General features: G+C 44.2%; 2 protein-coding genes across 13 annotated transcripts; one reads left to right on the top strand and one right to left on the bottom strand.

Annotated features, from left to right (window-relative positions):
• The first annotated feature begins 231 nt into the window (after window positions 1-231).
• On the top strand, window positions 232-5,426 carry HIGD1C (HIG1 hypoxia inducible domain family member 1C). Of its 5 annotated transcripts, none has more exons than XM_073319405.1 (5): window positions 232-308; window positions 2,629-2,698; window positions 2,978-3,080; window positions 4,177-4,311; window positions 4,763-5,426. In XM_073319405.1, exons 3-5 carry the CDS (start codon window positions 2,987-2,989, stop codon window positions 4,825-4,827), a joined length of 294 nt encoding a protein of 97 aa, XP_073175506.1. In that variant the 5' UTR covers window positions 232-308; window positions 2,629-2,698; window positions 2,978-2,986; the 3' UTR covers window positions 4,828-5,426. The 5 variants fall into 5 exon arrangements, with proteins under 5 accessions (XP_073175506.1, XP_073175507.1, XP_073175509.1 ...); XM_073319406.1 differs by lacking the exon at window positions 232-308 and adding an exon at window positions 313-331; XM_073319408.1 differs by lacking the exon at window positions 232-308 and adding an exon at window positions 1,239-1,362 and having other exon boundaries at window positions 2,629-2,897.
• Window positions 5,427-6,955: 1,529 nt separating this feature from the next.
• On the bottom strand, window positions 6,956-52,614 carry SLC11A2 (solute carrier family 11 member 2). 8 transcript variants are annotated; one of them, XM_073319389.1, is made up of 18 exons: window positions 51,683-51,764; window positions 37,530-37,709; window positions 36,057-36,140; window positions 30,924-31,060; window positions 29,743-29,868; window positions 27,938-28,057; window positions 25,537-25,643; window positions 22,813-22,883; window positions 22,604-22,671; window positions 21,702-21,857; window positions 20,142-20,300; window positions 19,439-19,525; window positions 19,030-19,149; window positions 18,558-18,707; window positions 17,188-17,261; window positions 16,288-16,441; window positions 15,416-15,469; window positions 6,956-8,698 (listed from the first exon to the last, which is right to left on the bottom strand). In XM_073319389.1, the coding sequence occupies exons 3-18, from the start codon at window positions 36,088-36,090 to the stop codon at window positions 8,621-8,623; spliced, it is 1,695 nt and encodes a 564-aa protein (XP_073175490.1). In that variant the 5' UTR covers window positions 36,091-36,140; window positions 37,530-37,709; window positions 51,683-51,764; the 3' UTR covers window positions 6,956-8,620. The 8 variants fall into 8 exon arrangements, 7 of the variants coding, with proteins under 7 accessions (XP_073175490.1, XP_073175487.1, XP_073175486.1 ...); XM_073319386.1 differs by lacking the exons at window positions 37,530-37,709; window positions 51,683-51,764 and adding an exon at window positions 52,593-52,614 and having other exon boundaries at window positions 30,924-31,057; XM_073319385.1 differs by lacking the exons at window positions 37,530-37,709; window positions 51,683-51,764 and adding an exon at window positions 52,593-52,614.
• Between the last annotated feature and the right edge of the window lie 18,928 nt (window positions 52,615-71,542).

A 71,542-nucleotide genomic window follows, 5' to 3' on the forward strand; every position in this document is an offset into this window, starting at 1 on the left:
GGCCAGCGCAGCCCTGCCCCGTGACGAGCTGCCCGGGGTAGGGGAGGCCCCTGACTAGGGCAGCTTCGATTATTAGCCTTAGGGCGGGGGCAGCCCCGGGGCGCACCCGCCGCCCCGCCCTCGCGCGGGCTGAGCCCACGCCAGCGCGCGGCTCGGCCTTTCCCGCCGTTTCTGAGGCAGCGCGAGCCGTGGCCGCCCGACAGCGCCCGTCGCCCCCTCCCCCGCCTCGCTGGCCATTGGCTGCCCTCGTGTGACGTACGCCAAAGCGGGTGCGGCTTTGGCCCGGAGGTGCGGCCGGCTGGCCGGAGGTTGAGTCATGCTCGTGCGGCTGGTGGGCGGGGCCAGGGGAACGGCGAAATGGGGCGGGGCTGGGGGGGCGTGTAGGATGGTCCCGGGGGGAGGGGAAAGAACAAGGGGGGGGGCCTGTAAAGGGGGGCAGAGGAATGGAGGGAGGGGGAGGGTACGAGAGGGGCTATAAAGGGGGACAGAGCAATGGGGGGCTGTAGGGGCAATAGAGGGAGGGGATGGTGCTGGTGGGCGGTAGGGGCAATAGGGGGAGGGAACTGGGGGGGCTGTACAGGGGGACAGAGCAATGGGGAGGATACTGGGGGGGCTGTAGGGGCAATAGAGGGAGGGGATGGTGCTGGTGGGCGGTAGGGGCAATAGGGGAGGGAACTGGGGGGGCTGTACAGGGGGAAAGAGCAATGGGGAGGATACTGGGGGGGCTGTAGGGGCAATAGAGGGAGGGGATGGTGCTGGTGGGCAGTAGGGGCAATAGGGGGAGGGAACTGGGGGGGCTGTACAGGGGGACAGAGCAATGGGGGAGGGGGAGGATACTGGGGGGGCTGTAGGGGCAATAGAGGGAGGGGATGGTGCTGGTGGGCGGTAGGGGCAATAGGGGAGGGAACTGGGGGGGCTGTACAGGGGGACAGAGCAATGGGGGAGGGGGAGGATACTGGGGGGGCTGTAGGGGCAATAGAGGGAGGGGATGGTGCTGGTGGGCAGTAGGGGCAATAGGGGGAGGGAACTGGGGGCGCTGTACAGGGGGAAAGAGCAATGGGGGAGGGGGGTGGTACTAAGGGGGAATAGTGGGAGGGTACTGGGGGGTTGTAAAGGGGGACAGCAATGGGGGGAGGAGGATACTGGGGGGGCTGTATGGGGTAGGGGCTATAGGGGAAGGGGCAATGTGGGGAGGGGGAGAATGCTGGGTGGCTGTAGGGGGGAAGGGCAATAGGGGGAGGGTACTGGGGGCCTCAATAAGTCATCTGGTTCAGGCCCCTGCACTAAGATAGGACTAAGTATTATGTGGACCATCCCTGACATGTGTTTGTCTCACCTGTTCTTGAAATCTAACCTCCCTAGGTAATTTGTTCCACTACCCTGACAGGAAGATTTCCTAATGTTTAAACTAAATCTCCCTTGCTCAGTTTAAGACCATTCCTTCTTGTCCTGTCCTAAATGGATAATGAGAACAATTTATCACCCTCCTTTTCATAACAACCTTTTACCTACTTGAAAATTATCATTCCCTCCCCTCCCCCATCTTCTCTTTTCAAAACCAATCCAATTTTTTCAGTCTTTCCTTATAGGTCATGTTTTCTAGATCTTTAATATTTTTTGTTGCTCTCCTATGGGCTTTCTCCACTGTGTCCACATCTTTCCCAAACTGTGGTGCTCAGAACTGGACAGAATACCGCAGTTGAGGCCTTATCAGTGTGGAATGGAGTGGAAGAACTACTTATGTACTGCTTACAATGTTTTTTTGTTTTGTTTGTTTGTTGCAACAGTATTACATTGTTGACTTATTTACTTTGTGATCCACTATAACCACTCATCCTTTTCTGCCCTACTCCTTCCTAGACAGTCATTTCCCATTTTTTATTTGTGCAATTGATTATTCCTTCCTAACAGGGATACTGTGCAGTTATGCCTATTGAATTTCATCCTGTTTATGTCAGACCATTTCTCTAGTTTGTCAATATAATTTTGAATTCTAATCATGCCCTCCAAAGTACTTGCAACCTCTCCCACCTTGGTATTGTCCACAAACTTTATCAGTGTACTTTCTATCTCATTAGTAATATCATTTATGAAGATATTGAATAGAATTGGACCTGGGACAGATCTCTGTAGGACTCCACTTGATATGCCCTTCCAGCCTGGTTGTGAAAACACTGATAACTATTCCCTGAGTCGATTTTCCAACCAGTTGTGCACCCACCTCATAGGTTTGTCAAGGCTATATTTCTCTAGTTTGTTTATCAGAAGGTCAAGCGACAGTATCAAAAACCTTACTAAAGTCAAGGTATCATCTACTCCTTCCCCGTGGCTTGTTACCCTGTCAAAGAAAGATATTAAGTTCATTTTGATTCAATTTGTTCTTGACAAATCCATGTTAACTGATACCTTGTTTTCTTCTAGATGCTTACAAATTGATTGATTGTTTGCTGCATTATTTTTCCAGATACAGAATATGAGCTGACTGGTCTATAAGTCCCTGGGTTGTCCTTATTCCCTTTTTTACAGCTAGGTACTATATTTGCCCCTTTCTTCTTCTCTAGGGAAGGGGAAATGGGTCTCTAGAACATCCAATTTTTTTTTTGAATGAAGTATGTGTTTATTCCACAGATACAGCTACGAAGGGGAAGCTTCATTTCCGAGCAGGTCCTGCTGAATTATCCTTTGGAGAACTGAGCAGGTATAAGTGACAAACTTCACCCAGCCCAATTGTAATACCAAAATAAAACCCTTAACAGGGAACCAGAGGGCCTCTAAAATGAAATTAAGCAGCAGATGATATTGCATTAAATGAACGACAACTAGAAAAAGGGAATCTGCTTACGTACGACCACGATCAGTTTGCAAGTTAGCTGCTCTGACACCTGGGAGTCTCATAAGTAAGTGGTGCCTTAGCAAATAAACACCGGAGAAGGAAACAATCTCTGGATTTGAATTGTCAGCCCCGTTTTGTTTTTAGACGTGAGAAATGTCTTCTGATGATCACTGGTCTGCGGAGGAAGAAGACAGTCAAGTATCTAAACTGACACGGAAAGCCAGAGACTCTCCATTTGTTCCTGTAGGTGAGTTGAATCTTTCTGTGCACACAGAGTGCTGTGGACAGGGTTTTATTGTAATAATTCTGGCCTGTTTTTCCTCAGAAATAATCTCTTCAGTTATTAATGGAGATTAATGGATTTTTTCCAGAAATAGCTAAAATTTACACTAGTTAAACATGGAACAGCAAAATTGATAGTGTGAAAAGGTTTTTCTCCTTCCACTGTCACCTATCGTACTCTATCCTAATAGGATGGCTAGACTGGAGTATAGATGTGTTGCAAAAGTGGCTGTTACTTTATCAGTAGTCTGATGGAAGTCTGTTATAACCTTCATTTAAAAGGTGTCTTTTTAAAAGGTGTAATTGTGCAGCTTCCTATAGTACCTTCTACAAACTAGGTTTTCAGGAACTGTGCAGACCTGGAAAGGCAAGGAGAAGCCTGGCAAAGTTTCATCCATCAAACTTCATTAGGCTTCCCTAACATTTAGCAGCAACAGCAGGACTGTCAGAACAGAAGCTCTTCTAAACCGTAAAGTGATTTGTATGTACCAGACTAAATGAACACAGGATAATCTGTATACACTGTTGTCAATTTAGCAGGTTGCGATGATACAGCTTGCTTTTTTGCAGAGTGTGGGGGTGATTAATTGAAAGATAAAAGAATAATTGTTGTTCAATTTATATACCAAATAACAAAAGTAATTGAAAGTGATTTATAGGCCCTGACTTCACTTCAAAAGCAAAAAAGGTAGAGATAAAATTAAACCTCTAACTGATGCTTCCTTCCCTACTTCAGAAAGAAAAGAAGTCAGATAATATGAGTGTGGTTATAGCTATACTAGATGGTTTTGGGAACAAAACCACCATTTCCTGGTACAGAAAGTTGGATGCTTTGTTCAAACAGCATGTCTAATTTAGCATTTGGTAAACACTAGTGTTTTAAGTCAGAAGGGGCAGATTCTGCAAACCTTAATATGCTGATTCCTCACCCTATGCACTATTTGGTAGATTTTAGCTTAAGGCATGTATTACTTAGAATAATATCTGACATTCTTTAAGCCAAAGTTACATTTTCTGGTTGTACAAATTTATTGAACTTCCCCCTCCTTCTGAATGCATAGGGATGGCAGGCTTTGTTGCTGTCGTGGGCTACGGTCTCTACAAGCTAAAACACAGAGGAGATCAGAAAATGTCAGTCCATCTCATTCACATGAGAGTTGCAGCACAAGGCTTTGTAGTAGGAGCAATAACAATAGGTAAGATACTGATTTGTGCAGAGACCTTTTTAAGATACCTTTGCCATAGCTGAGCCTCTTTCTGAGGGGTGGATGGGTTAGTCTTCTGCCCATATTGTAGTGAGCCTACTCGTAGGCTGCTTGACTAACCTCTACTTTCAGCAAGTATTCTCCCATTTCAAAGCTCACAGCTATATCTTCTGTAAATCACTATAGCTCATGATTCATGATATAGGTATTCAAACTGGGATGTCTTGGACCATTTAATGTCCAGCTGTTACCTCCTTGCACCACTTATTTTTTAGGATATTTAGAGAAGACATTTTTACTGCTGAATAATTTTACCTGTGCTTCTTTGCAGACATTATAATTAAATGAAAAGAAGCAAAACTGTTTGCATGAAGAGTAATTGCTGAACTATCTTTCATATGAAAAACACCAATAGATAACAGTATCTGCTCTCTTTTGTTAGGTGTTCTCTTCTCTATGTATAAGGATTACGTTAAACCTCAGATCAAGAATGGGGCCAAAAAGTGAACCAACTCCATAGGACCAAGCAGGAGAGGAAAGCATATGTTCAGAATTATTTATTTAGAATTTCTCTCTGTAAACATTGTAAGAATTTTAAGTAATCACCACCAGGACTTCTGTTAGCTCTGCCATTGAATGGCTGCTCTATGCTAAAGCCAACTGTTGGGATCAATACCTAAACTCACAATATCTATGTCTATGATGCTAGAGGCAATAGACTCATCGTGACTGACAGCACAGTCAGTATCAATGTTTCAGCATTTCCTGCCAGCTAGAGTACTGTGCAAGGAGGAGACCTGTTATCTAGGGCAGAGGCAGCCATCGACCTACATCAAGCTCAGAATGTTGCAGTACTCCTCCCATGCAGCCTAGTTAGGAAAGAGGGCTACAGTATGGTAAGAGAGCATTACAAGATTGTTCTTTGGGGTTGGCAGTAGACAGTTAACAGAAGACCTGAATAGTCGAATGTCTTGTACCACTGCTGGTTGTCTAAATGTTTCGTACGAATATATTTAGTAGGCTGCTGTTTGTTTATGCTGTTTTATTTATTAAATCTTTATATATAGTGTAACCCACTTGGTTACAATAAAATACTCATGTTTCAACTTGCTTAAGCCAATGGTTTTAGTTACAATAAGTAGATTTTGAACAGGTGCTCACCATGAAATACTGGGTCACTACTCTTTGGCCTGCTGCATATTTCATGTCATTGCTGTTGAGACCTTCACCTGCCGGACTCGGTTTAACAAAGATGCTCTCTAAACCACAGCAGTGATTAACGTGATACAAGTAATGAGATTACAACAAGAGCCTCTTCCTTCCAACTAAAGCAAGTGTTTGCAAACAAAAGCTCTGGCAGCTATTTAAAAACTCCCCAGAGATAACACATTAGAGGGACTCCTGGTTCAGTTACTGTACAGGCTGAGACTTGCCTGACACGGAAAGATGGCAACAAATTACAGCTAGCACCAACTGGGGTAGAGACCAAGGCTAGAGCCAGCCTGCCTATAGAAGGAATCAGCTGAGGAGGTACTATTCCTCAGCCTTAAACCAAGTTCCTTAGTGTCCCTTGTATGTAGCTACAGCAGCAAGCAGAAGCCCAGTATCTAAATGACACTAGGCCAGCTTGCTAGATGCCTAATCCACACTGGCCAAGGGTAACATTGTAATGGGATTTACTAAAAACAAAAGCAAGTACCACCTGCAATAGACTTAGGCTATGTCTACACTACAGGCCTTACAGCGGCATTGCTGTACAAGCGGTAAGGTCTCCTGTGTAGCTGTGCTTTGCCAGCAGGAGACAGCTCTTCGGCTGGCATAATTAAACCACCCACAATGAGCAGCATTAGCTATGTTGTCAGGAGAGGCTCTCCTGCTGACATAGTGCTGTCCACACCAGCACTTTTGCTAGTGAAACTGATGTTGGTCAGGGGTGTGTGGTTTTTCTTCTACACACTCCTGACCAACAAAAGTTTTACTGACAAAAGTGGTAGTGTAGACAAAACTTTAGTGTGAGAGAGAGTATCCGAATAAGACTCATTTTGCAAAAACATTTACAGCATGTGTTTCCACATTAACTGGTGGAAACTTGGACACCATTGCCCATGCTACACTTCAATCCAAACTTTAGGGTCTCTCTACAGTTTGGAGCCAGAGAATATCCTCTGGTGTATTGCATTCAGTACTCACACTGGGGGCGTTTTACTTCCCTCGCATGTAATAGCCACAAGTTTTTGCAGTTGTTCATACTGTACAGTCTGTTCTTGTACAGAAAACAGCCAGTGAAAGTTATTAACTTTCTGGGTAATCTGATCTGAAGAATATCAGCATTATTTCTTAAGCAAATGAAGCCTGAACAGAAAAAGCTAAAGTGAATTTGACACATTTATTTGACAGTCTGGACTTCCATCATGTTCATCTCTGCTCAGTGGCCCAGTTCTGGCAAACCCAGACTTTGACAAGCCCTTTATGGTGTTCACCAACACCTCAGACAGAGGACTGGGGGCAGTGTTAATGCAGGAGGATGAGAAGGGAGGGAGTCACCCCATCATGTACCTGAGCAACTTCTTGCTCAAGTTAAAGTGTAATCAATATATTTAATAAATTAGTGCCAAATACACAGGGACAGAAATGCTTCATGGGTAAGAGATTTAATTAAAAAACAGAAATAAGATGCCTCAGAACTGAGCCCACATAGACATATATAAAAATATAATTCAGGGCATCTTCCATGTGAAGGCAGTTCCTGCCTCAGGGTTCTTAGCACAACTGCAAAAGATTTATCCTTTTAAAAACAAAAAACAAAACACTTTCCCACCCAGAATATCATGGCCTCAAGCTCTGAGTTTGGAACCATCCAATTCTCAGAAATTATCCTAATCATTCAAGACTTCTTGAAATGGCAGGAAAATGCAAAGCTCGTGTTCAATGCCATTTGAGATAAGCAGATAAAAGCTAGTCCCAGGAACAGTTACCCCCATTCTGTGTTTTTTGGATTTATTCAGTTGCATTTATGGCTGGAAGAACTACATGAAGAATTTCTTCACAGTCCCTCTTCAGGACTTAATAGTTAACAGGCACTTTCCATGGTGAGCACTCTTAAAAGAGCAGTGTCCACTCCTATAACTGTATAGACAGGTACTTAAACCAAGGATTCTATAGATCCCCACCTCTGATGTCAGGAGTAAAACCTAAACTTGCATTGCCTCTGCAAACTGTTTGTATTTTGAAATTGAGAATTAAGCAATTCAACACAGTCAGTCAAATAAAAGCTGGGATGCGATGACAAAGAAAACAAAGTTAGACTGAATGCACAAACTCTTTTTATCCTCCCATTTTAGTTACACTTTAGTTACCATCTCCTAAGCAGCAGTCAGCAATGTAGTTGTGGGGGGGGGGGCAAGGCAAGCACTTGAAATAAAATCCTAGAGTAGTAGCTCATTATTGAAGAACTGGCCAGATGCTTAGAAGAGGTGGGCAGGGAAGTGAGGATTGCCATGCTCTTGGTAGGAGACCTCTTGAGATAGCCACAGTGGAGGCTACAGAGGTTTGAGATGATAGGACTCATTGCTATAGTAACCAAGCACCTAAGTACCTGGACAGATAGGGAGGGTGTTTCTAGAGAGAAGGAAGCAGAAATGGAAGAGAATGCCCAGAACATACTCTGCATTTTACAGAAGCTTTGTACGCTTCTTCCTTAGGCTCCAATGGATTTACACTTCAGAATCTGCCCATGCTTTTGAGTTAATTATTCCTCATTGTGTAGTCTCCTTAGTGTACTTCATAAATGAGATTCAAAATCAAATGTAAAATCTTAATATTACTCATTTGGACAATCTTCCAAAAGCTGGAAAACATGTTAGTGTCCCATCATTTAGTTGGCCTAAGAAACACCAAGTGGAATAAGTTTAGATCTAAATCAATAAGATATTAAAATATCTATAATTTACTCCCCAAATAATTTACAATTAAAAAAAGGATTAAAGAAAATATTTTGAGTACCTAAAGGGAAGACAAACCCATAGGGTGTGTGATATTATGAACTGGTTTGACTCTGGCTCTTCATTGGTCCTATGAGAACCTTCATGGCTGATGTCAGGTGCAATGTCTGTTGATTCCATCTGACACTCCTCTGCAGATGTCAGTTTTATCCCGTGCTCCTTCTTGGAGGAAATCTTTCCATCATTCTTGATGCTTGACCATACCCGTTTCTGAACTAACCAAAAGTAAGGAAAATCCTTTTCCGCAGCACAAAGGGGCTTCAAAATTGTTTTTGTTCTTGCTACTGCAGTTCAGGGAATCATCTAGTCACATTTGAGTCTGCATCAACATTGTTCAGAAGGAATTGTTCAGGGTGAGTAGTAAGTCCCAGCCGATACTAGAGAAGGCAAAGAAGAAAATTAGGGAAACCACTTTGAAACAGAAGCCAAAGACAGTGAAATCAAGGATGATTAGGTTGAAATCACTAAACAGAGGGTTTTGTGCTTTGGCTTTCTTCAGCCTAAAACTTTGTTAAAAAGTCCTTGATCAATGCTTCAAATCCTGAAGTAATACAGAAACATCTTATTTTGTTCAGACAATGAGTTTCATAGGACTTGTACAATCCAGAAGTGCAAGCAGGCTCGCCTGGAGTCCATGTAGAGAATACTCCTCCAGGGCAGGTAGTTTTTGAGACAACTGCATGCCACAGGCACTTAGGCATGACCAAGAACAAGTTATTTTCCAGCAGTTAAGTGCTATTCTCTCCTAACTGCTACATACTCTGCAGTTTTATTTCACTAAGGGCTTGCCTACACCGTGATTAATGCACAGCAAGCCAGTATGAAACAGCAGTATGTCAAATCACACTATGGAATTTTTAGTGCGCGGAAGCAGGGGCTTTGTGGCTAGTTAGTGCAATATAGACAAGCCCTTAGGAACTGGTACTGCCAGAAGGCCAAGTAGCTCCAAGCCACACAGTACAGTAGAACCTCAGAGTTACGAACACCAAAGTTGTGAACTGACCGGTCAACCACACACCTCATTTGGAACTGGAAGTATGCAATCAGGCAGTAGCAGAGACAAAAAAGTGAATACGGTACAGTACTGTGTTAAATGTAAACACTAAAAAAAAAAAAAGGCAAAATTTAAAGAATATTTGACAAAATAAGGAAACTGTTTCTGTGCTTGTTTCATTTAAATTAAGATGGTTAAAAGCAGGATTTTTCTTCTGCACAGTAAAGTTTCAAAGCTCTATTAAGGCAATGTTTAGCTGTAAGCTTTGGAAAGAACTAACATTTTGTTCAGAGTTACAAACATTTCAGATATAAGGGGGTAGCCGTGTTAGTCTGCATCCACAAAAACAACGAGTCCGGTGGCACCTTAAAGACTAACAGACTTATTTGGGCATAAGCTTTTGTGGGTAAAACCCCCCATTCTTCAGATGCATCTGAACATTTCAGAGTTACGAACCACCTCCATTCCCAAGATGTTCATAACTCTGATGTTCTACTGTAGCTCATAAGGTCATCTAAACCATAATCTGATAGGTAAGAATCGTATTTAACACAGGTGACTGATTCTTTGGTCCTGCCACTTTCCTTATACAAAATAAAATAAAATCAAGTTTTGTGAGGCTGTTAGATGTTAAAACCAAAGCATTAAATCAATTTTTATTCTTTAATCAGCAGCACTAAGTCTGACTTGTTATAAATCTGATAAATAAATACTGTACCATAATTAACAGATTTATTAAAGTTATTTTGATTAATCTGAAGAAGTGTTATTGGAATGATTGAAGCAACATGGAGCTGATTAAAAAACAAAAGTGATTCAGCTGGTAGAACAGACAGGAGACAAATTTTTGCTTCTTTCCATGCTGATTATCACTTATTTCAGTAGATCTTGTACATTAATTACTAGTAGGAGCAGAGTGTGATCCAACAGGAAAACCCAGTCTCCACTTATCAGAACACAGGATTCACCCTTTTCAAGTAGTGTGGATTTGTTACAGAAAGTTTAGTTAACCAAACAGTGGAAGTTGTTTCAGTGCACCAGGTTTCCTATGCCAGGGTGCACTCTCAATTAGCCAGAGATAATAATTTATCTTATATCGGAACAGGCTTCAGTTGTTAGTGGCCAGCCAAAGAATACGCTGCTATGCTCTAGGACCCAAGAGTTACATCTTTATAAAATCCTGTTTTGTATCCAGTTTATGTCTCAGCTGTAGTAGTTTGAGGACTCTCTTTAAAAGGGATTTGTGTCCGATTTACAAGTTAGCTTATGAGAGCAATGGCTGTTAAGTTTTTTTTAATAGACACAATACTTCACATCAATACATATTACAAAAACATGTAAGGGATACAGATGAAATATCCTGTTACTGTTTCTGTTGGGGGGACTCTGGATGGTATTTTTCTCAGTTACAATTTCCTGTTACATCAACATGCAAGTTTGACTGATTCCATGTATATAGGAGATAGTTATTCTCCTCTGTGACTCTTAAGTTCATGCTTAATTATTCAAAATTTGTTAAATTCAGTTAGAAATCAAAAGGCAAGACAAGAATTTTCAATGGACTGAAACTTACCAAAAGTGTTTCTTACAAGGTAGAAACAAAGAAACTAAATAGGTATTAATTTAATTAAAGGCCTGTAGTGAGCTTACAAATTCAGTGTTTCCTCTAAGAGAAATAAATAATATGCATTACTTACAGCTTCCAGTTCACTTAAAGCAGATAGGGAAAGCTTGTAATAAAAAACGGGAAAGAAAGTTCCCATATCACAAAGATCAATTTCTAAACAGAAGCAAAAGTTCAGGCTTGTTAAAAAAAAAAAAAAAAAAAAAAAAAAAGAAAGGAGTGTGCAATGCCTGCTTCTATCAGAATTCCCTCCCCACTCCCAAATAGATTTTAAGGCCAGATGGGACCATTAGATCACCGAGTCTGAACTGAGTAAGATCAGGCCACAGAATTTCACCCAATTACCTGTATTCCTATTCTAACTAAGCCGAGTTTATCCCCTATTAAGGTTGTTCCTGGCCAAAACATGTTGGCATTTGATTCGTTTTGTTAGTAAGTGGGTAGGCGAGATAGCCTAAAACCAGATTGTTTTAGTGCATTTGCTATTTTGACTGAGGATCAGGAAGTGAAAAGACATGCAGAAATATAGCAGTAAGTGGTCTAAATGTAGAATGGTAAGTTTGTCTTCCAGATAGAGCCACCCAAAGACACCTATAAAAATGCTCAACTGAACCCTAGCAATAATTTTTTCAGGTAGTCAGGCTGCATAAACTAATAGCATATCAATCCTTCGCTATTGCTGGGAGCAGAAGCACTCAATACTGCCCTGAAGGGAGTGGAGAATATCAAGCAAAGATAGCTTCTTGGTTGAATGTCTTGCACGAACAAGGACTGTAGTAGTAACAATTTCTGGCACCAGCAGTTAATGAGACGTTACTATGCACAGCTTGGAGAGAGTTAGTATAGAAATACTAAGCTTTGCATGCAATCTAGTGTACAGGGCCAATAACTCTATAGGTTTCAGAGTAGCAGCCGGGTTAGTCTGTATTCACAAAAAGAAAAGGAGTACTTGTGGCACCTTAGAGACTAACAAATTTATTTGAGCATAAGCTTTTGTGAGCTACAGCTCACTTCATCGGATGCATTCAGAGGAAAATACAGTGGAGAGATTTATATACATAGAGAACATGAAACAATGGGTGTTACCATACACACTGTAACGAGAGTGATCACTTAAGGTGAGCATCTCAATCATTTGGGCATCAATATGAGTTTCTTTTAAAGCAACATACTGGGTGTCGCAATTTTAAAAAAAAAGACCCAAGAAACCAAGTTGAAAAAGTGTCTATCCTTTTAATTGAAAATGTAGTAAATACAAATTGATTCATGGTCAATTAAAAAAATTAAGTTTCACAAAGAATAGAATAGGTGCTAAATTATAGCACACTAAGAGGCCTTTATACAGAAGCTCCTGCATATAGCTGTGATGTTGATATACAGTTCACATCATATCCAACAGTGACAGTCATGCATGTTCACAGTGGTCGTGCATTTTTGACACTTTTACAAACCAGAAATTTTTAAAATGCATGAAAATTTAAGGCATATAAATTAAACTACAGGAATTTATAAATGAATGAAACCAGCTAGATTCAAGCCTAACAGCAGTTCTAGATCATAAAACATGCCTTTGATTAGACAGTCTATATAATTTTGTTGCCAAAGGAAGACAGATTAACACACAAATCAGCGGAATTAGATATAAAACTACAAACCCTGGCAGTAAGTAGGATGCATACTCAGGATTTCTAGCTGGAATTTTGAACTAAAACCCTAAGTGAAATAATTTTTTTCTTTATATCAAGCATTAATATTTAAGTCAAGTATGTTTTGTCAGTTATCTTAACGAAGAGTACATTAGCCAACTTTGTAGGCTTAGTCAAAACGATCATTAAAAAAAAGATTAGCAGCTTTAATTTTTGCCATCACAAATTCATCGTGTCTCTTGCTCACAGTTACAGCCTTCCTAACACTGAATTCCTTACCAAATTTATGATACCAACTCATTTATACACTTGGGAGTTTCTTCTTTCCTGTACGTCTGCACTTATTAGCATAACAGGAGCCGCACATGTAGGTGTTCTTTACTACTATGAGAAACAGTGAGGCTTATGCTTTACTCTAGCAATTTGAGACAATGGGCTAGACTCTCCATTGTCCTGCACCTTGTGCAGTCTAGGGCAAAGCAGTTGTAAATTTCTACTGTTCTGATTCTGTAGCATATTGACCCCAGTGCAAAGTAGATATAATGGACTACAGCAAGTCACAGGGCAATGGGAGAATCTGGCTGTATGCCTTTGCTTTGGCAAGACAGCAATTGTAACATTCAGTATCTGTTTCTGACTGCTACAACAGACAGGAAGATGGAAGTGGTCAAGCCCGAACTAAACTGAATGTTCTCACACCACCTAGTGAGAACCACATCCTATTTCCATACAGGAAAATATTTAAAGGCATTCTCCACACTTAGTCTGGACATATCTTTCACCTCCCATCAATCTGATGGATGTCCCTTACAGTCTGAAGTTTGTCCAAACAAGAGGCATTACAATAAAAAGAAAAAGCTACCATTCCATTGTGAAATCTGTCTCTCCAACCCTCTGAAAGCCATGGATAACCCCCTTCATCTGCACAGAAGAATCACCTCTCTTGTGGTGAGCATGATAAACGCTAAGACAATGAATTACCTGAGAAAGCCTTGTCTAGTTAGAACTACAGAAACTAAGCTTGAAAACATACCTACATTAGCCATTCTCAATAAAATATTCCCACTTAAAAAAAAAAAAAAAGAGGACTAATTTTAGAGATCAGGAGAGTGGAGGACTAATAGCATGGGTTAAGTCAGGCAAAGCAAGGGGAGATGTTGTGCAACCCACACAGATCTTCCAGGGGACCCCAATCCTGACTTGTAATACCCTGGCTATTCCAGTCCCTAGCCTCTGTTGAGCAGACTGCAATCATGCCATGCTTTTGGGAGGTTCACACAGAGGGATTGAGAAGTCCTTTGGAAGCCACTTTCACTTGTGACCCATGTCAGGATTTGAACCCAGTTCTCTTAAAAAGGTGAAAAAACTAATGCACAAACTAAAATTTAGTAAAGATCAAAATATCTGATGGGCACATGAGATGAAGGACAGAACTGAGATCATTTGAATTCTAGTGAAAATACCTACCAAAATACCTCAACGCAAACACAAATGCTTACACACAGAGTTATCAGCTAAAACTTCATCAAGTAGTAACAGAAGAAAAATCTTACTCAATAAGATCCAGAACTTCAGTTTCCCTACAGGGTCACTTTACAGGATCCACTCATGAACACACATTCCCCCCGCCCCCTCCCCTAAAAACAATATTATATCCTCAAGGATATAACCACTTGATTCATGATAAAATTAGGACAAAATGTGCAGTCTTTTCCAAACAGAGAAAAGGAATGCATGTTTCTCACTGTGACCTTTGCAATACTAGATTTAAGACTGCCTTGGGAGGTGGAAGAAGCAGGAGGTACAATGGGGAAAGTTTTTGGAGTATAAAAGGGCCAGACGGGAAGTGAAAGTAAGCAAGTTTAAAAAAAATGGAGACCCAAATCATGAAAGGCTTTTAGCACATTCCGTTACGTTACACTCCATGAATCATGATACAGCAAATTGCAGAAAATACAGAGAACATTTCTGTTAATGCCATACATACAAAATAAATCACAGAATCAAACAACCTGTAAACACGGATTTATTTTTTTCCTTTGCTGATCACCAGAATCACATACTAGGTAGGAAAAAAACATGACAGCTCTAATGCTTAGACTTCTAGTGTTTGTGTGCTAGGATTTCTCCAACACAATTCCCACCTCTGGGAAGGAATTTCTGCACCCCAAATTCATTCTGATTAACTGAAACCAGTAACTATTTTCTAATGCATTTAGAGTGTGAGATAAACAGGGTCAATTTGAGATTACAGAATACAATGGAGTTCTGATCTTTGGAGGTAGATTGTATCACTTAGTGTCACAGACTTTACACGTTGCTTGTCTAATTGTGAGAAGGAGGATTAATACTTCAGATACTGTCCAAGCAGCTTGATTTCTGTTTACTAGCTTGTATTACAGATTTACTGGAAGACTTCAGAGGCAGAGAACTAGCTAAATGGAAGTGTCATTTTGGAACATAGTGTCTCTTTGCCAGTCTGTTAAACTGGTTAGTGTCTGGGTAATAGGTAAATTACAGGCAGTTCCTACATTCCAGCAGCAAGGTAACACTATGTTTGTGATTAGAGGGGGTCAGCAAGGAAACTTACTCATCTCTTTAGTTACCTTAGCAACAAAATATTTCCCAGTACGTACATCTGAGCTTTTATACAACAAATTTACACAAGTATTCTCTGTGCAAATTGCACATACATTTGGATATGTTCACACAGTAAACCATAGAAACACACTGGCTCTGATGGCTACCTGTTGTGTGCAGACAGACCCAGTGTTTAGTTAATTTGAGTGACAGGCGGTTCTTCAGTAAGCCCTGTTCTAGTGACGCTTACCGTTTGCCCACAGGCCAGGAAGGAGATCCCAAGAGCAATCAGACACAGCCAGCTCTGGAATTAAAGAAGAAGGAGTGGACTATGAGAAACATTGCTGCAAGTTACAATCTTTTTAGCAGCCACACATTATTGAATGGAAACATGGAGGGATTACTAGGTGCTATTTTTCAATAATTACTCAAAAGTCAAGTTACCAAATCTCTTCATAATGAGTTCTACAGAGAACGTTAAGGACGTTAATGTTAATGTTAAAGAACATTAAGCCTGCTGAGATTGTGAAAGCTATTAAATAGATTGTTGAGCATGGTTATAAGCTGTTCTAAACTTTGGCACACTTTTCACAATCAGCAGAAACTTGGAGATACAGGAGCAGTCACAGGAAGGAAAGTCAAACTGCACGTTGACAGACATTTCCCCCCCCCCCCTTTTTTTTTTTTTTAAACAAATGCATAACTGTCTCCTCTTACCATTTGAATACACACAAACAGATCTGGAATTCTGCATGATTCTGAAGGTCTCTCCCCATCAGATTATTAGATGAGTCACAAAAGGAACTGGAATGGAGGAAGTTGCAAGGAGTGGTGGACTGAGCACAGAATGGGGAGACAAATTCCTGGCTGAGTGGAGTTTGAGCGGGTCTTGACTTATGGGAAACTGAGGCACATATCTGAAATTATGCACCCCGTGGATGGTAAGGATTACTTAGTGTTTGTAAGAGTTCTATGGTTTATAAACAAAAAAGTTTCCAGCTCCTGGGAAAGCAAGTTCATTGTCTCAATCCTGCCTACAAGCTGCCTCAGCCCAATAATTACTGGAATCACAATTTTATACAGCAGTGGTCTTGCCAAAGAGTGTGGAAGAACAATACTTACCAAATATGCAACAAAGCACAGGTAGGCAACACAGACAATGGCTGCAACCACATACAAGGCAAGGTGTCCCAATGCGCTGACATAGACCACCACAAAATACATGTTAATGGAGCAGACAATGAGAATGAGCACACCGCCAGCGATCTTCCAGCCTCTGAAAGGGAAGCCAAAAGAAACGGGATTACAGGGGCATTTGGGGGGAGAGGGATGTTTCTATTTTCCATGGTGTTTGGAGGGAACACTTCTTCTAATGTAAATGCCAAGACTCTGAAAATAAAGTCACCAGAATAGAAACTTTCATTGAACGGCACTGACACTTTTCTAATAGGGTTGCTACTTTTAGACTCAAAACACAGACTAGATAAAGGGACAAGAAAAGATGTAAAGACAGAGCTCAGGAAGCAACAAACACACACCAGTTTCTAGCAGTGACATATCGGGCACCACTCCAAGGAGAGTGAGTTGTCAAACAGGTCTTGGGGAGACTGGGCTATGTAGAAGAAGCTTAGAAGTAGAAAAACTCTAATACTGTTTGGGGAATAAAAACAATTCACACGTTTTTGTGAACAGCTAACTCTGCTTAACTGAACTGAGTGAGGAAGAAAGGCCTAGTGGTTAGGGTGCCAGCCTGGACTTGGGAGACTTGGTTCTTCTACTTTGCCACAAAGTTCCCATGTGACTTTGGGCAAGTCACTTAGCCTCTCAATTCCCCATATGTAAAGTGGGGATAAAACTCCCCCCACCTCAGAGGGTGTTGCGAGGATAAATACATTAAAGATTGGGGTCGGATATCACATTTGTTGGGACCAAGCACCCAAGATAGACATCAGTATTCAGGGCTAAATCAAATGGTTTTAAATCAGGAAAAGGTCAGGCAGGTGGGATTCTTTTCATACTTACAGTCCATTGGCAAAGTCATTCATCACAGGGTGTAAGCTGGTGAAAGTGAGGACTGGGATTAAAGCAAAGGGAAGCTGGAATAAGGCAACAAGATGCAGGAGATTAGGGCTGGGACTTTGTTCACGTAAAAAACCCACCCAAAGTTTGTTTATACACAATAATTTTTCTCTTTAGCTATTGAAAGTGTGTCACCTAAGAGACCTCTCACGACTAGAAATGGGAAGCAGTTTAAAGCCACAGATGGTGCTTTCCCACCTCCCCTCAACAAGAGATTCTTCAGTGAAAGAATCCAGAAGCTTTATTTAAAGAAGCATGACCCCACAGTATTTTTCCTTCTCTCTTCATAGTCCAGCTGAAATAGGAGTTATTTTCTATGCTGGGATATGGACTGTATCATTCTTGAGTGTGAGGAGCACGTTTCAGACAAGAACCATTGGAAGCTAAAATTCTTCTACTCCGAGAACTTAATTCGACAGTTCCCATTCCCCATTTTACAACGGGAACAAGGCACCATAAATACATATCTAGGTTGTTGCAGAGCTGGAAACTTGAGGAGAATTGGACCAGCCAAGAAACTTGTTATTTTTTTATGACTTTTAAATATAAGCAAGGTATAAATGTAACCCTGTTTAAATATGGTTCTTGCTCTTTGTAAATATTCGAGTGGTGCTCAGATAATCCAGTGAGAGGCATATAAGAGCCGAGAAGTAATTTACCTGTTCTATAACTCAGAGGTTCTCAATCTTTTTCTTTCTGAGGCCTTCCCACCATGCTATAAAAACTCCATGGCCCAGCTGTGTCACAACAATTGTGCTTCTACATATAAAACCCAGGCCCGGCATTAGGGGGTAGCAAGCAGGGCGATTGCCCGGGGCCCCACATCACAGGGGGCACTCTGAAGCTAAGTTGTTCAGGCTTTGGCTTCAGCCCCAGGTGGTGGGGCTTGGTGCCCCCGGCTGCAGCCCCATGCAGCAGGACTTTGGCTTTCTGCCCTGGGCCCCTAGTGACTAACACCGGCCATGCTTGGCGGACCCCCTGAAATCTGCTCACAGCCCCCTAGAGGGCTCCGGACCTCTGGTTGAGAACCACTGCTATAACCAATGTTGGCCACAGTCCACAAGCAGCTACAGATCAGGGGCAGATCCTACATTCACTGCTGCTGGAAAACCCAATTCTGATGGCAGCTGCTGCCATTTACAGGTCTCTCCCGCTCCCCTCCATACTTGAGCTCTCTGCACTCACGACCCCTCAGCCAACCACTTTACAGAAATGTTTATAAATGGGCCAACAGAAGGCCCTAAACCCAACACCAGTAGTGACTAAGAGGTTGGTTCTGAACGAGGAATTGCTAGTAGCTAACAGCCGCTCACCTGTAAGCTCTGAAGAACGTTTAGGAAGTCATTCATCCCAGTCAGGTGTTCAACATCTTGAAAAATGGCAACCAGCAGGGTTGGAGTGATGGCAATGGAGCGGGTCAAAATCACTCGAGCAAAACGTGACCACTTCAGGTTGAGGAATCCCTTCGAGGAGAGAAACAGAAGAGCTGCTGTTGCTACAGTGCAACATTCCACAGAGTTAAACTGTAACAGGGGGAAAGGGAATGATCTACTACAGGGTGAGTTTTTTCTCTTAAAGAAACCTGAGTTAGGCTGGAATTTTCCAAGGGGGAATCGGGGACTTAAGAGTCTGGCACGTGGGTCAATAGCAGGAAAGTCTGATCCTGCAGCAAACTACATGACCAGGAAAGGAACCTAGGCCTCCACTGACCATCTCAACTTCAGAGGATTACAAGGGGAAGGGGGAAAACAAGACATAAGCCGGCACAGCTGTAGAGTCACATACCTCCATGACAAACTGCCCAGAGTAGGTCCCAGTCATTGTTGAACTCTGACCTGCAGCAAGAATCCCAACTGCCCAGATGTAAAGAGCAGCAGGGCCAAAATAACATCCCAGAACAACACCCTGAAACACAGAGGGTTTCCAGTCACAAGTCAGTTGGTGTTAAATCCTAGATTTAAATGCTCAGTCAAAAGCAGAGTTCTTGGAGCCAGCTGCTCCAACAGACTGATCATGGGCCGAGACAGGAAGGAACGCTGTTCTGTTCCAACGGGACAACTCTTATAGTCTTAAAGGTTCAAGCCTTGAATAGTCTCCATTTATTCAGAAGAAGCAGCTGCATATAACTCAATCAAGGATGTTAAAATCATTCAGAGAAGACCACACTGCCTAGCCTCACTATAAAGCCACTCACCCCCTTGTAGATATCCACTTCCAAGGTTTCATTGTTATTTGGAAAGAGTCCGGCATGAGGGCTGCTGCTGTTTGTGCAGACTTTGTTCTAGAAGAGGACAAGACAGTTTAGGAAGCTTCATTTTTGTAAACAGATTTCAGAGAGCAGAAACCACGGCTGGTAGAGTTTGGGGTAGAGGAGCTGGCCAGATGAAATGCAGTAGCATTAATGTGTTGGGTGCATCTTACAGGCTAGGGTGAGATCAGTGCCTACATTTATGCATGCCAGGGCACTGTAAAGGGGCCTTAGTGTAAATGAGAATCAGGCCCTCAGTGTATGCAACACTCAGGCCCACTGTTAACACAGTAGCTATTATTAACCCAGGTGCACAGTGTTTTAGGGTGTCTACACTGCAGCTGGGAGGTGCGACTGAAGTATGTGTAGACATACCTGATCTAGCTTTGATTAACCAACAGTGAAGCTGCGGCAGCATGGGTTAGCCCTGAGTAGGTACCTGGGGTCCCACGCGGGCAGGGCTAGCCCATGCTGCTGCCTGCCTGCCTTGGCTTCATTGCTATTGTTACTCGAGCAAGGGTGGGCCAACATGTGCTGAAATCACACCTCCTGACTGCAGTGTTGATATACCCATCGTGTATATTACTCCCAGTAATCCAGAATCTCCACAACACAAGCACACAACCCCCAACAAACCCCACAGACTCACCACTTGTTCATTCGTCTTCCCAAAAAAAGCTTCAGCAAAAACAGAGACGACGAAGACGTTAATGAGGAAGGAGACAAAGAGGGCAACACAGGACTCTATGAAGAAATACTTATTGGCTTCTTGCACCTCCCTCTTGTCTGCACGATTCACCTGCCTCGACTGGAGGGAAAACATTTAAAGATAGTTATGATAAAATATTTCAGAACCTCTAGTCAATGGAATCAGCTGTATCTCCAACAGGTGGTTCCTCTGATTGCTATTGAACTTTGGCCAGAATACATCTATCCTGTCTGACAGCAAATATTAAGAGCTGAGCCCTGCCCCTGACTGGATCCCTTGTTAGGCCTTACAAACAGCAGTAAACACCATGAGACATTAGACACCAGCTAGCCAAGAGCAGCTGCTAATGCAATAACGCTGTGGGGTGTATACAAGAAGCAGGGCTGTGGCTGACCACATTCACACAAGCTAGCCCATCCTGTGGATGGGTACGCAACACCACACGTTTGAGCACATTGCTTCAGCAGACTGGATTTCCCCATGGTCAACTGCAGCTCCAAATGAAATGTCACTATGCTGGACATGCTTCCCAGTTTACCCTGGCTCCCACAGGCTGCCCAGCCTTCTGCTGTAATGTTGGGATGTGCCCCAAGATACAGGAGCTAGTAAGTTAAGGTTTCAGAGTAGCAGCCGTGTTAGTCTGTATTCGCAAAAAGAAAAGGAGGACTTGTGGGACCTTAGAGACTAACCAATTTATTTGAGCATAAGCTTTCGTGAGCTACAGCTCACTTCATCGGATGCATTCAGTGGAAAATACAGTAAGTTAAGGGGCGGCCTCAGCCTGAGCTCTAAACATATGCTGCTGCAGGGAGGGGGAAAGAGAAAAAAGCCTATCTTGTTTGCAAGGACAGACTGCTGGCCTTCACCTTTAAAATTAAACTGGGTTGGTCATCTTGTCCCCAACAGAATTAAATATGGATGAATCCCACAAGGCAGAGAGACTGGGAAGCACTGTTCAGATGTCTGAAATATGTTTTCAGGGGTTTGCCAAGTGTTAATCTAGACCCCAGGTTCTGTCACACAAACACATAGTTAACGTGTGTTCAGCCAATGTATTCAATTTACCCTGTTAATTACGTAATAAATACCGTATTTCTTTATCAGGTGCACGTGGCATATTCTAATTCTGAAAACTTACACAGAACAGTCAACATCGGAATCCACTTACTGAACTGATTCCAAAGTATGGAGAGTTCTCCGCAAAGGTTACAGGGACTGCTACTATAGAGGGGATTTTCAAAGGTGCTCAGCATTGGCATTCGCTTGTCAGAGGTAAAACTCCCACTGACTTTGGACTAACTCTGCAGCCTTTAAAATCAATGGGAGTTTTACCACTGACTTCCTTGATGACACCCACTCTGAAAAGGGCAGTCACAACAATTCAGACATACCAGGCCTTGCAAGACGCTTTCCTCTCAACCCTCATGATCACATCCTAATAGTCTCATTGTACCCCTGCAGAGTGAACTAGAAAGGAGATGGGACTCAGTCCTCTCTTACCTTGACTAAAGCAGAATGCAGATACATGTTGTGTGGCATGATTACCGCTCCCACGATCCCCACAGCTTGTTCTAGCTGCTGGGTACCGCACTTGTCACAGTAAGGTATAAACATCCCCTTCAGCAGCTTTCCCTGGTCCGGTTTTACTGTAACATACTGCGCACAGATACAAGAGAGCCACTAGTACCTCTGGATTGGCAGAGTTCACACAGTTGCTTAGATGGGCAACTTGGAAGGTCCCAGATTTGCCCCACCTCAAAATTACGGTAATTTGGTAATAGCTTCCACCTTTAAAAAACTTAGATATTGGTTACCCACTAGCACTGAAACAGGAGTGTTGTACGCCCCCAGGTAGCTATTTGGAGGCAGATAAACAGCTAACAATCATTGGGAAGGTCTAACCTTCAGTGCCAACCAGATTTGAGCCAGGAAGCAAATAGAGCCCCAGGGCAGTTAAAGTGGGCCCCACCTCAAAATAAATAAATAAGTAAATAAATCTAGGAGAGCATTAAAGCACGTGCTTTAGAACTGGTCTAAAATTTTCCAATGAAACTGCTTTCCATGGCAATTTTTGTTTTTTGAACCAGAATTTTTCGGTTTTTGACTAAAACCTCAAAAAGCTGCATGGGAAAAACTTTTTTTTTTTTTTTTTTGGATCAGCTCTGATATGCTTATCTTTAAGCCTGGGCTTAAAGTACTTTCCAGAATTGGGGCCACGGGCGAAGGAGACGTCACAAGGGCCTGGCAGAAGAGGACAAAACTCAGAGGAAGAAATGAGATTGTCTGGTTTCTAAAATGTTTGAGAGAAGAGAATGAAGACACAAGTTCAACAGAAAGAAGGGGGAGAGGGAGTGTCATTCTAATTGCTAAGCAAAGCTCGAAGATGTTCAAGTGAGAATTACCTCATATCCAAACGTAAGCGCCATGATGGTAATAAGAAAGCCAAAAAATGCTTCCAGTTTTCGCAAGCCTGTGGAAGAAACGTGCCATTAGCAAGTTCTGGAGGACAAGTCTCAGGCATAATGTTGAGGGGGCAGCTGTCAGATTTAATCAGTTACATGTACTTTCATGGGACATTAAAAATAATTAAAAGGAAAATAAAAGAATTTACCATACTTGTCCAAGAACAGAAACATGAAAGTGTCAGCAATAGTGATGAGCACTCCACCCCACAAAGGGACTCTGCAACAGAACAAGGGTTAGTTAGAATCGTGCTTTTACAAGCTCTTCTAGCCCTGTCAGTCCAAGCTCCCCTATATTCAGGGCAGGGATCATGACCACTTTGTGTGTGCTGTTATCAAACACTTATCTCAAGGTTTTATTTGTAATCTGACAAGCTGCTTGGTGACTTAAGACAAGAGACAACTCTGTTTTCTACATAAACAGTTCATATAAGAGTTCCACCTTAAACCATGCCTACATTTCTCTGCACAGCGAGCCAAGAGTTTCTGGAGCGAGACATACTTCTCATCTACTGTAGGGCAATGAGCCTGTAGTTTCTGATTAAGTTTCCATTTCTATGCTGCCTGGTGGAAGTGGCTAACTTGCAGGGAACACCCAAGCTAAAACACAGTTGGGCTCTGGACTTCCAGGCTAAGAGTCTACACCAGGGGTCGGTAACCTTTCAGAAGTGGTGTGCCAAATCTTTATTTATTCACTCTAATTTAAGGAGGACTTGTGGCACCTTAGAGACTAACAAATTTATTTGAGTGTAAGCTTTCGTGAGCTACAGGTCACTTCATCGGATGCATCCGATGAAGTGAGCTGTAGCTCATGAAAGCTTATGCTCAAATAAATGTGTTAGTCTCTAAGGTGCCACAAGTCCTCCTTTTCTTTTTGCGGATACAGACTAACACGGCTGCTACTCTGAAACCTGTCTAATTTAAGGTTTTACATGCCAGTAATATATTAACGTTTTTTAAATGGTCTCTCTCTATAATATATAACTAATCTATTGTTATATGTAAAGTAGATAAGGTTTTTAAAATGTTTAAGAAGCTTCATTTAAAATTAAATTAAAATGCAGATCTTATCATTTTAGTGTGATCCTTGCCCTTGCTTTTCCTTGCTGAGTTTTCCAATGTCTGGCACGTATTTGGATAGTTTAAGAAGCACACAGGCTTCTGAGTGATCAGTTGTTAACCAGTTCCAAGAGGGACAGATTTAATGTGTGAAAATACCTGTTCACACAGGTATGTGGATCCAAATGCTGAAAGCATTGCAAAAGCAATTTTCTACAAACAGTTAAATTTCACTGGCAGGGACGTTCAGCAGGTCAGAATAGAGGCCCCATGATCTCTCTCGGTAGCTTTAAGTGCACTCTGCAGATCTCCAAAACTGATGCTTGCAATTCTGAGCTTTTTAACTGAATGAGCTGCATTTCAAAATCTTCAACATCCATCCACTGAAATACAGACAAATCCAAGTCGCTTTCGTTGAACTTTTCAGGTTTAATTAGAAAAGAAAGCATTGGGCCAAATCGCTGGAAATCTTGAAATCTGTCAGAAAATTCTGATTCCAGTTCTTGCATGTACATTCCAATCTCATCGACACCGACCGTGCAACATGTTGATAGCTCTTTTATGTGTTGGAAGTAGCGGAAAGTTGAAGTTCAAATATCCTGAGAAAAAACTGCTAGTTTTACAACAAATGCCTTCCAGGTTTCACAAAGATCCAGAACCATTTGCTCTGCACCCTGGAGACGGAGGTTGAGTTCGTTTAGGTGACTGGTGAGGTCACTTAGAAACATGAGCTTACACAGCCATTTGTCATCATCCAATTCGGGGTAGTTTTGTCCTTTTTCTGACAAAAAGGCCTTGATTGCATCAAAACAGTTATAAAGCACACCAAAGCCTTGCCATGACTTAGCCACCAAATGTTGCTGTGCAGTGAAATGAATGGACATCTAACTTTGCTTTCTTAGGAGCTGACATTTTGTCAAATGTACCCCTCAACTTACAGTGGGGAAAAAGATCGCAACAGACGGCACACACAATGTCAAAAGCAATGTGCTGTTCCACGTGATGTGATAGTGATGTAAGCAGAAAATCAGGAGTTAAAAATATCCCAGTATAGTGGTACTAGAACAATTTTTAAGGTGAGGGTGCTGAGCTGCGCCACCTCTTGCCCCTGTCTGCACCCCTCACTGCCTCACTGGCTGGGGCCAGTGGGCCACAGCTCAGGGCGGCTGCAGAGCCCCGGGCCAGCGGCTGGGACCCCAGGATGGCAACAGAGCGCCTGAGACCAGGGCCGACAGCAGGCTGAGCGGAAGCCAGCGGACGGGACCCTGGGTGGCAGGGGCCAGTGGTAGGACCCTAGACTGGCAGCAGAGTTCCCAGGACTGGTGGCCAGGACCCGGGCAGTGTGAGTGCCACTCAAAATCATCTCGCGTGCTGCCTTTGGCACACGTGCCATAGGTTGCTGACCCCTGCTCTACACCAATTTCCTTCCAGCTTTAGTTCGGATTTAACAGAAGCTCCTCCGGTGTTATGTATAGTAAGGTTCTGGTTTAACATGAGGCCTAAAAGCCAAAGGGAAGCTTATTTACAGTTCTACAATGTGTCACGTCAGCAATGGCTGGTGCCAACTGTGGGCTCAGAAATACCCATTTTATTTAAAAACCTTTAATCTCAAACGCTTTTTACGTAATACACAATGCAAAGAGGGAGCTCATACCCTGGTGAGCAGAACAGGGCAGTGATCTGCTAAGATTTTCAACTACAGGAAATAGAAGGGTCCTTTTTGGCATAAAGAGTGTTGTTTTCTAATGGGCTATGGGCAGCAGATGGAGAATGACATTCATTTCCTGTTTCTCAGGTGATAAAAGCCAACTTACTTCCCAGCAGACAAGAGGTTTATAGCGATTGCAGAGCCAATTACTTCTTGCATATCCGACCCAATGATAGCGAGTTCAATCATCAGCCACAACATAATTCGAGGGACCTAGATACAAACACTGAGCTTCAGATACTTGAAATTAAAACCAGAAATAATGAATAGATTATTACAGGGGATGTTTCTTCTCCCCAACTTCCTGCCGGATTTATGGAGGTTTACAGCACCATTTAAGAAACCCATCTCCTCTTCCAGCACTGAAGACAGCGGAAAACACCCATGACTTCAGTATATACTGTATCAGGCATTGCTAACGAGTTTTGAAGACCTTATGCGCGTCAGCTTTTACAGTTTATTTTCTGCTTCTTGCTCAGTTTGGATAGTGAAACTAGACAGATGCGTTTACTACAGCATATGAGCAGCAAGAATGGCAGGTGTGCATTTGTGACAGGTTTAAATCAACACCCCAAAATGCCTTCCCAACAGAAATGTAATCAAGTTGTCATGACTTTTCTTATGAGAGATTTGGGCAACCCAACCTTATGGCCTTGATTGTCTGACTCAGTCCCTTTAAACTGGTTTGTGTAAGATTACTGGAAATACTGATTAAGGGGAGATCCATGTTTTCCACTGGATGGCTTTACTCATTTTCAGCTGAAAAGTAAGTTATAAGCATATGCTTACACAACCATGAGCATTTCCTCAACAGCCAACTGCAATGCGCGTTCTTTCTTCATGACACCCCCCCGTGCTTTTTAAAACAAAGACTAGTTTTAAATCTCTCCAGTCATCTGAAGAGGAAACCTGATTCAGTGGTTTGAATCAGAAACTAGGGAGTCAGGACAATCCTGGGTTCTATGCCTGACTCCGCCAATGTTGTGAGACGACAGGAAAATCATTCAACGTCTGTGCCCCAGTCTCTCCTTTCTAGATGGGAACAATACCTCCAACCTCATGGTAGGCAGGCATGCTGTCAGGTTTCATGTTTGGAAAGTACATCAACACCCTCAAACATATGTGTAAAGTTGTATTATAAAGCCTATATCAAAGGAAGCTAGCGTGAGCCAGATCCAGAGACTTTGTTAGTGCTAAATCCGGGGTAACATTAGCATTTGTTTGCCACGTATCAGCACATAACCCTGCCGTTCTTTCAACCACAGGCCATTGCAGAAGTCAATCCTGAAATCCTCAGCTACATGGGCATTATGCAAAAGTGAACTTCACAAGTCTATTTTTAGAAATAAAACACCACCGTTAGAGGCTGATTTAACATATGTTGATCAACAGTAACATTCACATGAATCACAAGAGAGGTGCAGACTGCCTGAGACGAGTCACAAACTGACACATACCCACAAGATCGTCAGAAAGTTTCTTTGTAAAACGAAGGCTAGAAATTGGAGTAAGACCAATGTAAACTCAGCAAGGGCATTTAAACTACTGTTATCCCTTTCCTTTTCTTTTTGTTATCCCTTCAGAGGATGCACTGAATCTACCCTAGGGCTTCATGTCTAAGCTTTCCTTTCATCCCCCAGCCACTGCCCAGCAACAATCCACCTTTCAGACTAGTCACTGGGAAACCAAGGGTGCTTTTCCACACACACCCCTGCCCACCAATGAGCAAGGCTTTTCTTTGAACCCATTGTGCTTTACTGTACAAAAGGAAGAGTTGTCACACACACAATGAATGGCTTTTGAGATGGACCGTGTCTCTACTGGCCTTTATTGCTTTGCGTGCAGAAAAGCAAAAACTCTTTCCCTAAAGAGACGTATTTGGCTTTTTAAAAATCTGTCCCCTAAGAGGGTGCCTAGACTAAGCACACACGAGTCATTCAAGTTATACCAAAGTAGGCACTAAAGGGTATGGAAAAACCACCCCCTGAGCGACGTAAGTTACACTGATCTAAGTGCCGGTGTGGACAGCACTATGTCGGTGGAAGAAGCTCTCCCATTGGCTTAATTACTCCACCTCCCTGAGTGGTGGTAGCTAAGCTCCCGTCGGAACAGTGTCTCTGCACAAGCAGCGCTGAAGCTTAACTGGTAAAGCTATGCCACTGTAGCGATTCTAGTGCTGACTAGCTCTCAGACAAAGGAGGAAGCACCATTCACACCAATTTTGAACCAACAGTGGAAACCAAAGGAGGTGTCACCTGTACCATCCCCAAGCCCTTCAGTTCAGAACCATTTTGAAGGCACTGTCTGGAAGTGGAGGCTCCATGTCTGCTCTCCTCCCTCTCAGCCCTTCCTGGAATTTCAATTCCTCAACATTCCTGGGTCCCAGCCATTCAGAAAGCTTTATTTTCAGTGACACGACTAAGATCTCAGATGAGCAAAGCAGCCCAGTACATGGGAACAGCATCCAGAGTCACTATTTCAAATCTAAAGGCCTTTAGGTCACCCACCTTTTGATACTGCCGGTTACACATTTCTGCAAGGTGCAGTCCTGTTACCACTCCCAGCCTCGCCGCCAGACGTTGCAGGAGGAGACCAATGACAGTGGCCAGCAGCAGAACCCAAAGCAGCTGAAAGAGATGCAACAATGTACAGTAAGTAACCTTGAGTAATGAGGTGCTTCGGAGGCAGATGAACAAGTCAGGACTGTCACGTTATTGACTTGAACTGGGACCATATAGAATATGGTTGCAACCATGGTCCTGTAGTGGCACCAAATCCTGTATAACGGGGGTCAAATAAGGTGTCCAAGACAAGGTTATGGTTTGCTGGTTATGATTATGCGATCTGTATGCATGTATCATTTTTGTATTTAAAGTTATAAGAATTGGCTCTATACCGTCTGTATTTCAAACTTGTGCTATGCTTGTGGGTGACACCCCAGACAAGTTGGTGTCAGCTCTGCCTAGCCTGCTTGATGGCCCATTAAGGACCATCAGCTATACAAATGACCCATTGAGAGAAGGCAGACACGCCTTGTGACTCAGCAAGGTTTGCAGGGACATGCCTATGGACAGAACTCTGATGTTTTTCTATGCCATGTGACGGACAGCTTGACTTTGGAACAAAGAAAGACAGACCACATGGCAAGAGAATATAAGAAGCTGCTGCAGCTCCTCCATCTTGTCTTCAGTCCCGCTTCATACCTCTGGAGGGACTTTGCTATAAACGGAAGCTCTAAACAAAGGAATGAAACAAGCTGTGGATGTCCTCCAGAGACATGATTTGAACCTGAAGTTTATTCTATTGCTGCTAAAAGCCTGAACCAAGAACTTTTCCATCACTGTATGTCATTGATTCCATTTGATCAATTCTAGCTCTTGTCTATCTCTTTTTCCTTTTATGAATAAACGTTTAGATTTTAGATTCTAAAGGATTGGCAACAGCGTGATTTGTGAGTAACATCTGATTTGTATATTGACCTGCGCCTGGGGCTTGGGTCCTTTGGGATCGAGGGGACCTTTTTTCTTTTACTGGGGTATTGGTTTTCATAACCATCTGTCCCCATAACGAGTGGCACTGGTGGTGATACTTGGAAACTGGAGCATCTAAGGGAATTGCTTGTGTGATTTGTGTATAGCCAGTGGGGTAAGACCAAAGTCTTCTCTGTTTGGCTGGTTTGATTTGCCTTGGTGGGCATAGAAACCCCAGCCTTGGGTTGTAACTGCCCTGCTTTAAGCAATTTGTCCTGAATTGGCACTCTCAGTTGGGTCCCAGCAGAACCAGCATCATTACAAGGACTTGCACTGGAGAGCATCTGGGTGTCCTGAGATTACAGTTCTCTCCACAGGCCTTCTTGTTAATAGGAGCCAGGAACGTAGTCGATCCATTTGGAAGTGCAGTCCTGTTGAGATTCCATGCTTGGTTTTATAAGCCTGGCACTGACATACACAAGGGGCTGCAAGCAAATAAACCTGCAAGCCATTTTGTTGCCCAGTTTCACTCTCAGGCATACTGCAAGCCTAAGATCTGCTAAACCCACTCCTCATCAGTATCAAAGGCACATAACACCAGCCAGGAGTCAATGTGTCATCAGTGAAAAGCTTAGAGGGTAACTTCCAAGCAACACAGGGGGCAGACCTTTAGACCCCTTGCAGTTGGGAGTTTGGCCAAACCTTTCAGCACAACAGCACTGATGAGGCCTTTGGCACTTAGCTGAACACGGGCTCCGCACTATCATCTGGAAGTGGTGCTAGGCACCTGATAGGAGAGGTGGTGGGCCTGGATGTACAGCCTAAAAAAGCTTCACACTGACCTTAAACCCTGCGACAGCGCCTGACTGTAAATCCGACTCGATGTTGCCAGGATCCAGGTAGGCGATGCTCATGAGAAAACCTGGCCCTGTGAACGCCCAGAGTTTGCGGAAGCTAAACCATGAGTGCTTTAAAATGGAAGAGAAGATTGAGAGGTTAAGACTCTGCTCTACACCAAAGGCTGGTGTGGGTTCCAAACAAAACAGAGCTCAGCCTCCAGGAACCAGTCCATTTTTAAGACAAAAAAATTGGTAAGAGGAGCTTACAAACTTTTTTTAGCTGCCAGCAAAATAATAACCAGCCCCTGGCAAGATCTCTCCATTCCCTCATCAGTCTCTCTTCATTTTGAAATCCAAAGTGCAGCCCTTTATTCCGAGACCTTCAGTGTCACCCGCACTTTAGCTGCAGGATGATATCAAGTTAACTTTGCATGCAATCCTCTGAAAAGTGCTGGCTTGCCTGCTCTTTACAGAGAGGACAGCAACTGCATCCCTTACAGAGCTCCTTGTGAAGGGCATATGGCTCAGCCATTATGCTGATGGGCCCAGCTTAGCATTTAAACAGCTATTCTGACTTGCTTTTCTTGGTAAGAGCAAAGCCAGTTTTCACCTGGGAATCACACACTAGACGTCTCTCTGCTCTTTAGCAGAAGCAGAAACTGCTGTCCTGGGAAACATAACTAAAGAAAGCAATGTGGCTCTGGGGTGAGTGCTACGCCAATCCTCATTAGGAGTGTGCATTCACTTGAAACAGACAACTGTTTTGAAGGTTCTGTAAAAGTCTGCCAACTCTGATAGAGGCAGCATGAGGAGCGTCTGCTGTTCAGATTAAGCTGACCTGTTTACTCTGAATGCAGCAATAGCCATGTGGGTAACTGGCATCCACAGCAGGTAGTGAACCTGGCAGTCACTTGGTTTGTGTTAGTTGGCTGACAGTCACTCGTTTTGTTTTAGTTGGGTCACTGAATCCCATGCAAGCATGGCAGACACTTCACCCCCTTCTCAACGTAGCTCTCCATAGTTAGAAACAAGCAGCCAGCTCTCCTACCTAGCGCCTCAATTTAAACTGAAAAGGGACCCAGCGCCCACAAAGGGAAACAAGTCATCTAGATTACTACCACTTCCATTAAAGCCATTTCCCCACCAAGGTGAGCTTGCTAAGTCTGGGGCCCAGCCGCACTGACCTTTTCATCTTCAGGGATAGGGATCTTCTCATCGAAGTAGGTGGTGAATGGTTCATCATTGGACTCCGGAGACTGCTGCGGGACCGGGCTGTTGTAGATCGTGCTGATGACCTCCTCGTGGTCTTCAGAGACATCTTCTGGATTTACAAAAGCCACGTGTAAAACAAGGGAGGAGTCATTGTGCTGAAATGATGCAAGTTCCATTTTAAACCGGCCACATTCCTAGCAAGTGCCATAGGTGAAGCAAAAAGCGAGTGTTCTAGCCCCTCTGCCTTCCCTTGCCAGGACTGGTTGGTTGGGGGTTTCAGGTTTTTTTTCAAACATGTGGAGGAATGAAACGTGTGGAGCAGCAAATCCACAAAAAGAAGCTACTGCAATGAGACTGGGTTCTCCACTTGACACTCTCCAGCTCTCGTGTTCACATGCGAGCGAGACAAATTTATTTTTTAGTTTATTTTTTATTTCAAATATTAAGATGCCTGCCTAAACTCTCATTACCAAATCATTACCAATAGAATAAATGAAATTACTACTTCACTGCTGCTGGGATTTTGCTGAAAGTGCAACTCAGGTGGGCCAACATCTACAGGCATTCCCCACACCCTTCATTCAACAAACCTTAGCCCTGTCCAAAAACCCTACCATCTTTTGCCGCATGCCTGGAAGTTCAGTTTAAGCCCCTAGAAGATGCTGTTAATGCACTGAATTCAGCCTCAGGAAGGCACAATGCACAGTTTGCTAGATCTTTGGAAGCAAGGAGTAAGAGACATTAAAGGAGACTAGTTTCAGAGTAGCAGCCGGGTTAGTCTGTATTTGCAAAAAGAAAAGGAGTACTTGTGGCACCTTAGAGACTAACCAATTTATTTGAGCATAAGCTTTCGTGAGCTACAGCTCACTTCATGCATCTGATGAAGTGAGCTGTAGCTCACAAAAGCTTATGCTCAAATAAATCTGTTAGTCTCTGAGGTGCCACAAGTACTCCTTTTCTTTTTAAAGGAGACTAGAAGATCATTTTCCCAACTCCCAGGATCTGAAAGAGAGCACACAGCAGACACCCAGTCCGGCTGAATTCTCTGGACAGTATGTAATTTTAGGCTGTAAGTCAGGTAAACAGGGTCAGTCCAGTGACAGAATTACAACTCCCAACAACTTTCACATCAAGTCTTTTAACTCCATTCCACTCCTCCCAGCACCGGCCCAGAATAAAAAGCCGATTCCAGCCCCCATGTTATACTCACTCTGGCTACCACCTCCTAGCATGCTTTTGTTTCAGAGGAGGAAAAGCAGCATCCAAATTAGTCCTGCCTCCTTTGCTAAAGGCAAAAGTAACCATTTATAACCAGAGAAGTACAAGCAAGGTTTGGGCTCTTACACAGTTTCCAGTTGCATCATCAAAGCAAACTGAAGCTGGTTGTTCCTCCTCATTTCCCCGCCTCCTAAATACCTGACCGGCCTGCCAGCAGATCTGTTTATATAATAGATTTAAAGCAACAGCACCTGTTTGTCTCTTTTCCTAGTGGCTTTGGTTGCACAATATCTTGCTCAGCCAGTTCAACCAAACTAAGGAAGTTATATGAACAGTCAATCTGTTGCTTAATGGTGCTGGAAAGTGACAGCCTGAGAACTGGCTTCAGCCACAATTTTCATCCATCTGGAACAGCTAATCTCAAAGGTGTAAATCATACCAAAACAGGCCAGCAAAAGTCTTAGTTCTACCTGTGAGTGACGCAAAGAACCCCTTTAGTAACTCCCTACAAAGTACTGTAACAATCTTTGTACAAAATATGCCTTGTGAGGTATCATTTAAAAACTAATAATTCCCTGGACAATAATATCATGAAATATACATAGCAACATTATATGGAAAGTTATGAATTCCCCCATATGATGCACATGTTCAAAACTAGACAGCCCTGCTTGGGTAGAAGTTGCCAAAGAGAACAATCCGAAACAAAGGAATGTGTTTACCTCAATATATACATAAGTAGTAAACAGGATCATCAGGACAGCAGGGGAGGAGATGGCAGGAAGTAGAACAATCCACACATTAGCAAACACAGTGGGGAGGGAAGAAGGTGAAGGAAGCTCCATGCTCTACCAAACTCCATGTCACCTTCCTCAGAGCTTAGTGAAACTTTACTTCAGAAGAATACACTTCAAAGATTCAATAGACTATAAAAGAAAGGGGCAGAGAACCCCAAGTTCTCTTTCAGCTAAGCAGAAAAAGGCACCAGCACCTTTAGGCCTCTGGAAGAGATCCTGACTGAGGAGAAAGAAAAGGAGTATTTGTGGCACCTTAGAGACTAGCAAAAGTGAGCTGTAGCTCATGAAAGCTTATGCTCAAATAAATTTGTTAGTCTCTAAGGTGTCACAAGTCCTCCTTTTCTTTTTGCGGATACAGACTAACACGGCTGCTACTCTGAAACCTGACTGAGGAGAGGGTCAGTCACCATCTTGCTGGAAAACTCTGGGTGAGAAAGGCCATTTTGAACAAAGCCTTGAATCAAAACTTGCTAGATTAAGTTTTAGACTTTTAGGTGCGTGTTTTCACTTTTATTTGCTTGTAACCATTTCTAACTTTATCTTATACTTGAGCTCACTTCAAATCCTATCTTCTTTTGTTAATAAACTTGTTTTACTATTAATCTAAACCAATATCACTGTGTTTGTACTACAGCAGTGGTTTTCAACCTTTTTTCATTTGCGGACCCTTAAATTTTGAATGGAGATGCAGACCCCTTTGGAAATCTTAGACAGCCTGCAGACCTCCAGGGGTCTGCGGACCACAGGTTGAAAAGCACTGTACTAAAGTGAATGTCAACTCCAGTTAATGGGGCAAACTGGTGTGTTTTGTCTCATTAAAAGAGCAAACAGATCTTATTCCTTTGAACAGGGGTGGAGGCTGCAGAGCACATGGGTCTAGGGAATTTCGGGACTAGGGGTGTGCTGTGATCACCTCCCAACATTAACCAAGTTTGGTAAAGACAAAACTGGTTGGGAAAACTGCTGGCAGACTGCTGGATTCCAAGTGATTGAATCAAAGCTGTACAGCATACAAAGAGCATGCTGGCTGTGTGTAAGTCCTAGGCAGGGAGCCGCAATACCAGAAGCATTTTGGGACACTCAAGGTTAAAAGTGAATTGCACCCAACTGTGATACTGTCACTATCCAAAGCAAGTACTACACAAAACCCAGATCAATGTTACTCTAATTAGACTAAGGAAGCAGGATTTAAATGGTATGAATGCATCCGATGAAGTGAGCTGTAGCTCACGAAAGCTTATGCTAAAATAAATTTGTTAGTCTCTAAGGTGCCACAAGTCCTCCTTTTCTTTTTGCAAATACAGACTAACACGGCTGCTACTCTGAAACCGATTTAAAGTTACTGTCTGGTTTCTCCTCTTTTATCCACTGCTTTCACTAACTGGTTCACAGGCAATGCTGACAGGACTAAAGTTAAATCCATCTAGATTTTTAAGCAACCGGATTCTGAAGACCACAGAGCAGCTGTAACATCAGTAGAACCCCAGCTCCTGTTCCGGGAGAGTCACCAATAATGAGTCTCGAGTGTTTCCTCTGTGAGCACAGATACAAGCATGAATGCTGCTGAGCCACTCTTCTCCTCCATGAGCTGGTTATTGTATTTCACATACTGCTCTTGGAGAGCCAGAACAGGCCAGCCTGCAAGCCAAAACTAGCACTACAGGTCTTGGCAGGCCTGCCTGCCTCAACAGTGACCATTTCCTACTATAAAGGCTGGTTTCCATTGACTAGACTAGTACCCAGGTTATGGTGTTGACGCTCTAGTATCCATCCCACTTTTGAAGGAAATGACACACAGAATGAGCTAGCCGCAGAGGACAGCAATCTACAGCAGCCAACATAGGGCTGGAAGGAACCTCAAGAGGTCATCTAGTCCATCCCCCTGTGCTGAGGCAGATTAAATATACCTACACAATATTCTAAGCATGATTTACTTCCTTCTGCTGAGGCAACCAGAGAAAGAATATGAATCTTACATTGTGAATACTCTGGGGCAGGGATTTTCTTTCTGTTCCGTGTTCACTTGGCGCCTAGAGCAAGTGGGCCCTGGTCCAAGGTGCTACCACAATACAAATAATAAGTGGATTGTAGAGGCCCCAGCCCTATCCTATCTACTTCAAATCATTCTCTGCCAGGGTTGAAGCAACTGAAAACAGGGACAGAATTCTCAGCCTGTCCAACTAAGTTTTACCAATGTCAATTTCTGCCCTTCTTTGACAGTGGGGGCTTTGATTGAGTTTTCACCATCTTTGTCATTTATTTGCTGAAATCCACTTTGTTTTCTTACAGTCTTCACGGAGGAAACCCCCTCAAAGCGGACAACCATGGTCGAAACCAAGTAGTTTCCCCAAGTGTAGACGATGATGTTCTGTGTGGCACAGCAAGGGAAGGGAGCATGAGGAAGTCATCCTCCAAAATTCAATCCACAATGCAGGGGGCCCCTTTAGCACTGCAGTAAGATTGTCGTTTCCCAGGTAACCTCTCAACATATTTTATGCAATACACTGAAACTCCCTGCTCACAGCCAGGCACCCTCTTGCCTATTGTAATTCTTTGAGAGTGGCAGACGGTGCAACTGGAAAGATGGTAACCAGACCACTTGGACAGACGGTCCTATCTGTCTAGAGATTTGTTAAACTCTTTTCATGGAATCTCAAAACCTGTTGCTTTCTACTGCAAGTAGCATGCAAATAACAATTAAGACTGGATTCAGTCACAATCTCCTTCTGATTAAGAGAGGGAAGAATTTGCACGGGGATTTCCAAAGCCTAGTAGAGTTAAGCACCCAAACCCCATGAAATTTTAGTGGGATATGGCCACCTACTTCCCTTAGGGTCTTGAAAAATCCCAGCCTTGGTTCTCCCATTTTAAAGTGGTTTCCAATCTATAACCTTGCCAGTTCACAGGAGAAGGATGGAAATTGCCTGAGATTGTTTATTATTGTTGATTATGGGAATTCTTGTATCTTTCTCTAAGGAGCCTGGTACCAACCACTGGCCTGAAACAAGGTATTGAACTAAATGGACAACTGGTCTGATCCTGTATAGAAATTCCTGTGTTCCTAACATGCACACGAGTGTGGAGTGTTACCATATAATATTTTCCGCTCCTTGCCAGGTGCCATGGTGGAAGACCTCTGACTGGAGGGGGAATCCTTAGAATAGGTCACATTAACTGCAAAAAAGAAGGGAAAAAGGCATAGTTAGGGCAAGAACACATCAAACAGAGACTGCATGAATCCAGGAGAAAAAACAAAAAAGAGAGGCTACAGTATGGACTATAGAACTAGCAACTTCCAACAGACAGATTAAAGCACAACAGCCGCATGCGTAGAATTTATACAGCCCTTTCCCGGCTTTAAAAGGGCTTCACCAAATATTAGAAATAGACGTTTTCATGTGGACCTGATTTAGAAAAAGCCTGCTTGAACAAAGAAAACAAGTCCCTTGGGAACGTAAAACAAGAATGGGAGGGGGGAGTGAGCAGACCACCTAGAGAAACTAATCAACATGGACATTAGTTCTTGCAGATTCTGGTGCCAGCTCCAAGATTAGAGCTGCTTGTGACAGACATCTCAACCCCATCTTTGGGGTCCACTGTTTTAAATGAATGGCTTGTGTGTTCTACTCTGGGGGTTGGGGGCAGAGGGGGAAGAGAGTTAATAATTTTATTTGAGGTAATGTTGAAATAAGGAACGGTACAGAGTTCAAGCATAGGAGTTTCTGGTCGTCAGGGGATAAGGTACAGATTATCAAGGGGTGCAGAATTCGATTTAGGCGCTGGTGGAGCAAGGATCACATAATAATCTGCAAATTCCCCGACTGGGGGAAAAGTTTTACCGGTCAGAGTACAGACATCGGGATATGGGGACTACAGCTCCTACAAGAACTTAAAACAGTGGGTGGTGATTAAGGCAACTTAACCAGGTTGTAACCCCCCTCAGAGAGGGGTACTACCTCCTGGAAAGGCTCACATATACTAGTTCAAACTAGATTCTCCAGAGACCAACAGATAAAGAAAGCACTTTTGGGTACATAGCCTGAGTTTAAACTGACTCAAGGCCTTCTTTCTGATCCAGAAAACAGACAGGAGCTTCTGTTCAAGGGGGGCCCACAATCCTTCCCGGGAAGGTCTGGAAGGACTTTGGCCTACAGAGGCTCCATAAGACTGATGGGTGACCTCTGGTAAGCTTATTAGCATGCATGTAGTGTTTTGGTTTTTTTAAAAATGTTTTCTCTATAATGCTGTTACCTTAAGAAGCAATGTGCTTACTTATAAAGAGCTGTGTGGTAATTCATAACTGCTGGCCAATACATTGTTCATAGCCTTCAAACAGAAAGTAAAGAGCAGACACTGGCCTCTTTAGGCAGTCTGGCTTACTGGGAATGTCACAGTGTAGGCAGGGAATGGTGCAGCCTGGAGAAACCCTGGTCAGGAGGGAGAGAGACCTGGATACCCACCCCAGAGAGGTGACAGCTGAGGACCCAGAAGCCTAGAATGCGTGCACTTGATGGATCACAGAAGGGAAACATAGAAGCGGTTGCCCTGAATTGTGACACTTACAAACAATGAAACCACAACAGGGAAGCAGGAAAGAATGGAAATTCCTTTATGTGTAGAACTGGCAACCACACATCCTACGCTATGGGGCTGTGGTTTAAGGATTGAGATCACGTTCATCACCATGGCATCAGAATGCTCTTCTAATGGCACTAAATGGCCAGTCAGGACCTCTTCCTGTGCCTATTTTTAAAAATGAAAATGTAGGAGATTTAGAAGGAGGCCAGAATTGGGTGCAGAGTTTCAGATGAAAGCTGGCATCCTCCCTAAATATTAACATGTCAACTTAAAAAAAATCCCAATGATATATTCAAGTCCCGATAACATCTAAGCATGGTATGTAAAGCACTTAATGTCCTCAAAGCCTGTTATATAGTAACAGGGTATTTTTGCTCCTGGGACAATGCCATATATTGGCAATGTTATCTTCCTAAATTCCATCTTAATGTGGGCATACAAGGAAAATGCCAGTTGGATGTTAACATTAAGTGAATTTGTGCCATAGTTAAGGTGTTCAAAGCATAATTACAGTTCATACATTCCATTCTGAACAAACCAGCACAGCTAATGTGTAGATGACGTTGTAAAAGAACAGACTTCAGCTCATTCACAGCAATTTGCTCAGTTGAAATGTCTCCGTTCCTTTTCTGCAGGAAAGGCAACCCTACTATTTATCTACTCAAGTATGCTCAAGATTTTAAATGGTTTATTCTAGAACAACAGATTAATGCAAAGTAAACACTGTTCTGTGAGCTCTATGCACCTCACGGTTCTCAATGAAATTTGCTAGCGCCACTTTAGACAAATTAGTTGTTTGCTCTTCACGTCACTAGCAAGCACATTTGCTCACTTTAGATGAGGGCCTACAGAAGTTCAGACTGTCTGTTTCAGTGCCTGGCACAGCACTTCAGATTTCATTTGCAATGTACAAAGGCTGCAATATTTTGGTGCAATGCTTTAGCTTTCACCTGCTCTGCAAGTGGAAAAAAAAAATCCTCCTATGGATCATCACCTCTTCCAACTCTGCAGGCACAAGAGGACCAGACAATTGGTGATCCTAGTTTGAAAGCTATTGTTTTGTAATGCTGACAGACCCCGGTCGTCCGTGGGCAGGATCAAACCAGGGATCTCTGGAGCTTAGTGCATGAGCCTCTACCGCATGAGCTAAAGCCAACTGCCTGGTAGCTAAGGCTGTAGAGCAGACTCAATCTCTCTCTAAGCGGTCTCGGTGCCACTAGATGGGACAGAACACCACACTCAGGAGGTGTGTGGGTTACACGTGCAATATACTCTTGTGGTCTTAAAAGCAGCAGAATTCCATAGAAACCCACATCCGTTACAGAAATGAATGCTGTTGTGGTAATTAAAATAGTTAGGTGAAATAATCACCTTGATCCAATGATGTGGAAACTACCACAGTCTGCAGCAGTTTCAACAGCACCACCAAGACTGAATGATTGGATATAGCATCAGCAAGATTTGATGCCAAAGAGATTCTTTTAGATCAAGAGTACAGTAGTTCTGCCTTAGACTTAGTTGTTAGTTTGCCTAAGCAGTTCCCTCCTAGATGGACACCCATCTTCAAGGCTAGATCAAAGTTTTACCCACCTTAGTTATGTGAGCATGTGACTTGTCTTCTTTACTGCTCTTTCAGAACAAGAGCTGCAAATGATTTTTATACTTGAATCTTAAGCAGCCACCACCGACAAAACAATTCTCTTTGCTGGTGTACAAAAGCCAGCAACAAATGCAAGCGCATCCTACAGAACAGTCTGAAAAACTCCAATACCATGGTAATTTGCCAGAACAGGGCAGAGAGGCTAAACAGGCGACTGTGTGATGTGCAAGTGATCCCAAACTGGCCAGGACAGTTCTGTCTTAGAGAGGGTCACTGACTACAATGGATGTGATTTACCAGAGTATAAAACTTGCTGTTGCTCAGGTAGGTCAGGTCAACCATCCAGACCAGCTGGAGAGAGATCTTGACTGATTTTCTACAGGATAGTAGAGACAGCTTTCAGCACAGTTTACCTTACAGTGGAGTAGATGTAGTCACTATGGGTAAAGTGTTAGGCTCCCTAAGTCACTTAGGTGCTTCTGAAGTCCCATTTTCAAAGGTAATTTAGGCACTTAAAAGCCTAAGTCTTGCTGACTTTCAATGAGACTTGGGAACTTTTGAAAATTTTATCCATTGCTCTACAGAAGCCTATTTACAGAACACAATCCTCACACATCCTCCCTCTGAATTTTAAAGCTTTACAGATTTATTTTTAGAAGCCATTCTGATGAAATCTTAATTCTAAAACCTAATAGAACGGATTCCTCAATACATTGTGTTTCCCTCAAAACAAGGTCCCCAGAAGGAAATTACTTATTTCTGCAGCAAGTTCTATTAACACCAGCCTCAGAGAGGTTAATAAAGGCAAAAGGGAAGATGATCACATGACAAACATTCGTTACAGAAAGACACTGACCTAAATATCTCCTTGCAAAACACATTTCTCTTTGGGTGTGAGATAAACCATTTCCCTCCTATCTCTGCTGTCAAGCTACAAACCCTGGCCCAGTTTAAACTCTCATGACACATTCATTCACTATGCCTGTCCTCCTTTGTTCAGACAGCAAATGCTTAAGTATGAAAGCTTGAAAGCATTGTTCACTGACCACGCTTCCTCAGCTCTCATCCCCTAATGCCCCTACTCTATTTGCGCTACATTGATGACATCATCATCTGGACCCATAGAAAAGAAGCCCTTGAGGGATTCCACCATGATTTCAACAATTTCCACCCCACCATCAACCTCAGCCTGGACCAGTCCACATAGGAAATCCACTTCCTGGACACTACACTGCTAATAAGCGATGCTCAAATAAACACCACCCTATACCGGAAACCTACTGACAGCCATACTTACCTACATGCCTTCAGCTTTCATCCAGACCATACCACACGATCCATTGTCTACAGCCAAGCTCTACGATACAACCGCATTTGCTCCAACCCCTCAGACAGAGACAAACACCTACAAGATCTCTATCAAGTGTTCTTACTACTACAATACCGACCTGCTGAAGTGAAGAAACAGATTGACAGAGCCAGAAGAGTAGCCAGAAGTTACCTACTACAGGACAGGCCCAACAGAGAAAACAGAACGCCGCTAGCCATCACCTTCAGCCCCCAACTAAAACCTCTCCAGCGCATCATCAAGGATCTACAACCTATCCTGAAGGACGACCCATCACTCTCACGGATCTTGAGAGACAGGCCAGTCCTTGCTTACAGACAGCCCTCCAACCTGAAGCAAATACTCACCAGCAACCACACACCACACAACAAAAACACTAACCCAGGAACCTATCCTTGCAACAAAGCCCGTTGCCGACTGTGTCCACATATCTATTCAGGGGACACCATCATAGGGCCTAATCACATCAGCCACACTATCAGAGGCTCGTTCACCTGCACATCTACCAATGTGATATATGTCATCATGTGCCAGCAATGCCCCTCTGCCATGTACATTGGCCAAACCGGACAGTCTCTACGTAAAAGAATAAATGGACACAAATCAGATGTCAAGCATTATAACATTCAAAAACCAGTCGGAGAACACTTCAATCTCTCTGGTCACACGATTACAGACCTAAAAGTCGCAATTCCTCAACAAAAAAACTTCAAAGACAGAATCCAATGAGAGACTGCTGAACTGGAATTAATTTACAAACTGGACACCATTAAATAAAGCTTGAATAAAGACTGGGAGTGGATGTAATAGTAAAACTATTTCCCCATGTTTATTTTCCTCCCCTACTGTTCCTCAGACTTTCTTGTCAAGTGCTGGAAATGACCCACCTTGATTATCACTACAAAAGGTTTCCTCCTGCTGGTAATAGCTCACCTTACCAGATCACTCTTGTTACAGTGTGTATGGTTTCAGAGTAACAGCCGTGTTAGTCTGTATTCGCAAAAAGAAAAGGAGTACTTGTGGCACCTTAGAGACTAACCAATTTATTAGAGCATAAGCTTTCGTGAGCTACAGCTCACTTCATCAGATGCATATCGTGGAAACTGCAGCAGACTTTATATATACACAGAGAATATGAAACAATACCTCCTCCCACCCCACTGTCCTGCTGGTAGTAGCTTATCTAAAGTGATCACCAGGTGGGCCATTTCCAGCACAAATCCAGGTTTTCTCACCCTCCACCCCCCCACACAAATTCACTCTCCTGCTGGTGATAGCCCATCCAAAGTGACAACTCTTTACACAATGTGCATGACAATCAAGTTGGGCTATTTCCTGCACAAATCCAGGTTTTCTCACATCCCCCGCACCCCCATACACACACAAACTCACTCTCCTGCTGGTAATAGCTCATCCAAACTGACCACTCTTCGAGTTTAAATCCAAGTTAAACCAGAACATCTGGGGGGGGGGGGGTAGGAAAAAACAAGAGGAAATAGGCTACCTTGCATAATGACTTAGCCACTCCCAGTATCTATTTAAGCCTAAATTAATAGTATCCAATTTGCAAATGAATTCCAATTCAGCAGTTTCTCGCTGGAGTCTGGATTTGAAGTTTTTTTGTTTTAAGATAGCGACCTTCATGTCTGTGATTGCGTGACCAGAGAGATTGAAGTGTTCTCCGACTGGTTTATGAATGTTATAATTCTTGACATCTGATTTGTGTCCATTTATTCTTTTACGTAGAATCCGATGAAGTGAGCTGGAGCTCACGAAAGCTCACGCTCAAATAAATTGGTTAGTCTCTAAGGTGCCACAAGTCCTCCTTTTCAGGTTTCAGAGTACCAGCTGTGTTAGTCTGTATTCGCAAAAAGGAGTACTTGTGGCACCTTAGAGACTATCCACTGAATGAATCATAGAATATTAGGGTTGGAAGGGACCTCAGGAGGTCATCTAGTCCAATCTCCTGCTCAAAGCAGGACCAATCCCCAATTTTTGCCCCAGATCCCTAAATGGCCCCCTCAAGGATTGAACTCACAATCCTGGGTTTAGCAGGCAAATGCTCAAACCACTGAGCTATCCCTCCCCCCCAATGTATCCGATGAAGTGAGCTGTAGCTCACGAAAGCTTATGCTCAAATAAATTGGTTAGTCTCTAAGGTGCCACAAGTCCTCCTTTTCTTTTTAGGTCAGAATAAAAGATCTAATGGTCTCTTCTGGCTTTAAAAATCTATGAGTTTGTTTAGATAAGCCCCTCCAGCCAAATTCTTAGTGATGTCCTGTGGATCTCTGCGGAAAGCCATGTTTTTGCCCTCTTGGGTCAGAGTAACAATTTGTGGGTTTTATTTTGTGTATGACATTCCCAGTAATGCAACATATCCACATGCTGATCACACACAACTCCCTGGAATTAAATCAAAAGGATAGTCAGGCCTGTGAATGCCAATACAACAGGGAAGGCAGTGTCAGGTGGATAAGGAAAGATTTAGAGCCTGTAGCTCCCCTCAAAAGGAGGAATCCATTTTTGAGGCTGATTACTAGGTTACACAGTTCCATCAGGCATTTCTGCTTCAGATAATTTTTTATCCCAACTACCTTGCTCTAGAATGCGAAGAGCAACAGTTTCTGTGTGCACGCCTCCTTGAACTGTAAAAGTTCCAACAGGTAATTGGAAGGTGTGTCGTACTCTGGATTATTCTCCACACCCTCTGAAGGTGCTCTAGTCCACAAGGCAAATACAGTACCTCTTTTGTTTAGACATCCAATACCTCTTTCAGCAAACAACAGACCATTCTCCTGCACAAATCCTGAACCACTACTTATCAAGTTACATACTTCAGTCCAGCGAGTCCTTCCTTTTTACTGGCATTTCTAGGGTTCTGCAATTCTGCTTCCCAACAGCAGTGAACTGGAAATCATGAATAGCTGATGACTGCTAGCCAGTCATTATCATAAGATGGGGATGTATATTAGACAAGGGGGAACCCGGTCTAGTAACATACCAAAAGCATGTAGGGTTACAGAGGCTCTTGCAGTTGGTGCTGGAATTTGATCTTTCCTGGCTTTCCGCTGGCCATGTGACCTCTCGATGCTGGAGCAGTTACTGGTTTTTAAGATGGCTTCAGCCAGAATGGAGGATCCCTCCTCCGAACTCTGAGCAGGGCCATATGGTTATTTTACCCATATCTGTAGGGTGACCAGATGTCCCGATTTTATAGGGACAGCCCCGATATTCGGGGCTTTTTCTTATGTAAGTACCTATTATTCCCCCCATCTCCTGTCCCGATTTTAAACCACTTGCTCACTGGTCATCCTGTCTATCTGGGCATTTATACAGTGCTCACCCACAGTGGTATCCCACCATCTTTCAGCATCATTACACACTTATATGGGGGAAACAGCTATACTTCTTTACAGCTCATTATTTGTACTGTGGGAGCAGCTAAGAGCCCCAGTCATGGACTCCACTGTACTAGGCCCTGTCCAAACATAGGACCAAAACATAGATTCATAGATACTAAGGTCAGAAGGGACCATTATGATCATCTAGTTTGACCTCCTGCACAACGCAGGCCACGGAATCTCACCCACCCACTCCTGCGAAAAGACTCTCACCTCTGTCTGAGCTATTGAAGTCCTCAAATCGTGGTTTAAAGACTTCAAGGAGCAGCAAGTGACCCGTGCCCCATGCTACAGAGGAAGGCGAAAAACTTCCAGGGCCTCTTCCAATCTGCCCTGGAGGAAAATTCCTGGTCCCTGTCCCCAAAAGTTTACAGTCGAATCCCTCTGGTATATCCAGTTAGCTGTTCACCCTCCATTATACAGCTAGCCCCCCATAGCGTGACCCTCTCCAGCCCTCCTGGGACTTCCCAGCACCTACAACTTTCTGTGCCAGTTACCACCTGAAGAAGAGCTCTGCGTAAGCTTGTCTCTCTCACCAACAGAAGTTGGTCCAATAATAGATATTACTTCACCCACCTTGTCTCTCTAATGTCCTGTGACTGACACTGCTACATCACTAGAAGTTTTCACTAGTCAGTTCTTCTTGACCAAGTGAGAGAGTCAATGTCCGGACGACAGAACTGTCTCTTTCCTCTCTGTGAAAGCTTTTGCCCTCCCAAAGCAGTTTCTTTATAGCATTCCCCCTTGTTATCTGGGCAGTTTCAACACACAAAGACATTCTGATGACCAGAGATAAGGGGGAGTGGAGTGGAAAAGATGATTCAGCAAGGCAGCTAGGCAGCTGACTATGGGTAAAATCAGCTTCTCCTGAACAAGTGGCTTAAATTGCCCTTGAGGGGGTTAAATTAACCTCATCCCTGGCAGTTACATCACTTCTTAAAATACTGCCAATACCATCTACCATTTCCAGTTCAGAGCAAAGGCCATGACAGCAAGGGTCTCTGAGCTCTTCTATTAACACCACAACTATAAGTTAGTTACCAATGGGCCCCATGCGAAGGGGCAACCCAGCCCCTAGGCTGGGATTATTGTATTGTAGTTCCAGATTTTGCTCATCATTGTTCTAACCAAATTGTGCTTTTATTGCAGAAAGAAAGATAGAGACTATTTTAAAAAATACCTGTTTCTCTCTACGTGAAATCAGAACCCACCAGGTTTTAGCACTCAGCAGAGTAGTCTGCAGCTGCCCCTATGAGACTGTTCTGTGTTTGTAGAGCCTGTAACACAATGGGGTCCCAGTTCACAACAAATACAATACAAATAATAATATTAGGATGCTGCTAGGGGAAAGGGAGCACAGTAGCCCGGGCGGCCCCTGGACCAGCCTCACTGACCACTGCAGAAGACACCGAGGTCCTGGAAAGTCACGGAATCCGTGACTTCCGTGACAGACTCTCAGCCTTAATTATGATATGAGGCCACACAGCCAGTTAATCTCCCAGCTAACTGTTACCAGTCATAAGATCATAAGAACGCCCATACTGGGTCAGACCAAAGGTCCATCTTCCCCAGTATCCTGTCTTCCAACAGTGGTCAATGCCAGGTGCCCCAGAGGGAATGAACAGAACAGGTAATCATTAAGTGATCCATCCCCTGTTGCCCATTCCCAGCTTCTGGCAAACCGAGCCTAGGGACACCATCCTTGCCCACCCTGGCTAATAGCCATTGATGGACCTATCCTCCATGAATTTATCTAGTTCTTTTTTAACCATTAATAGTCTTGGCTTTCACAACATTCTCTGGCTAAGAGTTCCACAGATTGACTGTGTGTTGTTTCCACGATATGCATCTGAGGAAGTGAGCTGTAGCTCACGAAAGCTTATGCTCTAATAAATTGGTTAGTCTCTAAGGTGCCACAAGTCCTCCTTTTCTTTTCACTGTGCGTTGTGTGAAGAAATACTTCCTTTTGTTTGTTTTAAACCTGCTGTCTATTAATTTCATTTGGTGACCCGCTAGTTCTTGTGTTATGAGGAGTAAACAACACTTCCTTATTTACTTTCTCCACACCAGTCATGATTTTATAGACCTCTATCATATCCCCCCTTAGTTGTCTCTTTTCCAAGCTGAAAAGTCCCAGTTTTATTCATCTCTCCTCATATGTCCTCCTTATTCATCCTATGGAAGCTGTTCCATACCCCTAATAATTTTTGTTGCCCTTTTCTGAACCTTTTCCAATTCTAATATATATATTTTTTGAGATGGGGCGACCACATCTGCACGCAGTATTCAGATGGGCATACCATGGATTTATATAGAGGCAATATGGTATTTTCAATCTTATTATCTATCCCTTTCTTAATGATTCTCAACATTGTTAGCTTTTTTGACTGCTGCTGCACATTGAGTGGATATTTTCAGAGAACTATCCACAATGACTCCAAGATCTCTTTCTTGAGTGGTAACAGATAATTTAGACCCCATCATTTTATATGTATCGTAACAGATTGATAGAGCCAGAAGAGTTCCCAGAAGTTACCTACTACAGGGCAGGCCTAACAAAGAAAATAACAGAACGCCACTAGCAGTCACCTTCAGCCCCCAACTAAAACCCCTCCAACGCATTATCAAGGATCTACAACCTATCCTGAAGGATAACCCAACACTCTCACAAATCTTGGGAGACAGGTCAGTCCTTGCCTACAGATAGCCCCCCAACCTGAAGCGAATACTCACCAGCAACCACATACCACACAACAGAACCACTAACCCAGGAACCTATCCTTGCAACAAAGCCCGTTGCCAACTGTGTCCACATTTCTATTCAGGGGACACCATCATAGGGCCTAATCACATCAGCCACACTATCAAAGGCTCGTTCACCTGCACATCCACCAATGTGATATATGCCATCATGTGCCAGCAATGCCCCTCTGCCATGTACATTGGGCAAACTGGACAGTCTCTACGTAAAAGAATAAATGGACACAAATCAGATGTCAAGAATTATAACATTCAAAAACCAGTCGGAGAACACTTCAATCTCTCGGGTCACTCGGTTTCTGATCTCAAAGTGACTATCCTTCAACAAAAAACTTCAAAAACAGACTCCACCGAGAGACTGCTGAATTGGAATTAATTTGCAAATTGGATACAATTAACTTAGGCTTGAATAGAGACTGGGAATGGTTGAGTTATAAAAAGTAACCTATTTCCCCTTGTTTATTCCTTCGCCCCCCCCCAGACATTCTTGTTAAACCCTGGATTTGTGCTGGAAATGGCCCACCTTGATTATCATACACATTGTAAGGAGAGTGATCACTTTAGATAAGCTATTACCAGCAGGAGAGTAGGGTGGGGGGAGAGAAAATCTTGTAGTGAGAAACACCCATTTTTTCATTGTTTGTGTGTATAAAAACATCTTCTGTATTTTCCACAGTATGCATCCGATGAAGTGAGCTGTAGCTCACGAAAGTTTATGCTCAAATAAATTGGTTAGTCTCTAAGGTGCCACAAGTACTCCTTTTCTTTTTGTGAATACAGACTAACACGGCTGCTACTCTGAAAGTTGGGATTATGTTTTCCAATGTGTATTAATTTGCATTTATCAACACTGAATTTCATCCGCCATTTTGTTGCCCAGTCACCCAGTTTTGAGAGATCCCTTTGTAGATCTTTGCACACTGCCTAGGACTTAACTATCTTGAGTAGTATTTTAGTTATAGGAGAATGAAACCCACTTTCCATTATCATCCCTTTTTAGATATTTCAGCACTAACAGAGCAGAACGCCTCCCTTCACCCAGGCTCAGCGGGGCAAAGAGGGGGGAATGGCCATCCACCCCTCACACACACCCCCCTTGGGAGACACAGACACACAATGATCCCAAACCCTTTCTGCACTCAGGTCTCTAGCGTGTCTCAAAAGAACAGTGGGTAATGACATATAATTTTAAGATTTAGCCTTTCCTTTTAGTTGTGTTGAAAGCCCCTCCCACTGCAAATGCCCTCACTGAACTAAATTATGAAACCCTCTTTTCAACAATGGTTTCAGTATTCATCACTAAGAGAGCTACAAAGTCATGGCCACCATTTGATGTATTTGAAGACATGATGCATGCATCTCTTCTGCTTTAAACATCTGCTTCTTCATACAGATTCAACTGTCGTTATAACCCAGAACTCATCCTATGTTTAGAGTCGCTCATTTTAGGATTGCAGGCTGCTTTGGAAGAAAAACATAGATGCTGATCTGTTGAGCAAGGAGATCAGGAAATGAATGAGAGCATGTCTCCTGCTCCAGGTGTGTTCCAAAAGGACTTAGGGAGAGGTTAAACCGCTCTGATCTTATTTCAGAGGAGCAGCCGTGTTAGTCTGTATTCGCAAAAAGAAAAGGAGTACTTGTGGCACCTTAGAGACTAACCAATTTATTTGAGCATAAGTTTTTTATTTATGCTCAAATAAATTGGTTCATCTCTAAGGTGCCACAAGTACTCCTTTTCTTTCTCTGATCTTAGTATCCTTTCAACAAGCATCTGGATCTTAGTGGGAGTCCTGTGTTGGTTTCACTATGGGAATGCTCCACCCAAAAGTTCTGCTTATACCTGAACCTTCACTATTTGCTCTTGAAGGTTAGGCACAGGAGTTCCAGATGTGGATATAAACTTTTGAAGGATTACAATGACCTGTCCTGGGCTGAGCCTGGCATTATGCTGTATTGCGTTAGCCAAAAAGTACTGCACTAGGAGACGGATGTCACTTTTCGTCCCACTTTGCATCACACATAGTGAACACTGGAGTTTGGACTCCTGGACACGTGATGTGGCTTTGTGATAATACTAAGTCAAATAATAGTCCATGTTTCATGGCGAAGACAGGCACAGAGATACATGATGTCACCCCATTTCAAACAAAGTATTACATCAGGAGTAGTTAATTATTGTTTTTCACGGTCCAAATTTCTTGGTCAAGGTCCAGATTGCAGAGAAACGTTTTTCACATTGCAAGGACAATAATGATAATAAGTAAATAAAAAGATGCTGCAGTCCATTCAAAAGCGTTTGGCGGTCCAGATTTGGCCCGTGGTCTTCCTATTGACTACCCCTGTGTTTCATGATCAACGGTTTTACTCAGTGTCCCTAAACAGTGTGTCCAGTTTTAATACAAAGGTATTTATATAGCACCAACCCTTGCCTATCTAAGCACATTTTGCCCTGCAAGCTAAGCATAGGATCCTGGGAAGTCACCTTTCAAGAGAGCCTTTCTCCTGCCACAAGATACCAGTTGTATAGCACGTAAATACTTTTTATTAGAATCAGAACGAGTTTCCTAGTAGCAGCGGCCTTCTCACAGAACAGAGGCATCAACTGCAACCGCAGCAAGAACAATTGAAGAGCAGTTTCCATGTGGCTGTCTTTGTGCTAGTCGAAACAGTTTAAGCTGCATTTGATTTACAATGTAATCAAACATTTAAAAACAAACAGGGGAGGTGTGAACAGGTGACTAGGAGCCTTCTGGGTTTCTATTCTACCACTAGGAGAGGAGTGGTGGTCAGAGCAGGAGAAATTTGGAGTCAGGACTCCTGGATTCTATCATTGCCTTTGAATCCCTGCAAACAACTTTAGCAAGCCACATCCCCACTGTACCTCAGTTTCTCCATCTGTAAAATAAAGTTAATATTGACTCAGCCAGGATGGATTAGTAGTGTAAGGGAGGGCAAACAAGGGAAGGAGGAATTTTCACAGCAGAGTCACTTGAAGTGAAGTAAAGAGGGCGGGGAGAAAGAAGATTAGACCAAGAAAGAGATGCAAAATTATTTATCTTACATCAAATTATGATCCAAATTAAAAATTCTGGGGAGAAGGGCAGGGTACAGTCACTGATATTGTGTTGCACACATTTCTCTGTATATCATCAGCCTGGCCCTAAGGGCTTTGTACAGTGCTTATTACCATAGCACGTAAGAATTAACGCTATTTAGATTATAAACTCATTGGGCCAGGAATCTTCTCTCTGCCATGGCCTTTAAAGCACAAAGCAGACTTTAGGCTCTTTAAAAAAAACCCCACCAACAACAAAAAAGCAGGCTGCAAGATTCAAACTCCATAAACCCAAACACCACCACAGGCTCTGGGACACCACAAGGTCATAGAGCACGTAGGGGAATGCCAGGCCATGCATGCATTGCCATCGTCCTGTTATGCAAGGTCAGTGTCTGGTGTTCTGAATGCAGCAAACCACAAAGGGGCACTGCCCTAAGAAGAGAGCATAAGAATGAGATGAATATAATATATCCTGCTGTACAGACTTGAGTCACAAGTCACCTTCCTCCTCCTCCCCTCATATGGCTGCTGCAACAGCAGTGGAAGCCTCCTGCGACAATGGCCTGTGTATACATTAACCAAACCCCACACGGGTAGGCAACCCCCTCAACCCACCCACAATTCCTCCAAAAGCCCCTGCACCCCCCAGGGTGTCACCTCCTCACTCCCTCAGGGGGGGTACATCATCCCCACAACACCAGTGCGCTGCTACCTGCTTCCCCATCCCAGGGATTTGCACCAAATGCGCCTAGCCAGTGACCTCTGCTCCCCCACCCCCCCACCGACCTCCCTCTCCCAGGGCACATGCACCACTCCAGAGGCCCCTGCAGTGACAGTTAATACCTCAGCCCCCACCCCCCCACACACACACCCGGGATCCTGGCCCTCCCCCATTGCCAGCTTCACTCCCCACTAGAATCCTCTACTCTCTTGGTACCAATACCGCCCCCCCAGGCACCTCTGCCCCCCCCATGCCAGCTCCTCTCCCACTCCCGCCAGGCACCTCTGCCCCCCCAGGCCAGCTCCTCTCTCCCCTCCCCCAGGCACCTCTGCCCCCCCAGGCCAGCTCCTCTCTTCCCCCCCAGACACCTCTGCCCCCCCAAGACAGCTCCTCTCTTCCCCCCCAGGCACCTCTGCCCCCCCAGGACAGCTCCTCTCTTCCCCCCCAGGCACCTCTGCCCCCCAGGCCAGCTCCTCTCTTCCCCCCCAGGCACCTCTGCCCCCCCAGGCCAGCTCCTCTCTTCCCCCCCAGACACCTCTGCCCCCCCAGGCCAGCTCCTCTCTCCCCTCCCCCAGGCACCTCTTCCCCCCCAGGCCAGCTCCTCTCTTCCCCCCCAGACACCTCTGCCCCCCCAAGACAGCTCCTCTCTTCCCCCCCAGGCACCTCTGCCCCCCCAGGCCAGCTCCTCTCTTCCCCCCCAGACACCTCTGCCCCCCCAAGACAGCTCCTCTCTTCCCCCCCAGGCACCTCTGCCCCCCCAGGCCAGCTCCTCTCTTCCCCCCCAGGCACCTCTGCCCCCCCAGGACAGCTCCTCTCTTCCCCCCCAGGCACCTCTGCCCCCCAGGCCAGCTCCTCTCTTCCCCCCCAGACACCTCTGCCCCCCCAGGACAGCTCCTCTCTTCCCCCCCAGGCACCTCTTCCCCCCCAGGCCAGCTCCTCTCTTCCCCCCCAGGCACCTCTGCCCCCCCAGGCCAGCTCCTCTCTTCCCCCCCAGGCACCTCTGCCCCCCCAGGACAGCTCCTCTCTCCCCTCCCCCAGGCACCTCTGCCCCCCCCCGCCAGCTCCTCCCTCCCGCCAGGCACCTCCCCCCCCCCGCTAGTGTCTCAACCAGCGTAGGCCTCTGTCCGCCTCCCCCCAGTGGCAGCTCCCGGGTCCCACCCGCTCTGGCTACTCTCCCCCCGCCCCATACTCTGCTCCCCACCCCGGTACCAGCCGCCTCCGCCCCACTCCTCGCCCGCTCCGGCGCTCACCGCCCCGCTCCTGAGCCGCCGCCGCCCGGCCCCGCTGGCCGCCCCGGCCCCATGCCGCCCGGCTCCAGGCCGCGGCGCCGCCGACCCGACCCCGCCCCTCGGCCCCGCCCCCTGGCCGCCAGGCCCCGCCCCTGCTCCCCGCCCCTTTGTCCCCCGCGGGGGCTGACCCCCTACGCTGCGTGCTGACGTGGCGGGGTTACGCTGACGCCGCTCGCCCGTCAAACTGAGACGGGCGGGGGCGCGCGCGCCTGCGGGGAGCCGAGCCGAGCCGAGCCGCGCCGCGCCGCTGCGGCGGCCGGGGGGAGGGGGGGTTGGGACGCAGGGCCTCCCGGTGCGGCTCCACCGTGGGGACGCAGGGCCCCTTGGTACCATTCTGCGCTGGAGCCGCACGGTCCGTGGTGGGGACGGGGACCTCGCCCAGTGCCGCTCCGTGCTGGGAGCAAAAGGCTTTCTAGTGCCCTGGGGAAACTGAGGCGGAGAGCCCTGGCTTCTCCAAGAATGCCCAGCAGGGCAGCGGTGGCGCAGAAACTGGAACCCAGGTCGCCTGAGACGCAGCCCAGCAGCATTTTGGCCCTAGTGATCCCCAGAGATCGATGAGAGGGGGAGCTCTCGAGGGAGGAGGGGACTGTAACCCCTTTTTGGTCCCACCCCGATCGCAGAGGAAGACGGATCTCTGCCCTGGGAAGTTCACAGCCTAATCAGACCACAGGGTGGCGGGACATTCCCTGAAAGCTCTGCCCCCTTTCAGGAAAAAAATATTACCCAGGCCTCCCTGTGAGCAGAAAATCTGAAGTAACCAACAGAGCAGCATTCACCCCTAAGGGGTAGGAGGGTGGACTTGGGGTAACTGCTGCCTGTCTTTTGGGAACCCCACGAGAAGGGCCTTGGCCTGACTTTCAAAGGCACTCACCATGCTCACTGCTGCTGCTGACTTCCATAGTAGAGAGACAAGGCGGGTAAATCCCATATCTTTTATGGAACCAACTTTTCCTGGTGAGTGAGACAAGCTTTTGAGCTACATAGAGCGCCTCTTCAGGTTTGGGAAATGTACCCAGAGTGCAGGGCTGGATTACCCAATAGGCAGACTAAGCCACATGCTTAGGTCACCAGCAAAGTAGGGGGCACCAAAAAAAATGAAAAGGAGTACTTGTGGCACCTTAGAGACTAACACATTTATTTGAGCATAAGCTTCCGTGAAGTGAGCTGTAGCTCACGAAAGCTTATGCTCAAATAAATTGGTTAGTCTCTAAGGTGCCAAAGTACTCCTTTTCTTTTTGCGAATACAGACTACTTGTGTACAGTAACCCATCATACTTACCCAGGACAATATGTGATGAACTCATTGGTCTAATGAGTGACAAAGTTCATTCAGCTATTGTGGATGAAATAAGTGGGTACTTCAGTTTATCTGTCGACTCTACACCTGATCTTTCACATATTGGTCAATTGAGTATTGTACTAAGATATGTCTCCCCCACAGTTGGAAAACAAGTGAACGATTTATAACATTCCTCAATTTGAAAAGCCACACTGGTGAAGAAATGGCAAATCCAGTACTGCATTATCTGTGCCAAGTTTGCAAAATAGATTTCTCAAAGTACAGAGGTCAATCTTATGACACGTCAGGGCATTATCAAGGAATGCAGAAAAAGCTTTTAGAACAGAACAAATATGCCATATGCTGCACACTCTCTCAATCTTGTTGGCCGCAGTGCTGTTGATTGTTACCCGGTGGCAGTAAGTTTTTTCTCAACAGTCCAGTTTATACATTTTTCTCTGCCTCAACACACGGATGGGCAGTTCTTAAAACATATTTGGGCAATGACTGTGTGTTGAAATCTCTTTCTAATACTCGCTGGGAGGCACATGCAGTGGCAACAAGTGCAATTCTGGAGTCCTACTCAAAGATTGTGGATGCATTAGCAAGTATAGCTGAAGATCAATCACAAAAGGGAGAAACTATCTGCAAAGCAGAAAATATTGCAAACAAGATGCAACAACTAGAGTTTGTATTCATGTTGACCATGTGGAATGAAATTTTACAACACTTTTACCACACAAGTCAAGCTCTCCAAGAAAAAGAATTGGCTTTGCAAACATGTGCAGACCTCTGTCAACCATTAGCAGACCACTTACACACTTTGAGGAACGATTTCGAAAGATTTGAAGACATATCAAAAGATATCTTGCCTGATACTAACTACAAAGAAGCCCAGTCCCGCAAGTGAATCAGGAAAAAACAAGCAAATGATAGCAGTGCAACAGAAACAGCATTGAATCCTAGAGACAAATTTCGCGTATCTACTTACTAAAGTCTGCTGCAGTTTCCACGGTATGCATCCGATGAAGTGAGCTGTAGCTCACGAAAGCTCATGCTCAAATAAATTGGTTAGTCTCTAAGGTGCCACAAGTCCTCCTTTTCTTTTTGCGAATACAGACTAACACGGCTGTTACTCTGAAACCTACGCTATAATTGATACACTTGAAGTTCATATGAAGAGGAGAGGTAAAGTGTACAAAGACGTAGCAAGTAGATTTTCTTTTCTAAACGATATGGACTTATCTGATGAACAATAGTCACAAAGTTCCCAAAAGCTAGTTGATTCATACCCTGTTGACTTGAACATGAATCTGTGTGGAGAAGTACGGCAGTTCCACTGTTATAAGAAAAGGAGTACTTGTGGCACCACCTTAGAGACTAACAAATTTATTTGAGCATAAGCTTTCGTGAGCTACAGCTCACTTCATTGGATGCATTCAGTGGAAAATACAGTGGGGAGATTTATATACATAGAGAACATGAAACAATGGGTGTTACCATACACACTGTAAGGAGAGTGATCACTTAAGGTGAGCTATTACCAGGAGGAGAGTGGAGGGGGGGAACCTTTTGTAGTGATAATCAAGGTGGGCCATTTCCAGCAGTTGACAAGAACATCTGAGGAACAGTGGGGGGTGGGGGAATAAACATGGGGAAATAGTTTTACTTTGTGTAATGACCCATCCACTCCCAGTCTCTATTCAAGCCTAAATTAATTGTATCCAGTTAATTGTTAGTCTCCAAGGTGCCACAGGTTTCAGAGTAACAGCCGTGTTAGTCTGTATTCGCAAAAAGAAAAGGAGTACTTGTGGCACCTTAGAGACTAACCAATTTATTAGAGCATAAGCTTTCGTGAGCTACAGCTCACTTCATCAGATGCTCCTTTTCTTTTTGGGAATACAATGTGTATTTCCAAATGTAGAGATTGCACTACGTACTTTTCTAACATTGATGATTACTAACTTCTCCGCAGAATGCTCTTTTTCTCAGCTGAAAAAAACCCTCAGGGAACAACAATGTGTCAGGGCAGACTTGATTCACTTTCCCTATTGTGTATGAAAGCGGACATGCTTTGTCGAGTAAGCTTTGATGAACTTATCCAGAATTTTGCAATCAGAAAATCTAGAAAGAAGCTATTTTAATTTCAGCATACATGTAAGTTTTATGTCATTTCAAAAAATAAAATTTTATTTTACGGTATAGTATCGTTTTTATTTTGAATTACATAGGGGGTGGGGGACCATAATCTTTTCAGTGTTTAGGGCTTCTAAAGGTCTTAATCCGGCCTTACCAGAGTGTCACACTAGATGATCATAATGGTCCCTTCTGACTTTAATGTCTATGAGTCTATGAAAACCTGCTAAATACAAGATCAAACAGATTGTTTAGCATAAGTAGTTAGCACATATTCTAAGGGACCATTCAAGGTGAAGTGGCCAATTAACACCCCTGTAGTTGTAAGACAAAAAGGGGGGTTAGTGGGTTACAGGTTGTTGTAATAGACCCGTTAACATTTTACCCCCAATTGGGGATATTGCAGATTATGTATTCCTTACGCCATACAATCCTAAACCGAACTTCACACCCCTTGATAATCTGTACATTATTCCCTGATAAACAGAAACTTCTATTCTTAAATTCTTTACTGTTTTCTTTTTATTTTAACATCCTCTTAATACAATTTTTAAATAAGCCATGAATCCAGTGTCTTTATTAAGGTCATGATTTTTAGTGTCTAACAGTTATGAAATTAAGCTCCCAGGCTCATCTTTTGAAAGTATTGGACAGGTTTCCTTTGAGGATGAGGACTGATAGATCAAAATTCTACAAGCCATTACCCTCTAATCCCACTGAGGGTTACCAAAAGAAACTACACCATCTGCTCAAGAAACTCCCTGAAAAACGACAAGAACAAATCCGCACAGACACCCCCCTAGAACCCCAAGCAGGGGTATTCTATCTGCTACCCAAGATCCATAAACCTGGAAATCCTGGATGCCCCATCATCTCAGGCATTGGCACCCTGACAGCAGGATTGTCTGCCTATGTAGACTCCCTCCTCAGGCCCTACGCTACCAGCACTCCCAGCTATCTTTGAGATACCACTGACTTCCTGAGGAAACTACAATTCATCAGTGATCTTCCTGAAAACACCATCCCGGCCACTATGGATGTAGAAGCCCTCTACACCAACATTCCACACAAAGATGGACTACAAGCCGTCAGGAACAGTATCCCCGATAATGTCACGGCAAACCTGGTGGCTGAACTTTGTGACTTTGTCCTCACCCATAACTATTTCATATTTGGGGACAATGTATACCTTCAAATCAGCAGCACTGCTATGGGTACCCGCATGGCCCCACAGTATGCCAACATTTTTATGGCTGATTTAGAACAACGCTTCCTCAGCTCTCGTCCCCTAAAGCCCCTACTCTACTTACACTACATTGATGACATCTTCATCATCTGGACCCATAGAAAAGAAGCCCTTGAGGGATTCCACCATGATTTCAACAATTTCCATCCCACCATCAACCTCAGCCTGGACCACTCCACACAGGAGATCCACTTCCTGGACACTACAGTGCTAATAAGCGATGCTCAAATAAACACCACCCTATACCGGAAACCTACTGACCACTATACTTACCTACATGCCTCCAGCTTTCATCCAGACCACACCACACGATCCACTGTCTCCAGCCAAGCTCTACGATACAACCGCATTTGCTCCAACCCCTCAGACAGAGACAAACACCTACAAGATCTCTATCAAGCGTTCTTACTACTACAATACCGACCTGCTGAAGTGAAGAAACAGATTGACAGAGCCAGAAGAGCAGCCAGAAGTTACCTACTACAGGACAGGCCCAACAGAGAAAACAACAGAACGCCACTAGCTAACTAAACTAGGAAAATTTCCTATGTCTGACTTTTTGTTGCAATACAGAAGGACATTTTTATTCAGAAGTGAAAACTTTCAGCCCCCAACTAAAACCTCTCCAGCGCATCATCAAGGATCTACAACCTATCCTGAAGGACGACCCATCACTCTCACGGATCTTGGGAGACAGGCCAGTCCTTGCTTACAGACAGCCCTCCAACCTGAAGCAAATACTCACCAGCAACCACACACCACACAACAAAAACACTAACCCAGGAACCTATCCTTGCAACAAAGCCCGTTGCCGACTGTGTCCACATATCTATTCAGGGGACACCATCATAGGGCCTAATCACATCAGTCACACTATCAGAGGCTCGTTCACCTGCACATCTACCAATGTGATATATGTCATCATGTGCCAGCAATGCCCCTCTGCCATGTACAGTGGCCAAACCGGACAGTCTCTACGTAAAAGAATAAATGGACACAAATCAGATGTCAAGCATTATAACATTCAAAAACCAGTCGGAGAACACTTCAATCTCTCTGGTCACACGATTACAGACCTAAAAGTTGCAATTCTTCAACAAAAAAACTTCAAAGATAGACTCCAATGAGAGACTGCTGAATTGAAATTAATTTACAAACTGGACACCATTAAATTAGGCTTGAATAAAGACTGGGAGTGGATGTGTCATTACACAAAGTAAAACTATTTCCCCATGTATTTTCCTCCCCTACTGTTCCTCACACGTTCTTGTCAACTGCTGGAAATAGCCCACCTTGATTATCACTACAAAAGGTCCTGACCCCCCCCACTGGTAATAGCTCACCTTATCTGATCACTCTCGTTACAGTGTGTATGGTAACACCCATTGTTTCATGTTCTCTGTGTATATAAAATCTCCCCACTGTATTTTCCACTGCATGCATCCGATGAAGTGAGCTGTTGGTCACAAAAGCTTATGCTCAACTAAATTGGTTAGTTTCTAAGGTGCCACAAGTCCTCCTTTTCTTTTTGTGGATACAGACTAACAGGCTGCTACTCTGAAACCTGGCTTTGTGAAGTGTTCACCCATGGGTAATACGGTGTTTTTGTCTTTTATCATTTATCTTTTTTTCTGTGAGAGTTCATCCGAGAGCATGGTGATAGCAGAGGGTACACAAGCACACAGGCCGTTTTCCTCCTCAAAGGTTGAAATCAATGCAAGTTAGATGCCTAAATACTTTCGAGGATCTTCACCTTAGTATGTCAAGTTGGGGACCTAAAATCAGTGGCCACTTTTGAAAAAAATGTGGTTCAATTTCTCCATGCCTCACTTTCCCCATCTGTAAAATGGGATAATACTTCCCTACATCCCAGAGAGCTGTGAGAATAAAGGCCCAGATCTTCAGAGGTCTCTAGTCGCCTAATGCTCATTTACATATTTGGGAGACACTCAGATACTATGATGGGACCTATGTAAGTACCTTGATAAACAGAATCCTCCTTCTTCATGTGAGAACTCAGGGGTCAGACAGACAATTTGATCAAAACAACTTGGTGCATGATTGTGAGGATGTGAAGCAGCAGGGAGGGGGGAGTGTTGACCTGGGAATGTGCCCTGGGGATGGGAGACCTGAGAGCCTGTCACCTGAGCCAGGAGGGGGAGGGGGAGGTAACACCTCTGCCCAGGAATGTGAAGACAGGCTGCAGAAGGGAACCTGCTGGGGGGGGGGGGGTTAGTTTCAGTTTGGGGCTGGGTGGAGGAACACAGGGGACCCCAGGGCTGGGGTCTAAGCTCCCTGCTCCCCCAGAAGGCCTTGACTGGGGTCCTGGTTGTACCCACAAGCTCTGTTTTGGACTGTGTTCCTGTTGTCCAATAAACCTTCTGTTTTATTGTAGACAGACAATTTGATCAAGACAACTTGGTGCATGATCTTTAGGACCTAGCTCAGAGGTGGGCAAACTACAGCCTGCAGGACCGTCCTTCCTGGCCGGGGAGGCTTGCCCCCAGCCCCTTCCCTGCTGTCCCCCCTCTCCCGCAGCTACACCGCTGCCTGGGCAGCGCTCTGGGCGGCGGGGTTGTGCGCTCCTGCCGAGCAGAGCGGCAGCGTGTCTAGCTCCAGGTGGGCGGTGCGGCTGCCAGACATGCTGCTCTGAGTGGCATGGTAAGGGGGCTGGGGGTTGGATAAGGGGCGAGGGGTCTCGGGGGGCAGTCAGGGGACAGGGAGCAGGGGGCGGAGGTTCTGCAGGGGGGCGGGGGCGGTCAGGGGACAGGGAACGGGGGCGGGGGTTGGATAGGCACGGGGTCCTGGGGGGCCTGTCAGGGGGCGGGGTGTGTGGATAGGAGTTGGGGGACTGGGAGCAGGGGGGTTGGATGGGGGTGGGATCCCGGGGGGCGGTTAGGGGCGGGGGTCCCGGGAGGGGGCAGTCAGGGGACAAGGAACAGGGGGGTTGGATGGGTCGGAGGTTCTGAGGGGGGCAGGAAGTGGGAGGGGGCGGATAGGGGGCCAGGCTGTTTGGGGAGGCACAGCCTTCCCTACCCAGCCCTCCATACAGTTTTGCAACCCCAATGTGGCCCTTGGGCCAAAAAGTTTGCCCACCCCTGACCTAGCTGCTTCCAAAGCAATGGGGCTTCTGTGCAGAATTTTTTTATGAGATTGACGTTATTGCCGACTACTACACTGCGTGGAACTGAAAAGAATGTCATTATTGTTTAAGTTCCAGTAGTATCTTGAGAAATACTGAGAAGTGATTATATTTATATTAGCTTGATTATTTGTATTACAGTAGCATCAAGAGGCTCCGACCGAGATGTGGGCCCCCAGCATGCCAGGCAGACAATCCCTGAGAAGAGCTCACACTTAGAGGAGGATGGAAGGGGGAAACTAAGGCACAGAAAGAGGTAATGCCTTTCCCAAGGCCATGCAACAAGTCAGTGGCAAAGGTGGCTATCGAACCCAGAGCTCCCAGCTTGCAATCCAGTACCCCAATCACTGGATCTCACTGCCTCTCCGAATAACAAATATGGAGTCCAATGGTTAGAGCAGGAACTTTGGAAGTCAAGACTCCTAGGTTCTACTCCTACCTATTATAATATGTGCTTATAGCAGTATCCTGGACTTTGCTTTTTTTAGAAAATCTACAAGGATTTTATATAGATTGGCTAATGGAGAATTCTCTAGTTCTTATAAAACATATTAAAAATCCATTCCATGATGTAAAAGTCTGTTTTATCCTTCACTGGTTTATTACTTAACTCCATAAAGTATAAGTGATTTCCCCCCTTATTAAATAGACTGTTCAGCTTGAGTGCTCTGTTCTCTAGAGATGGTCGGAAAATTTCCAACAGAACATTTTTCTGTCAAAAAATGCTGCAATAATGTATCAATTTAGATGGAAACCAGCAGGTTTCCTGCCCCTCCCTGGATCCTCGGCAGCTCACCTGGGGAGACGGGACCAGAAATTTTGAATAAGTTCCATTTCAGTTCTTCCCAAAGGGATTTTTTTTTTAAATGTCCCTCCGATGGAAAATTTCCTATGTCTGACTTTTTGTTGCAATACAGAAGGACATTTTTATTCAGAAATGAAAACTTTTATTTGGGAGGCAAATTCTGGTTCCCACACAGCTCCACAATGACTTTTGGCTAGGGAAACCTAGAGATCAAATATTTGAAATAATTATTTTCTGAAAACTATAATGCAAAAATAAAGAAAGAAATGTTGTCACCTTTGTCACCCAAGTTTGTGATACAGTCAGAACAGAATTGGGCTGTGGCTGGTGCATCACTGTGGCCATTTAAAAAGTCCACAACACACAACATGTTCCCCTATCTCTGTTTCCCCACCCCACAATTTCATTATAATCCACCGAAACAGACATGCTGTTTCACCCTGACACATCAGGGAATGCAAGACAAATAGATCAAGCTATGTGTTAAGGGCAGATGAAGAAGAGAAAATCTTGCCAGTCACCATAAGAAATGTCACCCTCAACAAATTAAACTATATGCCACAGTGCACATAGCATATGCTTGCTTGTACTCCTGGAATAGGAGAGAGCTTTGTAGACAAGCAAGCAAGACTAATCTTTGGCTTTTAGTTAATGTCTGTAGGGGCTTGGGGAGAATAAAGTTCATTATATTTGTCCAAAGCTTCAACTTTTCACAAGCAGACAAGTTTTGCAATGCTGCTTTCCTTTTGTTTAAAACACATAGGAGCAAAATAATTACACATGTTATCAGGGAAACAAAACCACTGAATCCAGCACAGATAACCAGGCAGCGAATGTGTGGAGCTTTTTGTTTCCCTGTGGTTGTCTCTGGGCTAAAGGGCAAATTGTGCATTTCCAACGGAGTGAAAAATTCCCCTGTATGTCTGCAACCCTGAAAGATAAATCCCCCTTCCGGCAGGTTGAAAATGACATCATCAAACTGAGCTGGAAGTTGTAGCTGCTAGGAATAGATGGGTTTCAGAGTAACAGCCATGTTAGACTGTATTTGCAAAAAGAAAAGGAGTACTTGTGGCACCTTAGAGACTAACCAATTTATTTGAGCATAAGCTTTCGTGAGCTACAGCTCACTTCATCGGATGCATATGATGAAGTGAGCTGTAGCTCACGAAAGCTTATGCTCAAATAAATTGGTTAGTCTCTAAGGTGCCACAAGTACTCCTTTTCTTTTTAGGAATAGATGGTTGATCATGCTGAATCAGGCCCGAGGTCATCTAGTTTAGCATCCTGTCTCCCACAGTGGCTAACACCAGTTGCTTCAGAGAAAGGTACTAGAAGCCCCGCAGTGGCGGTAATGGGGTAGCCTACCCCCAGGGAAAAAATTTTCCTGACCCCCAATAATTTATGCCCTGGAACAGGAAGATTTATATTGCTTCCAAAACTCTTGGGTTGCTTTGTGTTTTGATAATCTGACCTAGCTGCCAGTAGCCTTGTTAAAGATCAACATGTGGGTGCTGCCCATGAGACAACGTCTGCTATTGACAGTGCCTAGGAAGGGCGACAAAAACACTTTATTACTTGAACAATGCTCCATTGCTTTGAGAAAATAAACACCTCTACAGGTGCGAAACATAGCAAGGAAGCTTGACTCTCCTCTGAGTTAAGGAAACCAATAATTAGGAATGGATTTCCTAGCTCTTCCCCTCTCTTCAGATTACTTACCCAGCTCGCTGATCGGAGAACTCTGGTCCAGAATATATTTCTTAGTCATTATGCCGAAGCGGTGTTTGCCACTTATCCCACAGCTCCTGGGACACAGCAGCGGAGCCCACTCTGCTCTTGTCTTTATACAAGTGTCCCCCCTCCGATAAGATAACGGTACTTCAGATATGCCCAGGAATTGGCTGGCATTGGGCAGAGCTGCTTGAAAGAAGCTTAAGAAACCAATTGGAATGTTGTTTTCCAAACACAATTAACCCGGCTTTCCTCTTATCATTGTGAAAAGAACTGACAGGGGGGTTATTCATGGGTCATTAATTGGGTATCAGAAACCTTGATCCAGAGGACTTTCCCTAGTTCAAGTGGCTGTGGCTTATCCACTCCCCTGAACAAATGTTATCAATATGGAGTGCTAAATCAAAAAGCCATTTGGTAGAACTTTATGCAGCTCTCTGGCAATTAAGTGCGTGAGACACGCTGGACTCTGATCTGACAGGGCCATTTTTCCGACAGATTAGAAGCAGAACGGGCATTGCTGTGTCGCAGTACATGCAGCGCTCATAGGGCATCAGCTGAGTAAATACGATACAAAGTATCATGGATCGATGCTGATCTGAAAGTTTTGTAAAGACTGAATGTATCAATCGATGACCTGGAAGCTATCAGTAAAGCCTATAAAAGCTTCTGTGCATTTCTTCTGATAAGCAAAAGCTGAACATGCAGAACGTGAGCTGCCATATACTCATTTGACAGGCTTATCACCCAACAGGGCATGGGAGGTATCGTGCCACCTCAGCCTTTCCCCAAAGGTGGTAGAATACATAAATGTATTTGGCTCATGATGACTGTGAAGCAGCCACCAGGCCTTCTGAAAGGATAGGATGGTATGACCGTGCCTCTGTGGGTCACAACTGCGAATACCAATTCAGGACAAACCGCTGAGAAATAGAGCAAGCACACCCCAAAACTGGTGGGTTATTCTCCCATAAGATATACCAAACCAGCAACAAAAGTAAACTTCCGTTTCACCAAACTGACTAACAAGAAGCAGTCTCCTTAGGCATTCCAGTCCTTGTATCGCCACCAAAAACACTAGATTTAATGAATGAGTGGTTATTTAAAACCAGTTTAATCAAACAAAAGGGTTCTTCTGATCCCAAAGGACATGCCACATACCCAAAAATCATGCTGTTGCCAGTCCTTTACTATCTAAAATCTGAAGGTTTATGTATAAAAAGAAAAAGAAAGAAAGGTGAGAATTAAAATTGGCTAAAGGAATCAAATACATACAATAATTGCAAAGTTCTTGGTTCAGGCTTGTAGCAGCGATGGAATAAACTGCTGGCTTGTTAAGTCTCTGGTTGCTTCCAAATCCTTGGAAGGTCTGCAGTCCCTTGGTTAGAATGCTCCCATTAGTATAAGTTCATAGTCCAGAGATTTGAGCAGGAAAGAGGCAAAATGGAGATGTCTCCAGGGCCTTTTATAGCTTTTACCAAGTGAAGGGGAAACCTGTTGTTCTAAAGTTTGTGGAAAACCACAAGTAACAAGATGGTGTTTGGAGTCACATGGCCAAGTCACATGTCCGTGTATGATTTCGCTTAGTCATAGCAGAAGCCATCCCATAATGCTACAGTTAGAACGTTCACAGGAAAGTCCATTACATGTGGATAGGCATTTTCCATGCTCCTTTGTGAGTTAAGTTTCAGAGTAGCAGCCGTGTTAGTCTGTATCTGCAAAAAGAAAAGGAGGACTCATGGCACTTTAGAGACTAACAGATTTATTTGAGCATAAGCTTTCGTGAGCTACAGCTCACTTCATCAGATGCATGCAGTGAATTGGGTTCTGCATGCTAACACCCAGAGTACTTTTTCCAACACTTCGGTATTTCGCAGGGGTGCTGGTATAAGCTCAGTATCAGCAGTGAACTGAAAGGGTCACCAAGTTCTTTTGGCTACAAAGCTCTTCCCTGCAACATTTCACAGACTATTTCAGTTCATCTCTTTTTCCATGCTTGCTTTTAAGCCTTCAAATAACTTGTTTTATCGCACCTCTTGCCTGGACTTTGTGAAAGTCCTTGCTAGATTTTCATCTATGTAATCTGGTTAGCGGCGCACACACCCTTTCACAGCTCAGTGTAAGTTGTTAGACAACATAACTCAAGCTGTCTGTAAATGAAGGCTGGAATTCCTGTTCAGGATTCTGAAGAAACCGCCTTTGCATTCGGAGGTTCTTTAATGTGCTTCCCAGGACTATGGCCCTCAGGCCATTTCTGCATTAATGAAATTTGTTCTGGCCCAACTACACCAATATAGTTGCATTGATGCAAACCCCGAATGTAGACGTGCTGCAACAGTGCAAAGCGAGGCCTATACAAGAGTAAGCTGCACAGGTGTAAACCCTGCTACATGTCTACACAAAGGGCAGGTCTACACTTAAAAGCACTTAAGTGAAGACGCTCCTATGCCAGCGGGAGAGCTTCTCCCGTTGGCAGAGTTAATCCACCTCCATGAGAGGCTCTCTAGACAGGGGGTTATGTTGGTATAAATATGTTGCTACCCCTGAGCAACGTAGTTAAACTGATATACGTCTGTAGTGTAGACCTGGCCGGACGGTTTGCAATGATGTAGTTACAATGGTACCAGATTCCTTAATGCAGACATATGGAGCACCATGCTTTCCCCCAGACTCCTCAAAACTGAGGATCTGAAATGCGAAGCTGGAGTTTCTTTCCTGCCCAAATGTTAAGCCTGCATGCATCCGATGAAGTGAGCTGTAGCTCACGAAATCTTATGCTCAAATAAATTTGTTAGTCTCTAAGGTGCCACAAGTACTCCTTTTCTTTTTGTGAATTAAGTGTTCATTGATGGGCCATCCAACTTGAATAGCTCCTTCACAATGTGCTGGCTAAACACCTTGTTGTTACCACAGGAGCAAACATTTGAAATACAGGTGCATAGTTAATATTCATAACTTCAGATACAAAAATGATACATGCATACAAATAGCATAATCATATTCAGCAAATCATAACCTTTCTATAGACACTGTACTTGACATACTTTGGACAAGATTTGTTGCAATTATATAACAGTGATAGTAACAATGATCTGCATGGTCATATTTTAATCAGATAATGTCACAGATGGAATGACGCAATATTGATCATTCCCTTTCTTACTTCCCCTTCTCAATAGTTGGGCATGTTCCTATCACACCCAACAGTCTACCATTAATAATTTTTGGAGAGGGGAGGGTGACAACCACTGTAAATTACAGAAACTAAACCAACATCCTTCAGTTTCAGTAAAGCCTTTCAGACATCATTGTTTAGTGGCTTGAGTATAGGAAAGGGAGCCAGGAGCCTTGTGACAGATATTGGCATTGTATTGATAACAAATGTTATCAATATGGGGAACTAAATCAAAAAGCCGTTTGGGAGAACGTTATGCAGCTCTCTGGCAATTAAATGCATAAGACACGCTGGACTCTGGTCTGACAGGGCCATTTTCCCCACAGCTTAGAACCAGAACGGGCATTGCTGTGTCACGGTACTTGCAGCGCTGATAGGGCATCAGCTGGGTAAATATGATACAAAGTTTCAGAGTAACAGCCCTGTTAGTCTGTATCCGCAAAAAGAAAAGGAGGACTTGTGGCACCTTACAGACTAACCAATTTATTAGAGCATAAGCTTTCGTGAGCTACAGCTCACTTCCTCAGATGCATATCGTGGAAACTGCAGCAGGCTTTATATATACACAGAGAATATGAAACAATACCTCCTCCCACCCCACTGTCCTGCTGGTAATAGCTTATCTAAAGTGATCATCAGGTGGGCCATTTCCAGCACAAATCCAGGTTTTCTCACCCTCCACCCCCCCCCACAAATTCACTCTCCTGCTGGTGATAGCCCATCCAAAGTGACAACTCTTTACACAATGTGCATGACAATCAAGTTGGGCTATTTCCTGCACAAATCCAGGTTTTCTCACATCCCCCCCACCCCCATACACACACAAACTCACTCTCCTGCTGGTAATAGCTCATCCAAACTGACCACTCTTCAAGTTTAAATCCAATTTAAACCAGAACATCTGGGGGGGGGGGGTAGGGAAAAACAAGAGGAAACAGGCTACCTTGCATAATGACTTAGCCACTCCCAGTCTCTATTTAAGCCTAAATTAATAGTATCCAATTTGCAAATGAATTCCAATTCAGCAGTTTCTCGCTGGAGTCTGGATTTGAAGTTTTTTTGTTTTAAGATAGCGACCTTCATGTCTGTGATTGCGTGACCAGAGAGATTGAAGTGTTCTCCGACTGGTTTATGAATGTTATAATTCTTGACATCTGATTTGTGTCCATTTATTCTTTTACGTAGAGACTGTCCAGTTTGACCAATGTACATGGCAGAGGGGCATTGCTGGCACATGATGGCATATATCACATTGGTGGATGTGCAGGTGAACGAGCCTCTGATAGTGTGGCTGATGTTATTAGGCCCTGTGATGGTGTCCCCTGAATAGATATGTGGGCACAATTGGCAACGGGCTTTGTTGCAAGGATAAGTTCCTGGGTTAGTGGTTCTGTTGTGTGGTATGTGGTTGCTGGTGAGTATTTGCTTCAGGTTGCGGGGCTGTCTGTAGGCAAGGACTGGCCTGTCTCCCAAGATTTGTGAGAGTGTTGGGTCATCCTTTAGGATAGGTTGTAGATCCTTAATAATGCGTTGGAGGGGTTTTAGTTGGGGGCTGAAGGTGACGGCTAGTGGCGTTCTGTTATTTTCTTTGTTAGGCCTGTCCTGTAGTAGGTAACTTCTGGGAACTCTTCTGGCTCTATCAATCTGTTTCTTTACTTCCGCAGTAAGTAAATGCAGTGGGTATTGTAGTTGTAAGAAAGCTTGACAGAGATCTTGTAGGTGTTTGTCTCTGTCTGAGGGGTTGGAGCAAATGCGGTTGTATCGCAGAGCTTGGCTGTAGACGATGGATCGTGTGGTGTGGTCAGGGTGAAAGCTGGAGGCATGCAGGTAGGAATAGCGGTCAGTAGGTTTCCGGTATAGGGTGGTTTTTATGTGACCATTGTTTATTAGCACTGTAGTGTCCAGGAAGTGGATCTCTTGTGTGGACTGGACCAGGCTGAGGTTGGTGGTGGGATGGAAATTGTTGAAATCCTGGTGGAATTCCTCAAGGGCTTCTTTTCCATGGGTCCAGATGATGAAGATGTCATCAATATAGCGCGAGTAGGGGCTTTAGGGGACGAGAGCTGAGGAAGCGTTGTTCTAAATCAGCCATAAAAATGTTGGCATACTGTGGGGCCATGCGGGTACCCATAGCAGTGCTGCTGGTCTGAAGGTATACATTGTCCCCAAATGTGAAGTAGTTATGGGTAAGGACAAAGTCACAAAGTTCAGCTACCAGGTTAGCCGTGACATTATCGGGGATCGCTATCTTAAAACAAAAAACAAAAAAACTTCAAATCCAGACTCCAGCGAGAAACTGCTGAATTGGAATTCATTTGCAAATTGGATACTATTAATTTAGGCTTAAATAGAGACTGGGAGTGGCTAAGTCATTATGCAAGGTAGCCTGTTTCCTCTTGTTTTTCCTTAACCCCCCCCAGATGTTCTGGTTTAACTTGGATTTAAACTTGAAGAGTAGTCAGTTTGGATGAGCTATTACCAGCAGGAGAGTGAGTTTGTGTGTGTATGGGGGTGGTGAGTTTGTGTGTGTATGGGGGTGGTGTATGTGTATGTGAGAAAACCTGGATTTGTGCAGGAAATAGCCCAACTTGATTGTCATGCACATTGTGTAAAGAGTTGTCACTTTGGATGGGCTATCACCAGCAGGAGAGTGAATTTGTGTGGGGGGGTGGAGGGTGAGAAAACCTGGATTTGTGCTGGAAATGGCCCACCTGATGATCACTTTAGATAAGCTATTACCAGCAGGACAGTGGGGTGGGAGGAGGTATTGTTTCATATTCTCTGTGTATATATAAAGCCTGCTGCAGTTTCCACAATATGCATCTGAGGAAGTGAGCTGTAGCTCACGAAAGCTTATGCTCTAATAAATTGGTTAGTCTCTAAGGTGCCACAAGTACTCCTTTTCTTTTCATGATACAAAGTGTCATTGATCAATGCTGATCTGAAAGTTTCATAAAGACTGAATTTATCAGTCGATGAATATACCACATTGTATTAAATTTATGAATGGTTGATGTCTGATTGTGTTCTACTTCATGTGGGCGAGTAATCTTAGCTCTTCCAAGAGCTAAAAAACACTAAGGTAAATCACTGAGACTAAACAACTCTAGAGAGGGATCAGCCCTCATGCACGGGCTCAAGCTAAGTTTTCCATAGATTAGGAGACAAAGAAAGGGCCTTTTTCTATAAAAAGATTGGCTTGAACTGACACAGGGCCTTCTTTCTGATCCAGCAAACAGACAGGACCTTCTGTCCAACGGTTGGGGCAACCCTGGGGAAGGATTGGAAGGACTTTGATCTACTAGTGCCCCAGAAAACTGATGGTGACCTCTGGTAAGCTTTTAGCATATAGGAACGCTGATTGTTTTTTTATATTTTCTCTATAATACTTTTAACTTAAGAATGAATGTGCTTGCTTGGAAAGGGCTGTGTGATGACACTCAGAGAAAAAGCAAAGCATAGGTGCTGGTCTCTAGGCAGACTGACATGCCGGGGATATCACAGAGTAAGGCAGAGAGCAATACAGCCTTAAAACCCCCGGGGTCAGTGAGGAATGGGACAAGAAACAGGTGATGGCTGGAGACCTGATTGGGAGTTCCAGGCACAGTTACTCTGAAATTGTGACATCTGGCTCTGATATTGATTCTCTTCTGTGACCACAGACAAGATATTTCCCCTCTCGGCCTTGTAAAATGGGGAGAACACTCTCTAACTTTGCCGGAAGTCTGTGAATTGCTTAGTGAATGTAAAGCTCACTGAAGATAAAACAAAATATTATTGAAGTGCTAATTAATTGATATTAAGAATACTATCCCAGAACAATGATGCAAAAAGAAATAAAGCCAAACTCTTCCCATGATGCCACTTCCAAGTTTGTTCCTGAAAACTGTACTAACAGGTCAAACGATATTGTACAAGAACAGCACAATCTACCCCATTTGAAAAAAGCAGGAGCTGTCCATCAAGACATTTGTAAGTTTGGTGGGTAAGATATACAGTTATTATTTGCATAGCATCAACTACAGGCAAGGCACTTGTACCACTGCATTTAGCCATTCCCTTTATTGGCACTTTAGGGAACAAGAAAATCACATCTAAAGAGAGTTAAGGTAACCGAGGAGTCCTGGCAGAAACGAGGGAAGGTGGAAGGGTGCGAGAAAGAGGGAGGGAGGGACAGGCACAATTGGACAGGAAGAGGGACTCATGGAGAAACAGAGAAGAGAGAAAAGGAGGACTTGTGGCACCTTAGAGACTAACAAATTTATTTGAGCATAAGCTTTTGTGAGCTACAGCACTCTAAGATGCCACAAGTCCTCCTTTTCTTTCTGTTGATACAGACTAACACGGCTGCTACTCTGAAACCAGAGAAGAGAGAGTTTGACAGGTGGGTTGGAAATTGTTAGACAGTGGAAAGATCTCACATGTCTCAGAAATTCCTGGAGATTTTATTTAGCTCAGCAGTTCTTACAGTATCACACCCAGTGCCAAGAGAGGAAAGTCTCACGCCCTTATGTGGGCATAGGGTGACCAGATAGCAAGTGTGAAAAGTTGGGACACTTTTTTTTTTTTTTGGTGAGGTGGGTATAGTTGCATATATAAAACAAAGCCCCTAATGCCAGGATGTCTGGTCACCCTATGTGGATGTGACAGAACATATCTTTTGAAGGCAGGGGAATGGTGTGTAAAGATCCCACTACAAGACAACACTAGGAATAACCCCCTCTAGTGGCTTCAGGTGGCACAGGCATAAATCATGAGTTAACTCTTGGCCTGGATGGCTGTACAAGTGCTGGCAAAGTCCAGAGAGGACAGAAGCCTTGGGTCTCCGCACACATAGGAATGGCAGGTTTCAGAGTAACAGCCGTGTTAGTCTGTATTCGCAAAAAGAAAAGGAGGACTTGTGGCACCTTAGAGACTAACCAATTTATTAGAGCATGAGCTTTCGTGAGCTACAGCTCACTTCCTCAGATGCATATAGTGGAAACTGCAGCAGGCTTTATATATACACAGAGAATATGAAACAATACCTCCTCCCACCCCACTGTCCTGCTGGTAATAGCTTATCTAAAGTGATCATCAGGTGGGCTATTTCCAGCACAAATCCAGGTTTTCTCACCCTCCAACCCCCCCCCCCACACACACACAAATTCACTCTCCTGCTGGTGATAGCCCATCCAAAGTGACAACTCTTTACACAATGTGCATGACAATCAAGTTGGGCTATTTCCTGCACAAATCCAGGTTTTCTCACATCCCCCCGACCCCCATACACATACAAACTCACTCTCCTGCTGGTAATAGCTCATCCAAACTGACCACTCTTCAAGTTTAAATCCAAGTTAAACCAGAACATCTGGGGGGGGGGGTAGGAAAAAACAAGAGGAAACAGGCTACCTTGCATAATGACTTAGCCACTCCCAGTCTCTATTTAAGCCTAAATTAGGAATGGGTTTATGCAGGACATCTTCCAGAACATTCAGGAGACAGCATCTGCCCTGAGGTGTTCACAGTCTGACATCAGCAAAATTGCAGGGTGGCAATCAGGGTACAGGAGAGCTCAGAGTGTTGGGGACACTGGGGCATGGCCATTAGGTAACTCGAGGGGATGGAAGACCACAAGTGTCGATGAAGCCCCCTCGCACTAGGCCCAAGTGTCCTTGGCCCCCCCCACCTGGAGGCACTCGTAGCAGTTATGCTGAGGATCTGCAACAATATGTTGCGGAGTCAGACTGCCTGAAACTAAACAAGGCCAAACAGGGCAGATATGGAAGAACAATGCTGAATAAAGCAGCTTTATGTATAGTTTAATAAATGATACAAAAAACAAGGGAACTAGCTGGTAACTGGATTGGCTGGCTATATGGATACTTAGGGCAGCTTGCTATTGGATAGGTATGCTGGGAAAAAGGATGTATAAAAGCCTGTGTAACTTCCTGCTCTGGGTGCAGGATTTGAGATTCTATTCTCCCTGGACCTTGTTTGCAGCTGCAAATAAACTTTTCTGCTTCTCCACCCCGTTGTGATTATTGGGTGACGCACACCGGGTAGCGAACCCCACCCTGCTGTTGTTTTGCCTCTCGGCACTGGGTGCCGGCAACAGCTTTTGGCGTCCCTGGGTGGGCGATGAGGCTGCTATTTAGCCTTGCCTGGACTCCTCCTGGAGGTCGAGGATTGCGGCGAGAACCGACGCCCACTGCGCACCGGTGAGTTCATCAGGGACCTCGGAGGAGACGTGATTTGATCAACCCTGGAGGGCACAACAGTGCAACGCACTCATATAGTGGAGAAGCAGCTATGGGCAACGGTG

Source organism: Lepidochelys kempii, chromosome 20 (assembly GCF_965140265.1).
Source record: "Lepidochelys kempii isolate rLepKem1 chromosome 20, rLepKem1.hap2, whole genome shotgun sequence".
Classification (NCBI taxonomy): Eukaryota; Metazoa; Chordata; order Testudines; family Cheloniidae; genus Lepidochelys; species Lepidochelys kempii.

Excerpts from the sequence above, each read along its gene's own strand:
- HIGD1C (XM_073319405.1), top strand. The coding sequence starts at position 2,987 with ATGTCTTCTGATGATCACTGGTCTGCGGAGGAAGAAGACAGTCAAGTA. Across the intron at positions 3,081-4,176 it reads CTCTCCATTTGTTCCTGTAG|GGATGGCAGGCTTTGTTGCT; the intron begins GTGAGTTGAATC and ends CTGAATGCATAG. Across the intron at positions 4,312-4,762 it reads AGTAGGAGCAATAACAATAG|GTGTTCTCTTCTCTATGTAT; the intron begins GTAAGATACTGA and ends CTCTTTTGTTAG.
- SLC11A2 (XM_073319385.1), bottom strand. The coding sequence starts at position 36,090 with ATGGCACCTGGCAAGGAGCGGAAAATATTATATG. Across the intron at positions 17,262-18,557 it reads ACGTTCTTCAGAGCTTACAG|CTTCCCTTTGCTTTAATCCC; the intron begins GTGAGCGGCTGT and ends GCCTTATTCCAG. Across the intron at positions 16,442-17,187 it reads AATGACTTTGCCAATGGACT|AGGCTGGAAGATCGCTGGCG; the intron begins GTAAGTATGAAA and ends CTTCCCTTTCAG.